This window comes from Lactuca sativa, chromosome 7 (genome assembly GCF_002870075.4).
Source record: "Lactuca sativa cultivar Salinas chromosome 7, Lsat_Salinas_v11, whole genome shotgun sequence".
Taxonomy (NCBI): Eukaryota; Viridiplantae; Streptophyta; class Magnoliopsida; order Asterales; family Asteraceae; genus Lactuca; species Lactuca sativa.
The window spans coordinates 18,053,757-18,125,845 of record NC_056629.2 but is presented as its reverse complement, the minus strand read 5'-3'; the positions used below and the strand labels follow the sequence as shown (position 1 = coordinate 18,125,845).

The 72,089-nt window shown below is 35.2% G+C and overlaps 5 protein-coding genes across 5 annotated transcripts; 1 reads left to right on the top strand and 4 right to left on the bottom strand.

The window, feature by feature from the left end:
• Window positions 1-42,438: 42,438 nt before the first annotated feature.
• LOC111891026 (mediator of RNA polymerase II transcription subunit 11) lies at window positions 42,439-44,250 on the bottom strand. Its single transcript, XM_023887113.3, has 4 exons — window positions 43,945-44,250; window positions 43,109-43,202; window positions 42,905-43,021; window positions 42,439-42,793 (listed from the first exon to the last, which is right to left on the bottom strand). The coding sequence occupies exons 2-4, from the start codon at window positions 43,160-43,162 to the stop codon at window positions 42,617-42,619; spliced, it is 348 nt and encodes a 115-aa protein (XP_023742881.1). The 5' UTR covers window positions 43,163-43,202; window positions 43,945-44,250; the 3' UTR covers window positions 42,439-42,616.
• Window positions 44,251-45,277: 1,027 nt separating this feature from the next.
• On the bottom strand, window positions 45,278-46,868 carry LOC111891025 (uncharacterized). Its single transcript, XM_023887112.3, has 3 exons — window positions 46,301-46,868; window positions 45,671-45,832; window positions 45,278-45,593 (listed from the first exon to the last, which is right to left on the bottom strand). Exons 1-3 carry the CDS (start codon window positions 46,658-46,660, stop codon window positions 45,423-45,425), a joined length of 693 nt encoding a protein of 230 aa, XP_023742880.1. The 5' UTR covers window positions 46,661-46,868; the 3' UTR covers window positions 45,278-45,422.
• Window positions 46,869-47,249: 381 nt separating this feature from the next.
• LOC111891024 (uncharacterized) lies at window positions 47,250-49,233 on the bottom strand. The gene is made up of 2 exons (XM_023887111.3): window positions 48,774-49,233; window positions 47,250-47,899 (listed from the first exon to the last, which is right to left on the bottom strand). Exons 1-2 carry the CDS (start codon window positions 49,084-49,086, stop codon window positions 47,397-47,399), a joined length of 816 nt encoding a protein of 271 aa, XP_023742879.1. The 5' UTR covers window positions 49,087-49,233; the 3' UTR covers window positions 47,250-47,396.
• A 141-nt stretch (window positions 49,234-49,374) lies between these two features.
• Window positions 49,375-51,916, top strand: LOC111891022 (pentatricopeptide repeat-containing protein At2g17525, mitochondrial). The gene has a single exon (XM_023887107.3). The coding sequence runs from the start codon at window positions 49,545-49,547 to the stop codon at window positions 51,417-51,419; it is 1,875 nt and encodes a 624-aa protein (XP_023742875.1). The 5' UTR covers window positions 49,375-49,544; the 3' UTR covers window positions 51,420-51,916.
• LOC111891023 (phosphatidate cytidylyltransferase 1) lies at window positions 51,605-56,603 on the bottom strand. The gene is made up of 12 exons (XM_023887110.2): window positions 56,455-56,603; window positions 55,204-55,311; window positions 54,511-54,767; window positions 54,260-54,411; window positions 53,795-53,936; window positions 53,544-53,700; window positions 53,404-53,451; window positions 52,730-52,816; window positions 52,376-52,504; window positions 52,198-52,254; window positions 52,007-52,090; window positions 51,605-51,917 (listed from the first exon to the last, which is right to left on the bottom strand). Exons 2-12 carry the CDS (start codon window positions 55,276-55,278, stop codon window positions 51,828-51,830), a joined length of 1,278 nt encoding a protein of 425 aa, XP_023742878.1. The 5' UTR covers window positions 55,279-55,311; window positions 56,455-56,603; the 3' UTR covers window positions 51,605-51,827.
• Between the last annotated feature and the right edge of the window lie 15,486 nt (window positions 56,604-72,089).

Genomic DNA, 72,089 nt, shown 5'->3' with positions numbered 1-72,089 from the left:
TGTCATTTGAGTGACATGTCTTAAAGAAGGTTTAAAACACTTGTCAAATGTAAGAGTAAAAGTTTTCTACTCTTGTACATTTGAAATTGGTAAGTTGTTATGTTTTGGATAAAACAAAGACCAACTTAGGCCAATTGGGTAAAGTGTTTTTCTTGATTAGAATCCGCACTATCTCTTGGATGTTTGACAAGGGAGTCTTATATGTCAAGAGGACAGTGGGAGTCTTAAAGGTCTTGAAAGTCTCAAGAACTAATCAAGAATAAAACCTAAAGTTCTTCTCTAGCACACAATTTGAGGTTTATAATCTATTGTGTTGACATATCTGTGCCCATTCCAGTTAAAGTTGGCTTTGCATATGAGTTCTTAGAGTTCTCAGTTTGTTGCATAACAACTTGGAAGCAATGGCAGGCCCTTGAGCTGCCAGGTGGCAAGAAGTTAAGATTGAGTTCAATCCATATGGTTTTGGATTTGTCATTATCTTTGTCTTGTGATTATGGTTTGACAAATTCATATGGGTAGGAACTCATACACCATATAAATCTAAGTGTCATAAGGTTTCTCTCCGATTCATGAAAATGATGGTGAGGAAACACTTTCACTAAGTAGATTTTATCTAGATAGCAATTGTGATATTTGCATTCTCAAAGTCGTTAGTGGAGCGCGTGTGGTTAACCGGCACACTAACCTGGACTTGTGAGAAGTGGCAAAAAGGTCTAACCATTATGATTACGGCATACCTCTTCATAATTGTTTAGACTCACAAGTGTGCTATCTAAGGGAAGGTGTATGATTTTGATACAACTTTATCAAAACAATCTAGCATCAGAAATCTGAACTTTGGTCAATGAAGTATTGATTTCTAGAAGTCCAGCTGATTTCTGAGTACATGTCAAAGCTAGTGGGAGCATAAGTGTTATGCTAATAATCATCATGTTAGTGGGAGCATGATAATTATGATAAGTATTGCAAGTTAGCAATGTTAATTATAGAAAACAAAAGTTTCAATTGGGAAAAAAGTTGTTTTGCTATAATTAAGGGAGAGGAAATTATGCTTCATCTCAAATCTATAAGCTTAGATCGTGAGGTTTTTATCATTTAGTCAAGGATATATATGAATTTCATGTTGGAATGGCTCAACATAAGGAAATTTGTATATGGGTTCATCTCAAATCTATAAGCTTAGATCGTGAGGTTTTTATCATTTAGTCAAGGATATATATGAATTTCATGTTGGAATGGCTCAACATAAGGAAATTTTGTATATGGGTCCATTATTTGCGTTCTAAAATTCGATTATGATTACGGCATCCCTTTTCATAATCTGAATTATGAGAACTTGGCAAATTGAAATGGAAATATTATAGCAAAAGACTGGTTTAGTCTTTATGTAAGACATCATGAATCGTGTCCCATATGCTTCGGATATAGGATCGATTACATGTGCTATATTCATCCGTTCTAAAATTTTCCAAATGCCTGGGGCATTAAGAAGGGAAAAGGTTTAGAACTGGATATGACTAAAAGGATTAAACAATTGTCGAGGACAATCTAAGGTTTACCAAAGATTGGTTGCTCAAGGACAATTGGAAGTATAGTGATAATTCTGGAAGGACCATATTGACATAGTCTGTAAGGAGGCAACTCTTGTTCAGAAGTGATAGTCAAAATGGAATCTGGAAATGTTTCAAAGTTAGAATTTTCAATCTGTTTAAGATTAGGAAACTTAATGCAAGAAGGATGTTTCCAAGGAGCTGATCTCCTTTGGAATACTCTGTAATGATTGTTGTCAAGTCTTTCTGACTTTGTGCATAATCATTACAAGAGGATCAATGCATATAAGTTTAGAATCTAACAGATTTCAGTAAATGGCATGAATTTGGAATTCTTGCATTTGCAGTAAGGATTTGGGGGTGTGAAAAAAGAATCATTGAAGTTATGTTCAATTGATCTAGTTCACAAAGTAAAGATCATAGAAAAACATAGTATGCATACTTGGTGTGTGGCATGACTAGTGTTTTGAAAAAAAAAACATAGTGTACATGCTTGGAGCATGGGACAACTATTGTTTTAAATTCAAGAATAAAGTTGATAGCTGAAACAGTGTACAATGAATAATGTGTAATCATATGGTGATAAATAAAAGGTGTTTTATTTATGTTCAAAGGGTTGATACCATATTGGATTCAATTATTATTGTGTTTCACTTTGCATGTTTTGACTTCCCGAATAAACTGGGTTATTCTTCCGGAATGACTAAGTTATTCAAACCATCCACAGTCAGTCATATTTTGGAAGTAGATATGAATTAAGACTGTCATGATGGGTTGTAGAGGTCTAAGGTGTTGGACAAGGCTACAACAATCATGAGTGCTCATAAGTTCTGAGTATTGGATTCAACCCGCGCTCATTGGAATCACTTCATGGATTTTATCACGAGTGATCATGAGACGATAATATCTTATATTCTTCAAACCTAGAGATATGAGTTGTTACTATGAGTTGATAGTACATTGATAGCACGAAAACGCATTTGGTAACTCGGTGCTATAAAACGTGCCTTTGTGTATGATTCAACAAGTAGTAGAACAAGCCATATGAGTCGAAGTTTATCCGTTCCTTTTACCTTCGGGATAAAAGCGATATCTGTGGGCCCCTCGATGATTTGATGATGACAAATGGAAGTGCTCGGCCGGGCCAGGACTGATTTGATTTGTTCAATTAGTCAGTTGTCATAAATCGGAAATCGGGAAACAACAAATGGACAGAGAGAATGATTATAATCCATGTCTCAGTCCATATGATATCTAGAATGGAGGAATATATGATCCCTTATCTAATGGACAAGTCATTGACAAAGGTCAGAGTTCATCGACAAGGTCAGAGTTCGACAGAAGCTTTTGAGAGCTACGATTGCCGGTTGGTTCCTGAAGTCATACGCAATAATAGTTTTAGACTTATCCAAGTGGGAGACTGTTGGATTAATGTCTAAGTCCATAACTATATTTGGTAAGACTTGACCCGACCCGGCATGGTCCATTTGGGTTGCATACCATCATGCACTTGAATGAGAGAAATAAGACACTTATGGTTATTAATATATTATAAGTTCTAGTATATTAATGATAAGAATAATAAGATTATTTAATTAGTATTGATCAAGAATTAATCTAGGATTAATTAAGTGATCAAAAGAAGACTAATTAAATATATGGGTTGATTGTGTAAATCATCCATACTTGTATAGTGGGCTAATGCTCCATGGATAATCAAGTTGGGCTAAAACCCATAGGATGGTCCATGGATGCTCCATGGTGTATTTGTACCCATGGATCCAAGGAAATGGAAAGCCATGACAATTAAGAGTTTACCCTAATTGTGTAACTATATAAGCATCTTATTATTGAGGAAAAATCGACCACTAGTAGTATTCAAGAAAGGGCTAGCCGATTTTGGTGAGTGTAGAATTCTCTCAAGTCATTCTAAGTGTTTTGATGATTGTGATTCCATTTGAGGTGTCACACTTGGGGCACTAAGCACTCAAGCTTCATGAAGACTTTCTACATCAAGAGGTATGTATTCTATCTTGTTACATTATTGTTTTGTATGCTAGATTAGGATAATACCTTGGAAGTTCTTATTTGCATGTATAATAGAGAAAACATAGATCCAAGGTATTTAGGGTTGCATGTACACTTAGGAAGTGTTAGAATGCTCAAAACCCAACAGTTTTCGCACATGAGATCTTTGGGATTACACTCTGATATGGTTTTATGATAATATGTTTTGATTACCGACACTTGGTTTGTCATGAGATATTATAATGAATGTTTTTATACTGATGGTTTTATGTAATAACTTATTTAAAAATGAAATTTTTGGCCTTGAATTTTGGGATGTTACAAGTTAGTATCAGAGCCTTCATTTTTTGGGATTCGAACATACCCTTAGGTGTGTCTGAACTCAAACTAAGGGATTGGTATGAAAGTTTTCAAGAGGAAAACCATTTTATAAATTAGTTTGAAAAGAATCTGAAAAGAGAAAAGGACTTTGAGAAGAACAAAGTGTGTGATGCGTGCAATCAGCCGAGCTCGAGTAAGTTTACCCCAGCCACAACATCGGGCGTTGCGCGGACCTCCTCCTATGTCAACTGGAAGGCTCTCCCGCGAGCCTTCGGTGCCTCAGCCTTCACTGGCCGACCCTCAGTAGCTCGTGCAGTAGCAGGGGAAGATCCCTGCGTTGATCCATGTAACAGCTGTGGGCACTTGGCCCTCCGGTGACCCGTCTGGTTGCAATGAAAGCAACCATAAATCCCTTGGGGTAGTCATTGGATTTATTCCCCTCCTTGCCACATTTGTAGCAAGCACCCGCTCGACACACTCCCACATGTCCCTTGCTGCACTTCCCACAAGTGTTGCCCTTCTGGCCTCTAGATCTCATATCTGCGGATTTAGCCCGCTTGGCTACCGGCTGAGACTATATCGGCCGCCTATCCTTCCCCTGAGACTCGGCCTCCTCCCTGGCCCGAGTCTCTAGCTCAATCTCCCTCTTCCGAGTATTTTCCTGGAGCTCAAAAAAATGTTCGGTAAGTCGAGTTTGGCACGAACTCCTGAATGTCCCTCCTCATAATGCTCAAATACAGGCTCATGCGTGCCTGCTCAGACGACACGTGCTCAGGGCAAAACAACGCCATCTCGTGAAACATCCGTGTAATCACAGTCACGGACTCCGTCCCCTGCTTGAGGGATAAGAACTCATGTGCCAATCGTTCCCTCTCCACCGGAGGAACATACTCGTCTCTGAACATGGTGGTGAACCTCTCCCAGGTCACCTCTGAGATCTCTGCAAGAGTGAAGTTTGTCGTCACAAACTTCCACCAGTCCTTCGCTCCTAAGCGAAGCTGGTTCAGTGAAACCGAACCCTCAAATGCTATGGACACGAACAGGTGTAGAAACATCCCTCGATATCATAAATCCATCTCATCGCAACAATCGGATCTTGCGTCCCATCAAACTCTGGTGGCTTCGTGTTGCTGAACTCCCAGAATAGCAATGAGTCACCTCCTGAGGTCTAGCAGCATCCAAAGCTGCAGCAGCCGCAACCTCAGTAACCGTTGCGTATCTCTCGTAAAACGTCTCAATCAGGGTGGTCTTGATAGACCCAAACATCTCTGCTATCTCTGCGCGGATAGCCGCAGCCACCTCATCATGGATCATCTAACGAAACTCCTTGTCACTCACGCCGCTGGTCTCTGGTTTGTGGCGTGTCCCAACCATGATGTCTCTGAAATAAAAAATATCAGAGACTCGCTCGAGTATACTCGCACTCGATAACTCAACCCTACTTGTTCCCTAGTACCCTAAGGATTCTTACTTGGACTACGCACTGATCCAATGTTTTCAGTAGTACGGGCCTATACTACCTTCCACACCGCATCAACATTCATTCCAAGTCCTCCTCCTAGGATCCCAGATCACAAGTACTCTACTTCTCTCTAAGCATAGACTACCCTTTGGTAGACTTCTCATAAGCTCCTCACTGCTACCTACTCACTCTCGAAGCATCTCATAGTAGCAGTAATCTCCTAGGTTAACGCATCATAATCAGGCCATTCTAGTCCTAATATGAATACCTATCCTACTCTAGCATGGATAATATATCATATCATATCTCATAACACATAATATAAGGGTATTTCGGGTAATCACCATTCGGGCGCTGGCTGATCGTACACACTGTTTCTTTTCGCTTTCCTCAAATTCCTTTACATTTTAGAAAAATTGTTTCTTTTATGAAAATCTCTCTCAAATCCTTAGTTTGAGTTCAAATACACCCGAAGGTGCATCCGAATCCCTTAAACCAAGGATCTGATACCAACTTGTAACAACATGAATTTCCAAAACAATTTTTTTTAAAAACATAATTTCATTCATAAGAAAATCCATTGTATCACATGTTATCTCAATAAACAACTTCAGAATCTCAAGTACATAAATCTTCATCAGTGTGTACAGATCATGTCGGCGCCTTTCCGAGATCCTCGCTAGTACCTGAAACACATGTCACATAACACGGTAAGAATAAATGCTTAGTGAGTTCCCCAAAATACCACATACAACACATACGCCACTCAAGGCCATAACTCTATGGGACCTTCCGATCCATGTGTCTCAGGGGACTTCCGTCCTAACCCTAGTAGACCTTCCGGTCCTCATCATCTTGACCTTCCGGTCCATACACTGTTGACCTTCCGGTCCATATCATAATGACCTTTCCAGTCCATACCATGATGACCTTCCGGTCCATTCCATGCTACTTATAACATAACATAACACATACATATCACATAACAACATATATCACATACTCTGCATAGCATATAAGACCTTCCGGTCACACATAATTACCACTCTAGGTAAAGCATAGTGAGAAGACCCACCTCATATGAAGTCAGATAAATTCTCGTGCTTGAATATCCCGACCTAGCCTCCTCCTATCAACAGGATAACATATATAATCAAAATCCTCTCATGTTATCATCTCTAATAATGGGTAGAAGACCATTCTACCCCTCTCTGACCTCTCTTGAATCAGCTTGACCAAAACCACAAGGTCAACTGAAGTCAACTCTAGTCAACGGTCAAACTTTGACCAGACTCGTCGAGTGCACATGGGTGACTCGACGAGTCCAAACGTGTCCTTTGGATCCTTCTAAGCCTCACTCGACGAGTTACCACTGGTCATGAATCGCGGGGCAACCCCGACTCGACTCGTCGAGTTCTCTTATGGACTCGACGAGTTTCTTCCATAGCCACACTCATCTGACCTTCTGAGGTCAGATCTGTTTCTCTAACCTATAGATCTGACTTCCCAATGCTCAATAATCATGTAAAGGTCCAATCTTTGCACTCATGCAACATCCATAATGCTTCTTTTGGTGAAATAGCTTCTAAAATGGCACCCTAGGTTCATACCTCTAATGGAACAACATAAAGCAGAATGGTTGGGACTCTCTGGACCTCTTAAGGTCTAGATCTAAGAGTTATTCCACCTTGGGACCTCATAATCTTCGAATCCAAGCTAAATAAGGGATAAGAAAACCCTAGATTCAAGTAAATCACCATAAACATGAGATTGAGCCTAGATTCATAGCTCTCGTAGCCTCTTCTGATAAAATGGTAGCAGATCTGAGCTCCTTAAGCCATTTAGCTTGCCCTCCTTTCTTCTTCCTTGCTAAATCACACTAGAGATGATGAAAATGGCTTTCTCTCTCTCTCTCTCTCTCTCTCTCTCTCTCTACGCTCTCTGGTTCTCTGGTGCTCTCAAGGGTGAAGGTGGCTGCAAATGAGGGCCATAAGATCCCTTAAATAGGGCACAAGCCCGAGGATTTAGGGTTTCTGCCCATAGCACGGACTAGTCGAGTCCTTTCAATAAAACCAGTCAGCAATTCGTGATCCTACTCGAAGAGTCTAGGCGTCAACTCGTCGAGTCCTTCTTTTGACAAAAATAAAGAATTAAAATATGATACCTGGAATTCCGGATGTTACACCGTCACTCTGAGATTATTTGACCTACGCAACATGTGACTTAACATATTCACTTAATAGTTAACTCGCATCGTCGAGAGTCCCACAAAGCACAAAGCAAGCAACATTCGTGCAGTAACACTCCAAGCCAAAGCCAGACAGGCGACATCTCAAGCTCACTTCCTCCCAAGAAAGATTCCAAATGTAGTGTAACATCCAATTCCTCTTAGGTTACAAGGCATCACATATCAGGCCAATCCATCCAGTCATCTGAAATCCATATTAGCATGCAGTTCTAAAAATCAAACAATCATGCATATAAAGGCATCTCTCCTAGTCATTAAATCCTAAGAAGATCCTTAGCCTTAATCTAGAATGTAATTCTCATAACATATAACATAAAAATCATGTATAGGTATTCTGGGAATCACTAACTTGAGCTCGGTTAATTGCATGCATCACGCCCCTTTTATTTTATTAGAAAATCCTTTCAAAATCTTATTTTCTTTACAAAATATTTTTAGAAACTTATTTTGTTTCAAATATTACCAATTCATCAGTTTGAGTTCAGACATATCCGAGAGTGTGCCCGAATCCCTCAAAATAAGGCTTTGATATCAACTTGTAACATCCCAAAAATTGTAAGGTAAAAATTTCATTTATAATTCAACCATAAACACTATTTGGCCTTCTCAATCATTCGAAAATATATGAGAGTAAAAATAGCTATTAGAGTACAATACCAAAATCATAAGTTGCGGAAACATGCGTAGATGCAGTGTAATCACGTCGGGCCCTTCCCTTTTGTATCGGAAGTACCTGAAACCATAAACATAAAACTGTAAGCACAAAGGTTAGTGAGTTCCCCAAAATACCACATACCATACATATTAAACATACAACGGGCCATGCCAACAACCATCGGGCCCCGCCCGACATCTAGCCTCGCTCAGAACAGATCTGTCAATAACATGATATGTGCCCCGCCTCATCACATTCATCAGGCCCCGCCTGACATCCCCACCCTCCCTCCTCTACCCCCTCCCCCTAATATTCATACAGACACATAAAACACATGCAAGAATCACTAAGACAAAGAGCATACAATATACTCATCAAGCCCCGCGTGGCATCGGACCCCCGCCTGGTACACATATCACATACTACACATGAAAGAGACACACAGACAGCTAGCATCCTAATCATACTAAATCATGTGCCGGCATTGGTGCCTTCGACCCACCAAACACAGTGAGGAGACTCATCTCAACCCAAGATAAAACGAGACACACGCGTTGTTGCCACCGGAAACCTTACACTAGACATAATCAAATATCTTAATCAATAATCATGGTTGCATAAATCGGGATTAATCGTGGATTAATCAGTTGGCGTTCTCCAACCGACTAGGATTAGTGTGTTTGACAAAAATATGGGATTAATCGGGTTTGGCAGGATTAATCGGTCAACAAAAGTCAAAAAGGTCAAAAAAATCAAAAAATTAAAAAAAAAAAATTTACTCCAAAATTTTCTAATTTTCATTTTTTCAGATATTATACCAAAATATTCATATTTTCGTATTTTGAAATTACAAATTCCCTTATTTTCTAATTTTAAAGTACTTATTTTTCTTAAAATATATTAATATTTGATTAATTTTAATATTTTATTATTAATCTATGGTCCCCGATTAATCACTGTCAAGACCGATTAATCCCTTAACATCAGCCGACTGTCGAGCTACCGTTGAACGATTTTTACAACCTTGTCAATAATTAAGGTCGTTTCCCAAAATCCAAGGTCCAATCCATATTCTATACTTCGAATGGGCAAAAGACCATTTTACGCTTCTCATATTTGATCCAATAACCCATGGCCCAAACTCCAAAAGACCTAAGGCCCAAAAGGCCCAAAAGAAGACCTCGCGAGTACACCCTGCGTACCCAACTCATACGCCCCGTGTACAACACACTGAAGCACAAGGTACAACTTGCTAAAGCTCAAGTACAGGGACTTCTTGCATTATGTTGAGCGTACGCATACGTACGCCCACCATACTCATCAGATGACCAAAACTTCATATTAAGCACTTAATGGTTAAGACCATAAAGTTGAGCATACGCATACGTACGCCCAACATACTCATCAGATGACCAAAACATCTAACCTCTAAATAAGGTCTTAATCCATAAAGTTGCCAACTTTATTCTTTTGCATGTCTTAATGGGACCCAAAACCCGCTTTTTATCCATCTAGACTTATAATATGAACATCAACTTAAGAATGATTTATCAAAACCCATCAAGATGATATTTTTATGGTTCCTAATAACTCCATAATAGATAAAATTTCCAACTTTATCCATTCGAATGGTCCAACCAACCAAGATCTAGTCTTTATGTCTCAAAGGGACCAAAAATGCATCTTTTCCAACTTAATCCATTAACTCCAAGTCTCAAGCTTTTAGATCCTAATCAATATGATGTTTAGATGGATAAAGTTTCCAACTTTATCCATAACAAAGTCACAAACTTTCAAGATCTAAAATTTATGCACTAAAGTGACCAAAAGCTCATAATACCCAAAAATAGCTAGATCTAACAATTTCATCATCAAGATTCAAACTTTATACCTCCAGAAGAAAGATCAAGGTGAACAAGGTATGGATCTACAAGCTCCAATGCAACCAAAGCTTCTTAAATGAGTTCCTTCTTCTCTAAGGTGCACCAAGAACACTCCAAAACACTTAAAAACACCTTCTTTTTTGCTCAAAATGCTCAAACTAGGGTTAGGGTTTCAAGGGATGGTGTTGGAGAGGCGGAGGCTAATAATGAAATGGGTTTGGGGAAGTTAAGGAGCTTAAATAGGGCTCAATCCACGAAAATAGGGTTTTAGAACTGATCGCGTACGCCCAACGTACTCAATTTCTGCCTAATGTACTAAGGATGCCCTAGTACACCCAACACATTCCCCGTACGCCCAACGTACACGGCTAACCCAAAAATTGTCCTAACTTCAAACGGTTGTAACTTTTTTTTTCAAACCCGAAGCTATACAACCCTATCAACTCTCCTTTACCTTAAAACTTTTCGAACGTAAATCTAACATTCATAAAAGGCCAAAACTATCACTTTATGTAGATCACCTAATCTACATTACCCACATCCAAAGGGGTCTAAGTCTCTCTTTCCCACAAGTCCCAAAGCCTTATGATAACGAGTCTTTGGCTCACGACCCAGAATTATGAAACAATTCGAAACAAGGTGTTACATTTGTTCTTCTACTTTATTTGACAACTCCAAGTTTTAAAACCACATAATTTTTAAGTTATGAAAACTTTATAAAATCATCGGGTGAACTCTTGATCCTCCAAAATGGTCTTCATCTTTATCTTGTTACATTTTTATAAAAATAAACTATTTCTAAAACTAATCTATTACTTACGAAAATAAACAAAATGAAAACTAATATAATTCTTATATATATATATATATATATATATATATATATATATATATATATATATATATATATATATATATATATATATATATATATATATATATATATTAAAGGATGCCACTTTTTAGGAATAGTGAACTTGCAGATTTTTTTGGCAAAAATGGTCCCTCAACTATATTTGGGTATTTTGTGTCAATATCACCTTACCGGGGTACTGTTCCTTGGGTTACCATACATAGGGTTAGGCGCTTCCCGATCCTTTCACCGCCTATCTCTCTCTGCTATCAATCTTTACTTATGATCCTTCCACCGCCTCCTAAATCGACTCTTTTATCTTCTTCTATCCTATGCTCCCTCCACCGTCAACCACTGCCTGATCCGTGCTTCCCACCGCTCCATGTTAATTTCTCCAATATTTGTCGTTAAGTATTACATACAACAACACAAGAGATTCATGGCTAGTTTATGCACATCATATATATATATATATATATATATATATATATATATATATATATATATATATATATATATATATATATATATATATATATATATATATCTTTTGGTGACATAAAAAGTATGTATGGGTTTTCTTACAAAAGAAATTTATCCATGTTTTCCAAATACAAAGATAATAAGAAATTATCAAATAATCTAACCAAGCTTGCAAAAATGGCCCTGATACCAATTGTTGGGTTTCATTCCAAAATAGTCTAATTATAATGTCAAAAATGACATGATTAGCAACGAAAACAATTTTAGATTTGAATAAACTAAAACCATTTTACCCATCAATGATCATATTGCAAAGCTTAGGAACATTAAAACAACCATATGAAGGAAAGACTTTACAACATTTGACGACTTTGGTTCCTTTTGGCAATTAGGAAGTTGATGAAGATTACATTAAAGTCCAAAGAAGAATCACTTTGTAATGTATCCACCAAGCAAGAATCAACCAGTAAAGATGCTAGTCTTCACTTGTATTAAGTTGTTCTTAAGCCATTAAGATTTATACCAAATAAGCCTTAAGGAGAAGCAACTTATGAAGCTTCAAATCTAGCACCAAATTGCAAGAAAGAAGAGAGTGAATGAGGGCTTAATAACCACGAAATGGCAGCCCTTTTTATAGGATTTTTGAGCAAAATAACAACCAAATAAACTAGCAAAATCTCTCTTTATATACATACTAATTTGTACTAAAGTCAAGGCTAGTAAATGAAAGGGTATGGTCTTCTTAGGAAATATATGGAGTGTAAGATGAAAGACAACAAACAACCTCTTACTAGCTTCTTTATACTTACGGTTTTGACATCAAAGTCAAAACTAAGTTTGTTTTCCATTCCATTATTCCAACTAGATAGTTACTCAAAGCGCCCATTTAATTTGTACATAACATATATATCCATACCTTACGAATATACCTAGTTTTTTTCTCTTTTATTGTTATTTCCTAGTAACAATAATTCCCAATATGCTGGTAAAATATTATTTTTCATAAAATAATGTATTTTGCAATTCAAATACAAGTGTTGAAATTTATTAATAGTAAAAATTACTCTAATAAATAATCAATTAGTCGTAACCTGCTATAAGGTGTGACCCTATAAGATCGTATATCATTAGTAATGTCATTCTATAATGACTTTTGGGCATAAAGATCTTTCAACATGGGGCCAAAACATCACATAATGGGCGAGACACTAAATACTCATAGATCATAAGATGAAAATCAATAAAGCAATGAATTTTAGGACTTACAAAGGTCTAAAAGTGTAAAGATGGTTGAATATTCACTTGCAACAAAACCAATGACCAAACTTTCCTGTCTTCTTCACTCTAGGGCACAAACATCACAAATGAGCACCAAAATTAGGTTCAGGGGAGAGGCGGAGCTTTCAAAACTCAAAAGGGGATATGGTTTCTCTCAAGGGAGGTTTTGGAGGCTGCATATGACAAACCATAGGTTTTAGAGCTCATTAAATAGGCCCATTTACCGAGAAAAGGCCATCAGCCCAAGGGCCGACACCACACCGCGACGTCGAGTGAAACACTAAAATCTCACATTTCAACAATTGTGATAAATGACACTCAGTTCATCCTGTCCTTCTACTTTCATTTGAAATAATAATTCCTGATAAACGATTGAAACATCCTCAGAAATGGGATGTTACAGTTAAGCACATTTGAGCCCATTTTTGCATCAAAGCTTCCCAAACATTTGTGTGATTTTAAGAGAAAAAAAATGCTTATACCAAGCTCATTCTTATTCAAAAAAGTAGAAATCAAGGGTAATAAACATCACCAACTTATATTAAATGCAAACACTCTTTAAATATGCATTCAAATGGTGTAATTAAATAAATTGTAGTTGTTTCATAAAACCTAATTTTGGGTAGTTGATTTGATATGCTGTATTGAGTTGTATAGTTATGTTTTCTTACCACAATTATATCGAATAAGGTTTAGATGATGAAGCAGTATAATGGAAAAATGAATAACTCTGAATTGAGCTTGAATATGTCATGTATTGGTATTTTGATACAAGTATACTTATATCAGTAAATAAATTGTTACTAGTTGTCATGCGACTGACTTATAACAATGAATTTGCTTTAAATGATCATCAAATATTACATAATTGACTTTAAGAAGTAAAAAATTAGTCAATTATGTTAAGATTATAGGATTATGCCTCTTGAAATGTTAAAAATTGGACTATTAACACGTATAGTATTATACATTAAATGAAATATGAGTAAGATACCTATCTACCATGTCAAATATAATAGGGAAATTGGAAAGTTATTTGAATTAAGATACTATCATTAGCATTATAGAACAAAATTATGAAAATTTTAACATTTGGGATTACTTAAAGATGTATTGACAACGAGATGTATACTTATTTATGTAACGACCATAAAATTTGAGCCAAATTAAAACATTTTATCTCATTCAAAAACCAATAAGTTCATACATCTTGTTTTCAAAATAGTTTAAACATTAGAGTATCTCCCAGAACCATATCACATAAATCATAAAACATGAGGAGCAGTACGATCACGCCTTCGTCTTGCCACGATCACCTGAAGTACCTGAAACAAAACACTGAACTGTAAGCCCGAAAGCTTAGTGAGTTACCCCCAAAATACCAACCACATATAACCATACTCATGTCATATCACAATACAGAACAACCATGCACATCGGGTCTTCTGTGTGACTGGTCCGCACGCACCGGGCCTTCAGTCCACCCGGTCCACCCTCCGAGTCTAGCCATGTACATCGAGTCTAAAGTGTGATTGGTCCGCCCGCACCGGGCCTTCAATCCGCCTGGCCCACTCTCTGAGTCTACAGTATGATTGGTCCGCCCACACCGGGCCTTCACTCGGCCTGTTCCACTCTCCGAGCCTCGACACGTTTGGTCCGCCCTCTTAGGACCTTCAGCCTATCCGGACCGCTCGCTCGGCCTTCGGAATATCCGGTCCGCCCTAGGTATGTTGGCCTACATCACAAAACAGAACACGCCTTAACCCAACCCCCGTCAAACAACCATGTGCACATAAAACAATTAATCGCATAACAAATCCTTAACCAGACAAACAGTCTAACAGATCACATATCATATCAACATCCTAACCAGGATTCCGACCTAACCGGTCACTAGCATAACATTACCCTATATACCAGGTACCGACCTTAACCAGGTCACTAACATAACATCACCCTAAATACCGGGTACCGACCTTAACCAGGTCACTAACATAACACCATCCTAAATACCAGGATGCAGATCTAGCAAAGCAATAACATAATAAACAATACCCGGATTTCCATCCGATAAAGGGCCGGCCTTGGTGCCGTAGACCCTGTCGATATAGTAAGGATAACTCACCTGTAATTGCCGACTGGAAGGATAAGACCAAGTTGCTCCGACCACCGACACGATCTTCACCATAGAACACTACCAAAGAACCAATTCCATAAATACCCAAAATTACCAAAATAACCTTGGAAGTCAAACTGGTCAACTATTGGTCAAAGTCAAGGTCCTCAGTCAAAGTCAACCTTCCTGGTTGATTCTACTCGCCGAGTCAACCCGTCAACTCGTCGAGTTCCCATTCCTAGAAAATTCTCATAACACAACTTAACTCGCCGAGTCGCCCCAAGACTCGTCGGGTCCAATGATCTCTGAGTCCTATCCTGTCCGACTCACTGAGTCACCGACCGACTCACTTAATCCAAGGATTAAACCAAAAGAGGTTTGGGTTCTGCGACCCGAATCACCGAGTCCAAGAATAGACTCGCCGAGTCCAAGGCAATCTTCAACAAACTCGCCGAGTTGTTCTTCCAACTCGTCGAGTCCATGCACACATTCATACACTCGTCGAGTGCACCCATGTGACTCGCCGAGTCTATCCAGTTCTCAATCCATTCAGAGGCTTTTCGAGCCATGATTGGACTCCAAACCATAGATCCACCCCTCTTCAATCTAACCCTCACATAAAGTTCCAAACTTTATGTGAAACCAAAGAAATATAGGCCCAAAACACACTATGGCTAGGGTTAAGGACTAAGGGGCTTCACCAAAAACTCTTAAACAGAAACTTTATGACATTATGGACCATCACAAGCCTAGATTCGAACTCCAAACCCGAAATAGAACTCAAACAAGTTAAAGAACTCCCAAAACAACCACCAAAGATGAACCAAAAAGGAAATAGCTCAAGATAAGGGCTCCTTACCTCAGAGATGTGCCCAAAACTAATGTAGATCCCAGATCTATAAAGCCCCTTGATGCTAGCTTCCAATTTCTCAAGCTCCTTCCACCAATTTCCTCTTCCAAGCCCCAATCTCCTCAATAATGAAGCCTCACACGAATTTAGGGTTTTCTGGAACTCTCTGGGGGATTAGGAGGCTGTGAGAGGGACATAAAGTCCTTTAAATAGGGTGCAAACCCTAAGATTAGGGTTTTCTCATTCCGGCACCAACTCGTCGAGTCCAGCTTCCGACTCGGCAAGTTGGTCACTTAATTCACGATCCAAACCCGCTCCGACTCGGCGAGTAAGCGTACCTACTCGTCGAGTCCCTTCCTTTATTTACACTTAGCACCATTCACTTCTTGTTTCGAACTTGGGATGTTACAATTTAAGTACATAAATTATATGAAATATGATATGTAACTGCAATAACCTTAATGAAATGGTAAACTAGACAAATGTAGGCTGGCCAATTGCGTAGAATTCGGGTTGGCGGGTCACGGGTTGACAAGTTGGAAACATCAACCCAACTCAACCTAACCCAACCCACATAACCCGTATAAGTACGAGTGTCACTATAAATTTATATTTGTTTGGATATTTCTTTTAGATGACACCCCTACTAAAACATTTTGCATCCGTCACTGCCCCTAGACATATGTTTTTGTTGTTAGAGAAACATGCTTAATAAACATGAGATGCTATTGTTATTCTTGTTGATTACTACTAGAGTTTTTATGAAGCTCATTTAGACTATAAGGACTAAGTTTAGTATAATTATCTTAAGAGAAATTAAATATCCTCCTACATTTTTTTCCTACTTATCTTCCTACCCATGTAAAATAGTGACAAGTGTTATATTTGGATAAGATTATCATTAATTTAATACACTTGTCATCATTTCAAATTGGTAGAAGGATATGTAGGAAGAAAAGTAGGAGGATATTTAATTTCTCTTATCTTAACTCGCTTGCACCCTACATATATGCATACTGATATTTTAGAAAAGGGAACAATCTAACGTATATACATATATTTTAAATGGTTGTTGGTGATATAAAAGGAAATTGTAATCTAAGAACTAGTTATATCACTTTCCAATAATTAAATATAGATCTTTAATTTTATAGCTATGATATCGACCTATGTATAAGATGATTCAACATAAATCGGACAATTTTTATAGGATAAATTGTACTGGTTTGTTTTCATAAAAATTGATATTGTATTATTTTTTGTTGCAATTTAGTCACTAAGTTTTTTTTTTTTTTTAATTTTGATCATTTTAATGGTTAACTCGGTTATCTATTGACGTGTCGTGTTGACATATCATTATTTGGTTATATGACACTTGCGTAACATGATATGATGTGTCAAAATTGAAAAAAAATATGCAAAAAAGACACTAAGTTTTTTCTTTTATTTTCTTTTGAAACCAAGTTTACACATTTTTTTTTTCAATTTTGTCACTTTTTTTTTTGTTCAAATCTAACCTCATTTTTTTCATATTCGTTCAATATTGATAATTTTCCATTTGAAAATGTATATTTTTTTACGTTTGAAATCATTATATTATATTTTATATATATATATATATATATATATATATATATATATATATATATATATATTATTGAAATAAAGTTGTACAAAAGATGATGCAGTTAATAAATATTTTTATATATAAATATTATTTTCAAGTATTTATTTTACTTTAAACCATATTTTTATATTAAAATTACAAATTTATATGCAAAAATACATGTTTTATATTAAAGTTATGTATTTAATAAAAAAATGGTTATCAATAAATAACATATATTTATACAGAACATTACTATTTATATATATCAAACTTGTATTTATACAAAAAAAAAATGTTTTTTAAATGTAAAAAAATATTATTTATATCGTTTCAAATTGAAAGTAATATTTAATTAAATTTAAAAAAAGAATGTTTGGTTTCCAACAAAAATAGAGTATCAAACTTTTTTTTTAAAAAAAAAGAACAATTAAAACTTAATGTGAAATTGAAGAAAACGAAAACTTCATTTCTTTTATGCTCATTTTTTAAATTTTGCAATGTTATCATTTAACTTCAGTGTCACATAATTAAATAATATCATGTGAGCATCTCAAATGATCAAATACAAACATGTAAACATGCCATATCAACGGAGAAATAGAGTGACCAGAAAAATGGTCAAAATTGCAAATTTTAAAACTTATTGATTAAATTTTAACAAAAAAATTACACTTCAGTTTTTTGCTATAATATTGTGACTTTTGTACAATTTACCTAATTTTATTTGACTTATTCATAAGAACTCTCTTCAAGATGCACACTTGAATCTCGTAACACGTTTGTTAGCATGTGTACAACGAGCGAAGTTGAAATTCTTTGGTTCGGCCTAAATAAGACAAAGATTCATAATTATTGGGGGACCTTAGTGGGAGCTCGGGGTGGCCTTAAGGATGATCATAGGCGGCTACGCGTCTCATTTGGCGAGAATCGGAACCGAGACTGGAACCAGTCTAGGTAGTTCTTAAATTATTGGAACCAATTCCGGTTCCAAAAACGAGTAAACCGGTTACTTTAATTTTATTAATTTTTGTCAATAAAACCACTATTTAGTTCGGTCAAATCGAATCAATTCAGATCAAAGACGGACTAAATCGGACCGATGTATTCTAAACTGGATTAAATAACATACACATATTCATACGAAATACTAATATATATATATATATATATATATATATATATATATATATATATATATATATATGAAAAATGAATATGTGGTTGTTATATATGTAATATTTAGGTATAGAAACATCTAAATTGACTTAATTTTGATTAAAAAAGGCATAATTTTCTTTCACTGTTAGCTTCTTCCTATTGCTTTTTAACTCATATTATTTTTTATTTTGGAATTCATCCCCAACATATATGTATTTTGAATTTGTTTTTTTATTAGACCTCTAATAAAAGTTTCATTACTTCATCCGACGCCTACCTTATGTATACTTGCATTGTTTTTTTTATATGGATTATGGGACGAGGTTTACTGGATTTTTAATGAACAATTTCAATCTTTCACTATAGTTTTGTATAATAAATTTCAATATACCGAACAAAATATAGTTGGTAAAATATTCTTATACGCGGTTTGTGGTGGAAAATTAAACTTATAAAACTATATAAAAAATATATACAAAGCCTAACATAAGCTCTAACAGAGGATACAAGAAATATGGTAGAGATATTTGATTGAATTTTTTTAAAATTATGTAATTTTAGATGGTTCTATATCTAATATTACGTACATAACAGCCATGGAAATATTGTGTGAACGTGTGGATAATGCTATTTTATGAAAATTATTAAGAGAATATGTTGTTTAGTAATGTGAATACGTTCAATCTCACAGAACTATTGTTATTTCAATGGATTCTCACAAATTCTAATTCATTTTTGTTCTCATGCATCGTTTTTTATTTATTTTAATACAGAATGAGAATAATTAAAAAAAAAGTGTATAATAACCTTATAGATGATTTAATTAGTGAAAATGCTTAACAATTACAATAATTATATAAGATTGAAAGTATTCATATTATCAAACAACATATTTTCTTTGTAATTCTCATAGAATAGCATTATCCACACGTACTGACAATAGATGTCAATCCACATTTGAACATATATATATATATATATATATATATATATATATATATATATATATATATATATATATATATATATATATATATATATATACACACCCAAGGGATAGCGGTTCCATAACTATAGGAACCAAAAACGGAATTGCTTATGGTGGTTCCAATTTAAGAACCGGCGGTTCCGATTACGAAAACGGATACCCAGTTTTGATGCTCATCCCTAGGTAGCATGTGTTACCCTTATTTTTTTTTTTGGCGTAATGAAATTTTTTTTGAAAGATTTTCCGGCATAATGCACTTTTTCCGTCGTGTTATCCCAGAATTCACATCTGCTACGTGTGACATTGGTTTCGGGGTTTGTGGCCAAACTCAATAGTTTTTTTTTGACCTCATTGTTATTTTCATGGATTCTAATTCCATATGAAACTAGTCATCATGATATAATTACGCTGAGGTTCAAACTTATTTTGTTATTTTTTTTGGTAAATTCGTTTGTTAATAGCTATGGAGGTTCAATTATCGTATTTACAAATATAGAGATCCATCAACTCCTATCTTTTTTGTGGTGCAGTTGATCATAAATGAAATCATTTGTCGATTTGTGTCATCAAGAGTGAAAGGAAAACAAGATGGACATCTAGGCCCCAAGGGCGTCTATCCAGTGCTACGCAGGTACTCTTTTAGCAGATTTCATGCAACAAAACAGAGCAAATTTATTGGACAAATTCATGCATTACTTTGATTGGAGTCTAGTGGGGCCCTACAGTACACTTTGATGTGATGCCACAATTGTTTTTTTTTCCTAGATAAATTTATATTATCCACTATACAATATGTTTGCATTTTGCAATAGTTGCAGCTATATAAATTTATTAATTAAAACAATTTGTTATATTTCGAAGGTAGGCTACTGGATTGTATTTAAAACAGAACTTGGTATGAAGTTAGTAAAAAAAAAATATATCATTGGTCAAATTTCGAAGGCTACTGGATTGCATTTAAAAAAGAAGACAAAAATGCAAAAATGGTCCCTGTGGTTTGTCATTTTTTATGGATATGGTCCAAACCTTTTGAAAATTGGATTTTTGGTCCTTATTGAGATGTTTGTATGTGGAAAATGTCCCTGGAGTTAACCACCGTTTGTTTTTTGTTGTTAAACCCCTCATGTGCATTGCACACAAGGACATAAATGTCTTTTTACTCGAAAGGAAACGATAGGCATAAATAATCCTGCACATCACAATTGAACAGATTATGTGCACAGTTTCTTCAACCCAATACAACACTCAACCACAAACTAACAATGATAAAATCAATAATCCAAACAACCAACAACAATTGAACCCTTACAGTAAAAATTGATTGATTTTTTGTGTCTGTTTGCATCTTCATTCCCAACCAAGAACAAATTGGTTCTCGTTCTTGTGTATACCTGCACCAAAACAAGAAGGAGCTTCATGGAATCCCCCTTTCCCTCCCGACCACACAGCAACCCCAACACCACCTGTCGTCTCGCACAACTCCAGCACCATCTTCCTTCCATTATTGTGACCAGAAAAGAAAGAGAAGAAACAACTGGATTAAACCCGCCACAACCCTCTCAACCCACCCTCGACCTCCCTCGCTGTCACAGAACACCACCAAGACCGACGAGACCCCCGCTACTTCCATTCTTCTTTCTCTCTTCGGTCCAGCCAAGCATCACCGGTAGTGGCGGTGTTGTGGTGAACCATCGACGATCTACCCCTCCTCCTCATAGTGAAAAATATCGCCCCAAAACACCCCTGATATTGTCGTTCTCCCTCCCTCTTTCCTCTTAATTTGCAGTCGAAGAACCTCCACCTGAGTCGAGGTTTGTCGGTGATCAAGAGGGCGATGACCCTCTTAAGTTTCCTTGTGCTCCTAGTCGGCTCCATAGCATGAAACACCCCCAAAATCGTCGTCGATCTGCCATGTTCCTTCCCTTCTCGTGATGTGCTCACCTATCGACCCATTCATTTTCTCATTCCCGATCAGACGACGATTAAGCCCACAAGGGTCGCCGGAGATCGACGCCCTTTCCTCCCCTCGTGATATCAACCACCACTAGAGCTTCCATCGATGAATTTGATTCATTCGTTTCCTCTCGAGTAAATAGACATTTATGCCCTCATGTGTAATGCACGTGAGGGGTTTAACAGCCAAAAAGAAATGGTAGTTAACTCCAGGGACCTATTCCACACACAAACCTCTCAATAAGGACCAAAAATTCAATTTTCAAAAGGTTTGGACCATATCCACAAAAAATGACAAACAACAGGGACCATTTTTGCATTTTTGTCAAAAAAGAACTTGGTATTAACTATGAAGTTGACGCATAGAAGCAGAAATAAGAGAAATTTTAAAATAGTTTTTAGACCAAATTATTAAAATCATCTCTATGTTTTGTGAAAAATTATACGTTTGGCCCTTAACTTTTTTTTTCCAGTCAGACTGTCTTTATAGTTTTATTTTATTGTGTTGTTCGTCCCTCCCTGACCAACATAAACATACATTTTTGCGCTTTCTAATTTATATTTTAATTATATAATCTATTAGTTTTATGTGTATTAATAATAATATAAAATAAAATGGGTCTACTATACCACCACCTCCCTCTACCTCCCCTTCTTTTATTGTCCGAAAACCATTTTCCTCCGCCTATCTTCCTCCCATCATTGGAAACCACCTCTTTTGATCTGTCACTATCACCTCTGGTAGTCACTAAGAGCAACCACCACCACATAATCCCCCCTCCCCTTTTTCCGAAAATACATCCAAAACCTAATGAAATCTAAGACTCGACCATGACAAAAAAAACACAAACAAACTGTTAACAAAAAGCAATTGCTCAAAACAAATATTTTTAGTCAAATTCATTTCTGAAACTGGATTTCATTTACCAAACAATTTCCAAAACAAAAAACCTTACAAACTCCAAAAATTGATTTAAATAATGGCCCAGATGCAATCTCAATGAACGAAAACCCTAGATCCATCTCAACTTCTTTGATTTCTTGCTAGCATGCGATTTGTAGAAACCACTCGAAGCATTTAGCATAAGCTTCGTAGAAAGGGGGAGAAATAGAGGGAGTGTATTCAATGGGGAATGAGAGGTAAAGAGGGGGACGACAGATGGTGGTAGAAAAATATTTCTTGATATGACACAATTTGCAGAAATTTATTCAACTAAAGTTGCTTCTTGAATCGTCTAAGGGAAATCACAGTTCTGATGAGAGTGTTTCAATTTTTGTGAGAGAATTGCAGCCTTGGTGAGAGAGTTGTAGACCTGATCAATGATTGTCGCTTGTTTAGTGCCTAGTACTTATCCCTCGGCGCTAAGGCCTCAAGGTCGACTCTAGGACAAGAAATCTCGGTCAACAACAAGATAAAATAGTATCGGTCGCCTCCTAGAACGACAGGTGTAGTGCTCTGGGCGTTTCCCTATGAAGATTATGCACCAATAGCAGATAACCACTAGTAAAGCATGATCTGCCAATGGGACATACCCATGTCCCGTCGGCTCAGAAAGGACGAAAAAGTATTTTCAGTACCCTATCCCCACGACGATAGATATAAATAGAACCCTTCTCCTCTAAGAGAAGGGATCGTCTCTTTCTCTATTTTCAGTTAAACCCTAATTGTCTCATCTGTTCACCGACTAGACCGTCAGAGCCTCATTCCGGGAACCCCTCCCTGACGACAACTGACATCTTTTCTTTATGTGATGTGATTCTCAGGCTTAAACCTGTCAAGACATCTAAAAGAGGTGTTAAGTCCCGACGAGATATCACAACCTCTAGCGCCATCCGGGCATGTACTGAGAGCTACACAACATGTAAAACGACTCTAGACATTGAGAATGACAGAAAAAGGACCCGTGCCATCTAAAAGTGGAGAACTCAACCAATCATACCAATGTTGTCCCTCAGCAACACTGGTTCATCTGCATCAGAGAGACAAACACCTACTCAGACATCAGCGACACAGGCAATCGGCTCAGCGGCGGAAGCCATAGCCAGCCTATGGCGTCTACCACTTATTGCAGAAGAAGACCTGGTCCCAACAACCAACACGATGCCACAAGCGATACCTACCTGTCAACCCTAAGTAGCCGATAATATAACTTAGTCACCACCATGACGAATTGAAGAAAGTAACTGGTCTCCAAGCGCAATCATACCCATGTCTCAGCAACAAATGGCGGGCCACCGGTTCTCTCTCATGGTGAACATGCCACACATCCCACTCTTCGTGCAACAGCCGATGTTTAAACTGTACCTCTATCATCTCCAAAGAGCATTCCATCAAGCACCACAATCACAAGGCCATAATGCCCAAACAATAACGACACATGCAACAAACTCGCACATGCTGGAACAATCGGAGTCAAGCTCACTATCCCAACAATACACGCATACAAGCGCAATGCAACCATCATATGCTCCACATACATCATGGTACAATCAAAGGTAAACTATGGATATGAACAGGGATATAAAAGTCTGTACCACCCCCAACAACCCATCCAATACGAAGGTTTCCCGTTTATGGAAGGCCCCATGCAAAGTGCAAGCTCCGCATTCTGTCCGGAGCTCTTGCAGTACAAGATACCCCATTCAAAAATGATCCCAAATATACTCAAATACAATGACACAATGGACCTGGACGAGCACATAGATACCTATGAACGGACGATGGCATCGCTCTGAACAGACAAGAGATTCATCTACACGTATTTCCCTGTCACATTAGAAGGGAACATGGGCAAATGGTTTAAAGCGCTCCACCCAAGAAGCAACTCAAGCTTTGAGTGGCTACGGTACCTCTTTCTCAACAACTTTATGCAACTTCGAAAATGAAAAGGAGACGCGAAATCGATCATGGCATGTACTACGACAAGTTGACGCTCGTGACACTCAGTGTGCCAGGACATGAAGAATTCCTCGTTAAAATCGCTTTCACCCAAGGACTCCCCCCTCCCCCCGGCCCCTTATCGAAAAAAATGCAGGGAACAGTTCTGAAAACGAGAGATGAACTCAAATATAAAGTGGAGAAAGTACCTGAGGCAGGTAGAGGGCGAAGACCAGAAGCAAGCAAACCTTAAATCTATGGAAAACATGTATATGAAACAAGAGGAAGCAGGTGCCCATCCCAGCTCCAACCATCAGGACTGCCACGAAGGAAACCATGATAAGAACAACCGAAAATTGAGACACTCGTCTCGAAGGTTCTGCCTGTTTAGCATGGACGAGCCTTGTAACAATAGATTCAAAGTACATGTTGTTGAAAAGACACCAATAAAAAAACAGAAAAAGAAAAAGGAAGATATTGTGAGTACCACAAGGGTAAGACCCACGACACCGGTGAATGCACAATGTTAAAAAAGAGGTAGAAAAGAAACAATAGATTGGTAACCTCGTGGACATCACAAAAGATCTGAGATCCAAGTTTGATGCCGACTCCAAGGAGACTCGAGATTGGAAGGAAATTGGAAAGCACCCGATAAAAAAGGAAGAAATTTTCGCCATTACAAGGCTTGTGAAAGGAGCGAGTCCCAAGGGATAGACAACGACATCGAGGTATTATACAGAAACACCGTCAACATCAACTTCTCTTTGAAAGATCCCTGAATGCCCAGTTGGAACCCCAAGGACCCGCTTGTGATAACTGCCTACATACGCCAAATGCAAATTCATCGAGTACTAATCGATAATGGTAGTAGCACTGACATTCTTTACGAGCACTGCTTCTGCGAGCTACCGACTCTCTGTAAAGAAGGATTGAAACAATCGACTAGAGGCCCACTCGTCGGGTTCACATGCCATCAGTTACGACCGATGGGCCCCATAAACCTCCCTCTTACCTTACTCAGTCACGACGAGAAGGAAATAGTCACAAGGGTAATAGAATTCTCGGTGGTAAGCCTCCCAGCCGACACAGACATGCTCCTCGGGTGACCAACGCTCTTCCAATTCCAGGCCATACCATCTACGATCCATGGCACAACGAAATTTAGCACAAACACATGATCAACTACGATCGTCGCCTTAAACCCCAAAAACGCTGCGAAGCTATCACCACATTAGAAGCGACACATGTTCCAAAATGAAGGACGGATCACCGTGGGAAGAAGCATTCAACTCCAATGACCACCAAGCAAGATCAAGAAGGTGGGGGAGAGAACGTCCTGACCAGAGAAAATCTGGGGGGGAGGGCGCGATAGTAACAACAAATCCAAACCATGAGCCACAAAGGTAGCCAACATGAACACCCACCAAGGTTTGACCTCCTCAAACTTACTTGTATACTACCCCGTGGAAAGAAACCACGGCGGACAACGGTATAAGTGGAACAGTCAGCCCACCACGGATGAGAAAATGGTGCCCCGAAATAACACAGAAGCTCTTCTTTCCTACAAAACTAAAGAACATAAAATACGAAAGCTCCAAAATACAGAACAAAGGTGTACATGCATGCAGATGGACCCTGAGGTTGCGGGAACTCCCAGAAAGGAAGCGATGGATACCAACACAATGTTGCTTAACAACCAAATCAAAAAAGAAATCAACTCAAAACAAACCACCAAGACCACGGTAACCTCCAATCGATTCAAGCTACGCCCAAATTACCTTCGGCAATGAACTCTTACCAGGCAAACCCGCAAGCAACAATACGTAGGGAAACCTGAAAATCACGATAAAGAAAAAAAGAAGAACCAGGTAGAAGGCACCAGGGCATGAGATGTGACATCCTAATTTCACTGCCAGAAAAGACCGAGTTGTTCATGCTTTATTTGAAAATCAGAGTAACTTTTTAAAGAAAGTATTGTGGAATTTGTTCCCAAAAATATGATAAAGATTTTATCAAAGCATTTCCGAAGAAATGTATTTCATTATATTAAAACCTCGGGGGTGTCATTGTCAATACAGATCAAAAACATAAACCAAAACAACATAGGCCTCACAACATTTATTTATATCTACTAGTCATCATCAGGAACATCCACAACAATGTAGGACTCCCCCAATAGAAAATCCACATTCCTCCTCTTACGGAGGCGCCGACTAGAAGAACCAGCACCACCATTCTCCGTAAGTGGGGAGTCCAACCAGGCCAATCGCCACTTAAAATCCGAACAACGCCCCTTTGTCACTAACTCAGTCAAAGGCTCATCCTCGTGGTCAGAAGGCAAGGGGTCGTCAAGAGAAGCTCCCCCAACAGGTGCGTCAATTAACACCTGGTGGGCATGGGAGTCAGATCCTTGTGCGGGAGCGACATGAGGGGAAAAAAGATCTGAGTCACGATCTGTACTGATTGGTGGAGGAAGCACCTCCACCAAAGGCACCTCCCGGTGTTTACACATACCTTGGTATGACGTCCCAAAATTTAGGTTATAGGCTGTGAACGACTAAATTACAATAAATCCTTTTGTTATTTAACTCATTAAGTATTAGTGCATCTAACGTGAAATAAATGAGTTCATTTCAAATATTATAAGATATCAAATAATACCTTACTTCCAAATGTGTAAAATGCCAAACGAATCAAACAGCTCAAACTGCAACTCTGGTTAATGCGTTTGAAAAACTGAAAATTCGTATTAAGCAGTTATAAGCATAACAAACAATAAAACCTTAGTACATGTTCCACTGTTTCCGAAAATATAAAGAACGTCCAAAATAGAGTTCATATGCAAAAGATACGACAATTTTGAGAAAACAAACAGTAAAACACTAGTTTTCTTTAATCGCATAAAACCGAATAGATCCGTTGAGGCACTTGCACACCTTCGATGGAAACTATGAGAGCATTTATGGACTCAGGATATGTCCTAATATTTAATTTCATACTCAAAATATTTTTAGCAAAAGTATTTGCGAAATTAAAAAATTCGAGCGTTACAGGCTATTTGGATGCGAAACTTTAAACGCAATTTCCCGGAGTTCTGTAACTCAAAAAATTAATCCGTTCGGGTTTTTAGAATCCTTGAAATTAACTCTATCAAAAAAAAACTTTCGAAAAAAACTATTAGATGTCCCGAACCTAATATGCAAATCGAGGAGCATTTTAGGGCATTTAATGCTAGATTGCTCACTTGGGTGGGCCCTTATGTGACCAGCCAAAGAGATGTCCCACAGAACCCCTACCCCACTGTTCAACCCTTCTCCTTTCTCCTCCCATACCTTCTTGGTTTCACACAACCTCCAAATGAATAAGCATGGGCATTAGTGGAGTGTTCGACTTCCTTGAAAGGCATAGTCTTGCATGGTTGTGTAATACTCTTTCTAGTATAAATAGAGGACCTTGGAGACCCTCAATACTCACTCAAAACCTCAGACCTTCTCTCCCTCAATCCCTCCCTCTCCCTCTCTTCTTTCTCAGATAAACCACCACTCACCACCATTATTCCTCCCTCTCTTGATCAAAAAACTCCGCCTCGGTCCCTCTTCACTCTCCATTTTCCTCCCCCTCATCGAAATTTGCCAGAAAAAGGAAATAAACAAGTGGAAGCCACCTTGCTGCCACCCCACCACCGTTCACTGCCACCAAAGAGAAACCCATCTCCGACGAAGCCATAGCCCCTTTGCTACCTTAACATCACCCTCCACCATCTCCTCCCTTTCCCGATCATTAACTGTCATAGAAGAAAGAGACGGAGGCAACAAGAGGTTGTCGGAAGCCTATCGTCACCCCACTGCCACCCTCTTCCACCGGGAACCACCACCTCCTATCTTCATCTCCACCACCATAAGTCCCTCCACTACTCCTTCCTTACTTCATTTTCGATTGGTGTCTATCGCAAAAAAGAAAAATAAAAGGAATAATTTTTTTTAGTTGTGCATGGATCGTCGATCAAGAGGAGGTATTAACCTCCTGTTACAAACCCTGAATTTAAATGTTCATAAGCCCCCTCCTCCCATCCCTTCAAAATTTCTGCAAAAAGGCCTAAACTTCAATTCCATATTTATTATTTAAACCCTCTGATAAAAACTTGTTACGATTTTAGTCATGTTTAGGAGTTTAAGAATCATGCAAAAAAATTTATTCCCATGCCTCCCATTCAATTTCTTTGATTGAGAGCAACATTTTAAAACAATCATCAAAACTCCCATTTCAAATATATAGTTTTGACCCTCATGATAAAGCCTATTACAAATTTAGTCCAATCTTTTAAAACCTTGATTTCCATTAAATTATTGTAACCCTCATTTTGATAGTTTTTGTCAAAATAGGTACTAACCTCAAAACTTGAATTAAAAGTTATTTATTTCAACCCCCTTGTTAAATTACTTTACAAGTTAGTCCAAATTATTGATTATTTTACCAAACCAACCCCATACTTGGTAATTAATACCAAATATACCCTTTGGTTAAATAGTTAACTAAGTTAATCTCGTCGGTTCATTTAGAAGCGACACATTTCGGTTTCTCACATCAAATACTCGAAACAAATCAACCACATGTTAAGGTGAGTGTTACGCCCCTCTTTTATATATTTTCGGGGGAGAATACATGTACTACTTGCGCTAGATAATACAAAAATACACGTAAAATATTATTATTTTATATAAAAACTATAACTAGTTTATAAAATATTGGTTAACTTGTATAATTTACGAACACATGAACTTGTTTTAAACCCCGATGTCTATATATGTTATGCTGTTAAAACGATACAACTTATAAAAATAGCATATGCTATTTTTACTACATAACCCTATGATTTTTGTGTGACATTGCGTGTCATAAAACTTTGTAGTATTCATAAGGATTTGAACTATACATACATATGTACAAAGTTTAGACAAGAAACATGCTTAATTTATAAAAGCTAGTGCCTTATACTATGCATGAATACCAATTATTCTCAACTTTCTATAAACTATATACAATTCATTATGCCTAGAACTTATCCACTTTTAAGTTAGGGTTGAGAGAAATTTATACTTTAGTTAAGGGCTTTATAGTCAGACAATATTCATTAGCTAAAGTCTAAACACTTAACACACCCACACTACCATAATCGTTAATCTTCGGAGCGATATACATATGTATAGATCTATATAGGGTTGACATCCCCAATGTGGTTGCTAGCTACAACCTCGATTGATCAATCAAAGCGGGTGATAAATGTCTACAATCATTACTAAGACATCCAATGAAGCATTGTAGCAGGGTACATTTAGTCACATAGCTCGGTTATAGAACTCACTATAAACATTAACTCGAATCTCTCTCTCTCTCTCTCTCACACACACTACAACTCATACACTTGATTATTTCAAAACCATTTTAAAACATGGATTTACTTATACCAAGATACCTTTTGGTTTTTCAAAGTTTATTTAAATATGGTTTATGTATAAAGAAAATACATTTTGAATGCTTATCATGACTACTCTCGGTAGAAAACCTGTAACTCTCACCAACCTTGTGTTGACCCTCAAAACTACACGTATTCTCAAGGAATCAGTAATCAAGCAAATTCGGACGACGGGTAGTAATGGATCTCAGGAAAATTTGGTTTACTGCTTTTTGTTATGTCCGCCTACATGTTTAAGGCAATTCATATATTATACTATTATCTGTAAGAACCATGTATTCAAACAGCAAGATGAAATACAAATGTTGTTTTGTTTATTTTGTACTTATGCTATATATTCAGTTTACCTGTGATCCATGAACTTAGTCGCACAACCCCATATGTCTTGTCGCCTCGGTCGGGGGTGTGCACCTAGAAATGGCCCCTCAATAACATTTTGAAAGGGATAATCCTCTCATGACCTACAAATGGAAAACAAACCGACATACTTAGGGAGATCGGAAAAATTACCAACCCCACCATGTAAAGAGATAAAAAAAAGACTGAAAACAGAAAAATCGAGGGGAGGAGGTACTTATCGTCCTTTCAACAAAGAACAGAGGCATCACCCCACGTACCCTCCAGGCAGCGCTCATACCAATGGTGGCCAACATGCAGTCTTCCCAGTCTTCCCCATTAAAAGAGATGGACTTTAGTGCATTGGCCATAGTCTCGTCGCTCCCTAGAGAGCAGGTATCTGATCAGTGAAGTTGGTCCGACGAGGATAACCATAACCAACCAAAACACGGTTCACCCACAACCACTTATCCGACCAATTCTTTTTGGGGGCCTTCTAATTGATGATGAATGAGTGGATGCCTTGTCGTTGAGAGAATGTGTGCACCCTGGATTGAGTCGACGAGTTGAAAAAAATACTTGAAAGCCTAAAATTTGGGGAGCACGCCCAAGGCTCGGCACGCCATCTCGAAGCCAACGATCTTGTTGACAGCGTTGGGAGATTGGTCATTGATAGAGAAACCATATTGACACATGATGTCGTCAAAGAAGTCGCAAGTTGGTAGCCAGAGCCCCGCCTTTAAGATCGGTATGGGGACTCCAACATTCCCCTCCGGAGGATGAGAAATGACAGCCCCCCTCCAAGGATATTCAATCCCATGTTCGGGAAGGAAACCAAATCGCTCTTGTAGGCCGGTGAATTCTCTCGGAGAAGGCACGATTCAGGTGTTTGGGGTGCCAATTGTTCAACAACGAAAGAAAGCAAGAACGGAGATGAAGGAGAAAAGAAAAAGCAAAGAGAAGGAAGAGATAGTTAAAGAACAAAAAAGTAAAGAAAAGAAAACCGACCCAGATGTGGGAAGTTTTAAATACAAGCGGGAACTCCAAGCGGTTGCATTTATGAAACCGTTTGCACAGACATTTCTGTCACATCAACGATAATCAGAAACCATCCACACCAAACACGTGTCTATATCTAAGCTAGAACAACGAAGCTACTCTGAGCAGACGCTGACGTTTACTAACCTAGGTTACTTGTTAACGTATCCCACTAGGAATACACAAAAATAACCGAGCCATCATCTAAGGACGACCAAGTCAATGATCTTTGTTTGTTTAATGCCGAGTCCGGGCCCTCCCCCTCGCAGCCCAATACTTATCCTTCAGCGCTTAGCTGTCGAGGTCAACTCCATGACAACAAACCCAGTCAACAACAAGACAAAATAGTACCAGTCGCCTTCTAGAGCAACATGTGTAGTACTCAGGGCGATGCCCTTTGAAGATTATGCACCAATAGCAGATAACCAGTAACGGAGCACGATCCACCAATGGGACGTCCCCAAGCCCTCTCGGCTCAGAAGGGACAAAAAGGTATTGTCAGGACCTTGTCCCCACGACGACAAGTATAAATAGAACCCTTCTCCTCCAAGAGAAGGGATTGCCTCTTTCTCTATTTTCAGATAAACCCTAAATCTCTCATATGTTTACTGACTAGACCGTCTGAGCCTTGTTCCGATAACCCCTTCCGAACAACGACTGACGTCTTTTCTTTCTATGTTGTGATTCTCGAGCTTAACCATGTCAAGACGTCCCGAAGCAATGATTAGCCCCGACGAGATATCACAACAGACTTGTTTTCTTGCTCTGATAAACATATTTCGCAATACCGAAGACGATGAAGGAATAGGTTGTTTAGACTGAAGTTGGGCTCTGACAGTGGTGTTTTGTGGAGCAGTCTGACGACGATTGTAGAGATTGTTTATGGTTCTTATTTTGTTAGACAATAGCGGAGAACATAGATGTATCAAGGGCAACAAAATGGTACGTAAAGTGGGGGATAGGACCCATTTTTCTTTTAATTCTATTTATTAAACATTAAACAAATGAAGATAAGTTAATATATATATATATATATATATATATATACACACACACACACACACACACTTAGATTTAAATGAGAACAATTATATAATTGAGAACGCGTGAAAAATATGGGACACATATTTTTTCCACAAAACCCTCTCGCGTAACGGCGTGACAAAGGAACTTAATATTCATACGTGAATATAAATGTAACGCCCGTAGATCCAGGCTAGTCAATTTAGAGACAACGAGCATCAAAAATGAGTTTTTGATGGAAGATTATTTAGAAGGAATAATCTTAATAAAAATTTTAAGATATGTTACAAGGATTCCGTACATATAAAGAACGCCAAAATCTGAGTTTTAACGAAGAAGTTATGGTTCGTCGAAGTTTCACGGCAAAACTGACACGGCACCGGGAAATGTAAAATAGTGAATTTACGATAGAGGAATTTTTGGCCTTAGTAATCTACATCAAAGTCATAGAATATGTTAAACCGATAGCGTGCATAAGAAGAACGTCTAAATCTGACTTCGTATGAGGAAGTTATGATTTTTCGAAGTTTCAACTTAGCAATATGCAGCCCAAAGTTCGAATACGAGATCGAGTGATTTCTAGCCGAAACAATCTAAACGAGAATCAAAGATCTCGTCGATAGTAATGCAACGGTAAAAAGACAGACGAAAACGGACGTTAGATGAAGAAGTTATGAATTTCTAACGAGTTTTCCTGTCCCGGCCTACTAAAAATAATATAATAAAAGTTAAAGTCAAAATCAACCGACAGAGTCTAAACGAGAGCTGTAGAGCATAATCTCACCTACGCGTGCATATAAAGAACGTCAAAAACGGAGCTCATATGCGAAAGATATAAATTTCTGAAGTTTAGGGCACGAACTTCCACCTGTGTCAGAGCTCACGACGTGAACATAGTGTTCACGACGTGAGCAGGTGATGGACGTCTTCTAGGGCAAGTGGCCTAGTGACGAACGCCAAGACATCGAGCTCACGACGTGAGAACTTGTGGCTCACGACGTGAGCACTTGTGGCTCAAGACGTGAGCATAAGATTTCAGCCTCCTATAAATAGAAAGCGAGGCCAACCGAGTTTTGTTCCTCAATTTCTTTCCTCTCACCAATATTACCTCGTTTTACATGCAAGTTATACCCCCGAAGCCCCGACATCATCCCGACACCCGAAGCGAGTCCCGAAGCCTCGAAGATCCCAAGGAGAAAAAAATATTCAAGCCGAAGATCTGCCCGAGAGAAGACCGGTTCGTGAAGATATCCCGGTTTCATCGAAGAATACTACTTTAAGAGTCGTAGTGTTGTCCGATAATCGTCTTATCAAGTGAGTGCATAGTCCCTTTCATGAACATGATTTTAATACAAGTATTGTTTGAATCTATTAAATATATGTGTTGTGTGAGTTATTTGATGATGTCTAAATTATGTGTTAAAGTACATACCTAATTGTTTATGACAACTTAGGTTAAAGAGTAAACCTACAGTTTGTTATAATGGTTATGGGGTAGTATCTCTTTATGAGTACGAGCGAGATATATACGGATAATAGAACTTTAAAATATGTCATTGATCCGGAAGCATGGATTTGACATAGTTAATCGTCCCTAGTCCGAGAGTATGGATTGGACTTAGTTAATTGTCATTAATCCGGGAGTATGGATTAAGAATTAGTCAGTTGTCATTAATCCGGGAGTATGGATTAAGACATAGTCAGTTGTCCTTAGTCTGAGAGTATGGACAGGACATAGAATCTGTCGTTAGTCTGGGAGTATGGATTTCGACATGGACCAATTGTCCCTTATCCGGGAGTATGGAATGGGCACAATCATGGACTCAAGAATATGGATTAGATCCAGGAGTAAGAGTTAGAATTTGAGGTCCAGGGGTATGGATACTATCGTTGAGAGAATTGACGGGGTGGGGGTAAGAGTTGGTTATATATATATATATATATATATATATATATATATATATATATATATATATATATATATATATATATATATATATATATATATATATATATATATATAGAGAGAGAGAGAGAGAGAGAGAGAGAAAATTATATTGTGTGAATTCTAAATTATATATATGTTATAACATTGTGGGATTGAAATCCCTATATGCTCACCAGACTCCCAAGCCTAACCCACTCAGTTTCCTTTGAATTACAGGTAGTGGCACAAGAACATAAGTTGGTTGACAAGACGAGAGATTTTGGATTATAGACTAGTAGTTATAAATAACTGTTGTAAGGTCTATTTTCACCTGTTTATGCTTTTGGTCTGTATCAGAACATGACATCCCAAGATTTTTGTTATATAATGCAAAATACATTTCTTTAAAGAAATGCTTTGATAAATTCTTACCACATTTTGTTTTGGGAACAAATTCCAAAACTCTGTTAATCAAAGGATTACTCTGATTTTATAAAACAAAGCATAAAAAAATTGGTATTTCCTTGCTGTGAAAATGGGGATGTCACAATAAATCACCACCACCACAACTAACGCAACCACCACTGGGCCAAATATTTCTTTTTGTCATAACCCCCCCCCCCCCCTCCGGTACCGACATGAGTATATTCGTAATCTCAAGTGATTATTCATATATGAATATAAATATATTGATATACTTATTCATATATGAATATTATTTGTTTCGTCATCCCGGTACGCTAGAGTCTTTAAGCGGCAGATTTGTAATATGCGAGAATATGCTTACCTTTATGTTCACATATGAATACTAAGTTCCTCCATCGCGGCGGTACGCGGGAGGGTTTTGCGGAAAAATATATATGCAACCCAAATTTGTTCTTGCGTTCTCGATTTCATAATTGTTCTCATTTGAACATCTCTCTCTCTCTCTCTCTCTCTCTCTCTCTCTCTCTGTTACACTCCAAAACTTAAAGAAATTTAAAATTTTCAAAATCAATCATTAATCAACATTGTTTACAAAAAGAGTCATTGTTTCAAAAGCATTATTTCGAATCAGAGTTTTCCTAAGACCCAGTGACATAAACCAGGAAGTTGTTTCCGATCATGTCTTTGCTTTCCCACGTTCCTCAAAAGTACCTGAAACGATAAACTAAAAACTATAAGCCAAATCTTAGTGGGTTCCACCAAAGTACCAACACACACACACACACACACACACACACACACACACACACACACATATATATATATATATAGCAACATAATTATGGCTTGCCCTTGGGCCCACACATTATGTTTGGATTGTTCTCGGGTTTGTTGGCTACCGCACAAAGCAGTACAACCTCAACCCAACCATACTATGTCGACTATGCATAACAGATAAATATATACCAGAAAACAGATAAACATGCAGATCTTAACAGATCACTACGGCATAGCAACATCCTATAATAGGATACATAATCTGTTGGGCCGACATTAATGCCTTAGACCCGCAAGTACAGTGAGGAAAATTCACCTCTCAGTTGGAATGCAAGTTGAATAAATTTATGTTCCGAAAAATCGTTCAACGATCACCTAACCAAAACCAATGACCTTGTCTCAATTAACAGCTCAAAATACCCAAAATACCCTTGGTTAAAATCGGTCAAAATCAGCAAAATCCACCGAGTCAACTCAGGCCTCATACGCAGGGCGTACTCGTGGTCTGAGGCATCGGGGCTCAACCTGCGTACACGAAATGTACCAATCGGTACGCCCAACGTACGCACAAGTTTCCTTCATAACCACTTAAGAGCTTAATACTTCGACTTTTTACGTACAAATGCATATCCAAGGCCAAAATACCAGTGAGAGTTATAAAGTTTCCAACTTTATGACTTTTAATGCCCATTAAGTGCTTAATACAAACAATCCCAACTTCTTAACACCTAAAACCTTCTAAAGCATGTATGGAGAAGAACTAAGCATCAAGATCTCATTTTTATAACTCAAGACGCCTCATTGGGTCTAAAAGGACGACTTATTTGATCAAGAGCATGCCATGCTCAAACATCATAAATGTTGGGACCAAAAACGCCCTAAATGAAGGAATATCTAGATCTATAAGAGAATATGATCAAGCTAGGAGCTTTTTACCTCGTGAAGGTTGCTAGCAAGGTGAGAATCCTAGATCCAAACTCCTTCCAAGCTCCAACGTCTTTCTACCACCAAAACACACAAATGAGCTTAAGCTACACTCTTCACACATTAGGTTAGCTAGAGGGACGATTTTTAGGTGGAGGCGTATGAGGATTAAGGTCTTGGGGCCAAAAAGATGTTTAAATATCGTCAAAACCCTAAATTTTAGGGTTTAAAATCCTCGCACCTACTCTCTGCGTACGCGATGTACACCCAGCATACAAAGCTCTTGCATGTACGTCTTGTGTATGAACGTACGCCTAACATACTAAGCCTCAACCAAAATTACCAAAATGCCACTATAGGCCATTTTGCAATCCTTCTCATGCACATTGCATATGAGCCAAAATGCAATATTTATTCATACATAGGGTTAAAATTGAAATTACCTTGTAATCCGGATTTTACACACACACACACACACACTCTCTCTCTCTCTCTCTCTATATATATATATATATATATATATATATATATATATATATATATATATATATATATATGTGCAGTATAGTCTTTTTTATGTATGACAGTGATGAAGGACGTAACAAAACCATAACCTACGACGTTATAAATGAAAAAAAAAGAGAAAAAAGAAACTAGAGGACCAAGATAATAATTTTTCAAACACCACATGAACCATTTCAATAATTTATTCTATTTTTTATTGCTAAATTTAAAGATGTCTCCAAAGAATTATAAAAAACCCTATACGTTGGAAGCATTAAAGAATTATAAAAGACCATATACAGAGAAAATGACGTATTCATTAAAAGGCTTTGTGGAAATTTTCGAAACATGCTCAAATTGGGCCGTTTCCATTTTCATTAACTACAAAACGCCAACAAAAAATACAAGCGAAGTGGACAAAAAGAGGAATTAGGTTGTAAATTTGAATGATCCAATTTTATTTGGAAGACAAAGAAGTATGAAAAAAAGGAGTCGTGGGAGAAAAGATGAAATATTCTATCAACTTCACTATTTTAGTTATTTTCATTGTAGGGGTTTACAATATATCTGAAATCAAAAATCTAGACCTAAAATCGATAAACCGTAGTGATTTTCAAGTTAATCAAACCAGATTTTTTTGACTTTTTTCTTTGGTTGGTTAATTGAACCGCTAAAATATTCGGTTTTTGGTTCGGTTACGATTCACATTATTTGTCATCGACGGTTAACTAAACTGAATTTTTTTGATTTTTTCGGTTTGGTTAACCGAACTACTAAAATATCCATTTTTGATTTGGTTATGATTCACATTAATTGTCACGGACGTTTAACCAAAAAACCAAAAAAATTATCATTTTAGTTTATTGTAGGATGTTTAGTTTGTTGGTAAGTTTTTTTTTTTTTTTTTTTTTTTTTTTTTTTGTATTAGATTATTGCTTAGAACTTGCAATTAATTTCCTTTATCGGATGATTATTTTTTTGATAGACAAATCTAATATACTTTTAAACTACTCCATAAATGCACATGTGTACACGATAAAACTTGAACCTTCAACCTCAAAGATGAAGAACACCGACTAATCTCTTCGTTGGTGATGAGATATGGACATTTTTTTTATTACCCATGGATTCAATTTTAAGATGGGGTATATGATCGCGGTATACCTATTATCCCATTGTCATCTCTAGTTGACACTAATAAAAAAAATGATCTTTAACGATTTTTTTTAGTTACATTGATGCTCTTATAAGTATTTTGATCAAATATTAAAATACGTCAATGAATTTGTATTATAATATCATGGGCATGTTAGACAAATTTAATTTAACTAGTAGGTTGTAGTTAAAAAATAAAATATATTGTTTTTATTTACATATTAGTGTTCAATAAAAATAGATGAAAGCAAATAACATGAATACAATTATAATAATGATTATTAATGACTATCTAGTAAATTTGTTTCAATAAATATATAGGATGTGTTTGACACCAAACTTTTTAACTTGTGCTTTTTATCTTTTAACAAAAAAATGGATTTAAACGAAAAGTTTTGTTTGTAGTACAAACTATTAGATTTTAGTTTAAACAAAAAAAATCCAAAATCTAAAAACAAACTTATGTAGCATTTAAGATATATATATATATATATATATATATATATATATATATATATATATATATATATATATATATATATATATATATATATATATATATATATATATATATATATATATATATATATATATATATTACTGTGATCCTTATTTTAGACACAAGTCTTTTATGTAATTTTATACATTTTAAAAGTTTTCAATTATTTTTATCAAACATTTATATAAAATAAATAAAAGTTGTAGCTTCCAACTTACAACAAACTAGTTTTGTTAAATACCATATAATAGTTTTTACTTAAACATTATTTAAAGTAGCTTAAGGTTATAATATTTTTTGTTTAAAATAAAATCTTTTAAGTTTGTAGAACCGAACAATTTTTTTTTTAAAATTTTGAGTTCTTTTTAAAAGCTAAAACCTTAAACTAAAAGTTTCAAAAAGTTTTAAAGATCAATGCCTGAACACACTATGCATGTTTACTCTTATGAATTAGTTATGATATTAGTTATATTATTTTTTATTTGTATTACTACGTATATTTTTTATTTTAGCTATGGGCACTATAATAGAATGGGTTATCTGGGTTTATAATTTCTATCAACTCTTTTTTGTATTGAAAATCATTTGGATATTCGACTATAAAAAAAAATGGAATGATTTGTATACGATAATTTTTAGTCATACATAAAAATATATTAAAAATATATTAAATGATTATAAAACATGTATTGTTATATATGATTAAAAATGTTGTATATGAATCATCAACCATTCCAAAAAAACTTAATTTATGCATCACAATTTTGTGAAAGTCTCGTTAATAGTTTTTGTGAGTTGATTCGTACACAACAAATTCTTTTATACAGAACAATATGTGCTTAAAAATGTTGTATTATATAACTCTATAAATCATAAAACTATTGTATTACGTATGAATAAACACTGTCGTATTCGAATCACTTCCGTAACCTTTTAATTTTCGCTATTGATTTTTTATCATTATTTTACTTTTAAAACGAATTGTTTTAGGATATCAATGATACAGATTCTGATTCTTAAACCCGTTAAATATTAAGAATACTTTTAAGTATTTGTAGCTCATAGTCACACGTCTTACTTATGCATAAAAAATATAAAATGTATAATCCGACATTGAAATGAATTTGATACCAAAAAGTAGCTGCTCAAGGACATAGTTGTTCCCCTTTCCAAAGAAAACAAAGGGAAAAGTCTCACGTCTTTGCATTATTTTACTTTCAGGTTAATGTGATAAAAATAATTGACTATATTTTATTTTCATTCGGTTGCTTTAGGTAGCATATTTTAATTTGTTTGATTTATGTTACAGAATCTTACTTGTATCGGATGACTTGTAATTTACGCAATAAATGTTGTACAGTAGTATTGAGAAAAGCATAGCTGATTACTACCGGATATGGATGCTATATCCGTAAGCGATAAGAAGGTAGGCCATTTTAAATTATAAGTGGTTCGTTGCTTTTACTAAGGCTGATTTGGTTAGATTTAGTCAGTTTGATGGTCTTTCATATGTGTTTTACTGAAAAACGATGGGAATATGATAAAATATAAGTTGAGACAAGTTAGGCATATTGTTTGATTGGGAATATTTGTAATTATTTTTATGCTCACGATAATAAAAATAACACCGAGGAATCAAATTGGTCTAAGAGGCATAAAATTTCGGCTTAGATGAATCTTTTTGTATGTAAGGGGTTAAGAATCCACCAAAAGTGATTGAGATATTTTTTAGCAATATTTTTCAATTAGCAGACTGTATTTGGTTATATAAACAAGTTTTTTAAAATGTTATTTCAAATAAGCTTATTGAAAAGTTATGATTTATTATTATTATTATTATTTTACAATATACTCAAACATTTTTTTTACAATTTTTGTTGTACATATTCTATATAACTTAGTTTCTTTATAATTTTTTTTATAACCATTGTTGCAACTTTTTATAATTTTCTTTTTACAATTTTTTTTATAAATCTTTTAGCATTTGTTACAACTTTTCCCAATGCCCTCTTAATATTCATTTTTAATTTACAATGATGTATGTTACGGTATACCGCGAAATGTTGTTTTCAAAAGTATTAATAATTGTATTACCCTCTTGAGACGTTAAAAGTTAGGAAAAATGACTTAGAAAGATTATGACTGGCTGTAGCAAATTACATCCTAGATGTGAACACTTTCAACAAGTTCATTATCTAGATATATACAAAATAAAAAAAAATAGTTACCCAAATAAAACGAAGTAAATTACATGAATGGACCTTGTGGTTTGGGGAAATTTGTGTTTTTGGTCCCTAACTTATTTTTTAACTCGGATGACCCCTACTATTTATTTTTGTTACATGTTTGGTCCTTATCTCATCAAAAAAGACTATTATACCCTTATTAATTAATTTTCTTATTTATTTATATATTTAAAAAAATTAATAAATCTTACATATTTGTATCTCGTCACACACTAAAGATAAAGAGACAATGTATATTATAGGGATGATCCGATCTGCAAGGACCATGATTGAGAATTGTTTGATCGTCTTTCTCTGAGGAAGAGGCAAAATATAATCAATTTGAATTCGAGATCACTATTTGAAATCTTAGTGAAACACTAGATTTGTTATTTCATGTTTGCTTTTTGTGAAAAAACACCAATTGAAGTGGAAAGCTTTTTCAAACAACAAGGGACTGAGTCAACTATTAAATCAAATGATATTGAGCACTAAAGATGAGAAGATACAAATATGTGAGGCTTATTAATTTTTTTTAAATATATAAAAAATAAATACATAAATAAGAAAATTAATTAAAAAATAAATTAATAAGGGCACAATAGTCTTTTTACGTAAGATAATGACCAAACACACAACAAAAATAAACAGTAATGGTCATATAAGTTAAAAAAAATAAGTTAGACCAAAAATACAAATTCCCCCAAACCACAAGGATCATTCGTGTAATTTGCTACAGCCAGTAATGGTCATATATGAACACTTCTAACAAGTTTATTAGGGCTGACAATTCTCGACACGACCCGCGACACGACACGAAATAAATGGGTTTGGGTTGAGTTTTTCAACCCGCCAACCCATTTATTAAACGGGTCATATATGGGTTTCTCAAAAAATAAATGGGTTGACCCGCCAACCCATTTATATTCTTAATAAAAAAGTTATTTTATTTTTAAATGTATTTATGTATCAACTATTAATATTTAATAAGTATTATATAATATATACCACTGATTCATAGATCACTTGACTGTTTTGACATTTTGACTCGTAATGGATGGGTCTAAGGTCGTAATTCGTAACCTATAAGGCTAAGTCTGTAGCATGTTTCTATAAAGGCTTTTAATTTTTATTTGAATGTTTAATACTTAAATGTCTAAAATTTGGACCCACAAACCCGCCAACCTGTGAACCCGTATAAATAAATGAGTTGGCGTGTCATATATGTGTTTATGTTCCAAACCCACCAACCCGTGACCCGCCAACCCGTGACCTGTATATTTAAATGGGTCGTGTTTGGGTTGGCATATTTTGACCCGCCAACCCGCGAACCCGCGACACGCCAACCCGAACACGACACGATTGCCAGGCCTAAAGTTTATTACTTAGAGGCGTAGAAAAAATAATAGTTACCCAAATATGAACTTACTAAAAGTTAATTACCTTCCAAAACCATTTTCCTTAAAAGTTATAATATTTTAAATACGTATTAAAAATATATTTTTCTTATAAAAATTAACATTTACAAGACTTTTTAATATATGCTTGTTAACTTTATTGGATAAATATGTGAATCTCATCTAAGACTTTTTAATATATGCTTGTTAACTTTATTGGATAAATATGTGAATCTCATCTAATTTCATCCAAAGTTTTGTGACATTTTGAGTCTAGAAATATATGTACGTCACATACTAAATAATAAAAAAAAAAATTATAACACTAAAACATGGCAAGGATGAATATGAAGCAACAATGTGCATTGTTTTGGATGCACGAGAGAAATGATGACAATCAATGGTTTGACTCTTTGTAAAATTACCATTTTACCCTCATTTTATATTATTATTTTACTTGTTGCATTTGGTGCGAAATATAGAAAAAGACACAAGCGATTTGACAAAACAAAACTGACAAACATTACAGTGTTGTAATCAGATTTCATGTTTAAATTCTACTCCATGCCACCAATTCAAAAAAAAAAAAAAAAAAAAAATCAGGCTGCATGATGATATTCATCGACTGTTTCTGTCATTCCATCCAATTTTTGAAGGACATATTGGACTTTTTGGCAGCATATTTCATTTGATATTCTTGCTATGTAATCACACTTCTCAAATGGACGATATTCGCATGCACTCTTGATTTCTTCCCTTAATGTCACTTGTATATCCTAATAATGTTTTTGTGTAGTAAGGTTAAAAAAGACTTTATGAGGCATCAATCATTTCACTGACTTTCGGTATTAAGTCAAAAAGAAATAAGAAGAAATGTGAAAGAAAACCTTGATTAATTGCATGAATTCACTGCAGTGATTGTTGACCAATTCCTTCCTCGGTCCACTAGGATTTGAGAATTCTTCCATCACTCCACCAGCAAGTTCCAATACTCTAACAATCCTCTGAAAACAAATCAATTCTTTTTGTTAAACTACTTGTCATTTTTAAAATTACAATCAATCAATGCATTATTATTTATTATATATTACCTTTTCGACAGTTTGGAGGCGTTGTAGTGATGCATTTTGGGTTTGTGAATCCATGATGATTTCTAATTCTATTCAAAACTCAGGCTTTTGCATGCTGTTACAGTTTACAACAAGGTCTGGTTATTAACTGGATAAATTAATTGAATATAGTGTTTGAATTAATAGAAAGAAACTGCTATATAATATGATCATAATCATTATCATATATAATATGCTATAAGCCTATAATAATACTCCTGATTTGGGAAAGCAATGACACACACAGGTTTTGTTTGCCAACATCCAGAATAGTATTAGTTACAATGTCTAAAAAATTGTTTATCCATCTTCTCCAGCTTTAATTCCAATCTTACATTTTCATCTCTCTCATCACCAACCTTCTGGACAATTTTAAACTGTAGCTGTCTATTCCTAAATCTAAAGTGGGTAACAAACAGTGGACAATTTAGACTTTGAATTAGTGCATTTAAATGACTCTGACATGAACAAACATAAAGTTAAAAACTTTAATAAACAAATTTTAAACAATATTAGAATACACACCTTATCATGCGTTTTTAGACAACATTAGATAAGATAAACTTGCCCAAAATAAAATAGAAATCTGTAATAACTAATCAGATAAACCTAACTCCTAATTTCAAGTTTTTTCATCAAAATGACAAACAATTGAAATAACCCTAAACTTGCTTAATGTTTACCTGTTTCATTATTGAAACCTGAGAGGGAAGTAATAACTAAGTACTAAGCAACAAAAAGTAATAACTAAGTACTAACCCTAATTGCTAATTTCAAGTTTTAAAAAATGACAAATAATTGAAATAATCAATGCTTACTTGTTTCATTCTTTCAGGTTGAGAGGGAAGTCGCCGGAGGTGTGGAGCTACCAGACGCCGGCAGTGGCGCTGCAATCGGCCGGAAAAAGCGCTGGGAGACGGGAGTGGGCGGAGTCTCTGACAGGGGCGTGAATCGCGATTGGGTGAAGTACAGAAGCGCCTTGTTTCTTTCTTCCCAGAAGCTCCCACCTCAATCTCAGTTACCTCACTGGCCTATTAAACCACTTGGGCCATTTTGATTGGACATTGGGCTTGTTTTCGGTTGGGCTATAAGTAAACCTTTTAAAAGGCTTTTTTAGTTTATACTAAAAAGCTGCCCAATTTACTTTCGAGTTGTACTTCAAAAAAAAAAAAATCGAAATATTTTACTGTTCTTGAAAAGATTTAAGTGGTAATAGTAGCTAGTAACATCCACATAGGTCTATCCCTGCCCCTTAGATATACAACGATTTATTTGGTTATCTACTTGGAAATGTTGTTAAGATTTCAATTCATCCTACAAACATACCTATAAAAAATGATCTATATTGTAATAGGATTGAGTTTAGCATAAGATCACATTTGGGATCGTGAAATCAGAATTCAATTCGATCCTACAATTCCATCAAAATATGAATTCAGTCAATAGGTTAAAACCCATTTACCTTCAATTTTATTTCATATTTATTTTAAGTCATAAAAGACTAAAAGGTAAAGTAAAAACAATAGAAATTTTTTTCTCGCTTCGGCCACCAAGAAACCTGTCACACCCTAAAAATCCTAAAAACCAAATGAAGAACAAAAAAGAAGAAACTCAAGAAAAAAAATTAGGAAGCAACTAAAAAAAAGGTTTCTTCAATACATTTCCATATTCTGATTCCTATGTACACTTTCACATTCCAATTCCTGTCTATTCTCAAGTATCCACATGTCAGTTATACACAAACTACAATAATGAGCATATTGGATTAGATACAAACTGATGTTTGAATTTTTGTTATAACTTATAAACGATCAACTAAGATGTAACTGTAGTTTTAATAATTATAAACTTATTTAGTATGTCATTTTTTTGGTAGCATCTTAGGATCATTTCTATGTTCCTTTTACATTTTAAATACATCACATCTATCATTTCTTTCAGTCAACTTTTGATGTGGGATCAAATCCTCACATACATAAAATCTTCAATTTTCCTTGTATTTTGATCACAAGTTAATTTCATTTCTCTTATAAACAAAAGAAAAAAAAGAGGATCAAATCCTCCAATAAAATCTTCAAGTCGAGTCCAGAAACACTTGGATTCGGTCAAAAGTTCACACATCCTACAATTTACCAATTTAGTACCAAAAAAGGTCAAAGTTCATCACTTTTGATAAAATTTCATTTCCAGAATTTTTCACAATCATTTCTTTTCTTTGAGTTAGTAAAATCATTTTTTAAAAAACAAATCATCCATCCTGTGTACCTATTTTACTCACTCTACTCTATCCAATCAATCAATCATCATTAGTTTCATCTTTTGCTTCTTCAGATTCTTCACCTCCATCTCCATCTCCATCTCCATCACCTTCACCTTCACCTTCACCTTCACCTTCATTTAAATTCAAGCTTAAACCCACATTGCTTTTGTTCAGGTCTTCCCTTTCTACATCAATATTCTCAGAAACCTGAAACAGTATCAAAGGAGTGAGAATACATTTTCAATTCCCTGAATTTCAACAATATGTTGAGTTCAGAACATTACCTGATTCTCTTCCATTGGCATATCATTGATGTCAGGTTTTTCCTTCTTCAAAGATGATTCATCATCTGGAGCAGCAAGTGAGTCACTCTCAACAGGTTTAGGTTTATCTTCATCAGCCTGCACCTCTGGTTCCTCACTATTTTGTTCCTCCAGTACAGCTATCTGATCATTGATCAACCATCACCCATAATAAAACAACCCCCAATAACAACATACTTTGGCAACCATTGATAATTCAAATTGAAGTGAAAGTAAACAAAAAAAGTTAAAACGGTTCTATAATCATAGCAACCTTAGATTGTGTTATTAGATTAAACTTTAAAAAAAGGATTGGAAATTGATTCTGATGTGCACTTTGGATTCAATTTGGATTACAAGTTGCTGTTACTTAAGCTAGGGCTACAGATTCTCATGTACAAATTGGATTCAATTTCTTATACGAATTTATACTCTATTCTATATCAACTAGATATATGTGCATTGAGCTGTTCTTCAAATTTAGATCCACGTATTCTTCAAATATAATATATTATATATACACACATAAGGACAAACATAAGCTAAAGTTTAGATCGAACAAAGTCAAATTAAATAAAACAAAAATTCAGAAGAGAGGTGATAGAAAAGTACTGGAATGTATTTCATCTTACGGCGGGGCGGCTCTTCGTCCACTTCGGCGGCACCACCGTCTTCGTTGGCGTCGCCATTGCTATTGTTGTTGTTGGCGGAGGTGTTATGAGTTTGACGAATTGGCGTCCATTTGTAAAGCAAAAGATGAGAGGCTGAGGCATTGTTATTATTGCCATTAGAAGAAGAGCTTCCGTTAGATTGATGTTGATGATGATGATGCTTATTGTTTGAGGCTGCGGATGTGTTGGTAGGCGTTACGTGGATCCACTTCTTCTTCCACTTCCTTACCGGACCTGTAAACACGGTAGCCGGTCCGTAGCGAGTCGAGGATCGGCCGAGTCGAGCTCCAACACCTTCCATATATGACTTATTAGCACAGATCGTCGGTGGTTGTATCGGTGGTCGGAGATTGGTCGGCGATTTTCTGTTTCTCCGTATACAAATTAGGCGTGGTCCCTCTCTCTCTCTAATATTACTTTTGTATCAGTGTTTTATATATTGGTAAATATCAGGTACGGGCAGATGTAGACTATTCCGTGGTGCCGTGAATAAGAGCCGTCGATAGTGATCCCTCCTACCACATTCAACGTATCCTCAAAATATCATGCCAAATACTCTACGTCTCCACCCACGATTTTCATCGGCTAATAAAAAAATTCACATTTTTACGATTAAAATAAAAATCATTTTTCAAAAAGTTTCACCCTTCTTACGGGATTTATCGATTTTCATCAGCTAATAAAAAAAATTAAGTTTTTTCTTTTATTAAAAAAATTAGTAAAAAAATGTTATTATGTTGTATTTCTCAAACACGGTACATAACTACATATATGTATTTTTAAGGTTAAGAAATGGCTATTTATTGTGAATCTATTCTTAGATACAACATTAAACCTTTTTATGATGAAATATTACTTATTCTTAACATGTGGTTTCCCAACATAATTAATAAAAAAAATCAAATTAATCACTTTATATTAAATACTAAAAACTGATTGTTATGATCTTAAATCACAATAATCATTTTAGATCCATACTTTACCCTTCTTTACACTACACACTCACTTCTTTACCCCCTAAAAATTACATTAACATGCTATGTTGGTCCATTCATAACCATGGTCAAATTACCAACTTTCAAACAAAATTCCCTTCCACCAAACTCTTCTCTTCGACTCCAATAGCAATTTTGTTCCGAAAATGACAAAAAACTTACAACTTTTTTGCTATCTATATTCGAGTCTGTAATACTTTTAGTTGAATAGGTGTTAGTAAATCTCTTATAAGACCCGAACCATTTAGCATGCACGTACTCATGTCTTCTCCATGGTGGTACATGCATTTGTTGTTGGTTCATAGACAGTCTAATCGCATCGCACATCATTCTTACGATTTTTTTGAACTCGATGACTTTGCAGACTGTAATTTGAGGGAAAACATCGAGCAATGAAACGTAATATTTAGTTGGCCTTGCTATCTCGAATTCTCCTGCTATCAATATGTCAATCATGTAGCGGGTCCCATTTATATTAACATCAATGTATTCGTAACGCCCCGATGGAACCTTGCCATTCCTTTTCCATTTTGATCTGCAGAGTCCTATATATTCATATGCAATTTGTTTAAACACAGACAAATTACATAAAAGTTATATAAATTTTTGTCAAAGTTTGAGATTTAACAACTGTATTTTAGTTTCGTCAAACAAAAGCACTTAAGTGTAAAATGTTTTTCTTTGTGGACCACTTTGACATACCATGACTTGATATATAAGATTAAAATTGTTACAATATAAAATTTTGTGAAATTTAGCATTTTAGTGAAAATATTAAAATCAAACTTTGGTACTAAGTATTCCATTAAAACCACTATATTTTGATAAAACGTTTTATTATAACCACTTTAATGTTATATGTCAAACCGGTCAATATAGAAAAATTATCAAATTTAGGTGGCTGTATAATGGTTAAAACACAGAATAGTCAAAATATAGTTGTTTTTATGTATTTTGCCTAAAAAACACTCTATTTATTTTATGATAATCAAAATGTATTTTACTTATTTGGCGATGGTAAAATAGACGGGTCAAATGAGTTTCATAACTTTATTTTAATAAAATATTTTACAAATGACTAATATTTTAACAACATCCCACAAATTAAACTCAAACTAATTATCTTAAAAATATCAAAAACATTATATACATTCTGGTATTCTTTTGACATATTTTTCAACTGAAATTTTTCAGTTTACCATTGATTAGACTACAGTTCGATAATACATTATAAATTTAATATCCAAAAAAAGAAAATCTGAATCGAAAATCATGTTCTCGAGAGCTTGAAATCGTAAATCTAACGGAGTATTGGTGTAATGATGTGTGGGATAGGGATAATATTGTAAATTTAGAGCTTCAACTTTGGAGAAAAATGAAAATGGTAGCCAAAGTGTATCACAAGGAAAGAAGGTGTACCGGCGTCGAAACCTTGGTGACGTAGCTGAGTCATCAGCTGCCATTTTAGATCTGGCGACGATGGCGATGAGTTAGTTTCGATCACGCGCCGCCATGCCTTTTGAACTTCTAATGTAGTCTTTCTTCTTGCTTCATCACCGTTCTCAAATGCAAATAATCTCTTCAGCGAATCCTTCATCGTATTCTCCACCACATCAGAATCTTCATCGTCATAGGGATTATGATCGTCGTCGATTCTTCCGATTTCTTCATCAACAACAACGCCGCAGCCTTTCTCGATGAACGAATTGACCAAATCAAACAAATCCATCATTCAAAAAAAAAAATTATCGAACTTTACAAAAATTGAAGCTTAATTGTTCGAAATTAAACTATGTGGAGAAGAATTTCAGATGAGCGTTTGATTTATAATGAATTTTGAATGTTGTTAAAATGTGGAGAAAATGTTGACATGAGATTAATTTGGAAAAAGGTGATAATTGGAGAGGAAAATGATGACACTTTGATGAATGTAGACATGGTTTTAGTATGTATACAGTATACGTATTACTATTATATAGACTATAAAGAGTCGTCGTCTTGACTTAGTTATTCCATGTGATCAGGTGTTGTAAAGTCACATATGGATTAATCTCAATAAATGATCATTTTCCAACAATTTATTTGTATAAAAATAAGACTAGAACATATGACGAGTTGAATTTTAGTTTTTAAGGATTCTTCCCTCTTCGGTTGTCATTTGCTCTTGTTCAGTTTGAATTTGATATATTCATGATCTCTTTCTTAAATTCGTCAAAGAATCTATCCATCTTCTTCAGGTCAAAAAGAAATCATAAACTTTACAACACCCAATCAAGATCCATTCCGATAACCTCCCCTGTTCCCACCCATGACCAGATTTCCCACCTCATATTAGATCAAAAGTCAGCATCCGAAGCTCTCAACACCTTCAGATGGGCGTCCAAACTCCCCCATTTCACCCACACCCAATCCACCTACAGAGCTCTTGTCCACAAGCTCTGTACTTTTCGTCATTTCGACACCATCCACCAACTGCTCGATGAAATGCCCAGCTCAATCGGCTCACCCCCAGACGATACTGTTTTCATAACCATCATCCGTGGGTTAGGCAACGCTCGAATGGTCAGACAAGTAATCAATGTTCTTGACTTAGTTTCAAGATTCAAAGAAAAACCTACCCTGAAAATCTACAACTCAATACTCGATGTTCTTGTCAAGGAAGATATTGACATAGCCAGAGGCTTTTACAGACACAAGATGATGGCTTGTGGTGTTAAAGGCGATATGTACACTTTCGGGATCTTAACAAAGGGACTTTGCATGACAAATCGCATATCAGATGCTTTTAAGCTTTTACAATTCATGAAGAAAAACAGTATCCCCCCAAACACTGTCATATACAACACCTTGCTCCATGCTCTTTGCAAGAATGGGAAACTTGGGGTAGGAAGGGCCAGGAGTTTGATGAAAGAGATAGTAGATCCAAACAGTGTCACTTTCAATATCTTAATAACCGCATACTGTAAACAAGATAACATAATTCAAGCACTTGTGATCTTAGAAAAGTGTTTCAATCTTGGATTTGTCCCTGATGTCATCACAATAACCAAAATAATGGAACTTTTATGTAACAAGAATCGTGCCATGGAGGCAGTGGAGGTTTTAGAAAGGGTAGAGAAGAAAGGTGGCAAGATTGATGTGGTGGCTTACAACACTCTTGTGAAGGGTTTCTGTAAAGTCAAGAAACCAAAGGCTGCACATAGGTTTTTAAAGGAGATGGAGTTGAAGGGTATCCTTCCAAATGCAGACACTTATAATTCTTTGATATATGGATTTTGTGAGTTGGGTTTGTTCGATTCGGCTCTTGATATGTTTCATGAGATGAAAAGGGTCGGGGTCATTTGGAATTTTGATACATTTGATATTTTAATTCGTGGGTTTTGTTCAAAAGGAAGGGTAGAAGATGGGTATAAGATTTTGGAAGTAATGGAGGATAGTAAAAGTGGTTCTTTAAATCATATAAGTCCTTATAACAGCATCATATATGGTTTCTATAAAGCAAACCGAGTTGACTCGGCTCATGACTTTTTAACCAAGATGGGGACAAAATTTCCGAGAAGTGTTGATAGAAGCAAAGAGATATTAACATTTTGCAAGGAGGGTAGAATGGGAAATGCGAAAAAGATATACGATGAGATGATTCTAGAAGGTGGAGTCCCAAGTGTTCTTGTTTATATAAGTTTGATCCGAGGGTTTTGTGAAGAAAACATGGTGAGAGATGCTTTTGAGATTGTGGATGTGATGGTGTCATGTGGTTATGTTCCTGATGTTTTGATTATTGGGGATTTGATTAATGGGCTTTGTGGTGAGGGTAAAGTTGGAAGTGCTATGCTATTTTTGGAGGATATGATTGGAAGAGGTTGGGAGGTGGATTCGGGTAGTTATAGTCCTTTGATTGATGGGTATTGTAAGAGAGGGGATTTGCATAAGGGGTTGATGTTGTTTATGGAGATGGTGGAAAAGGGAATTGTTCCTGATTATTTTGCATGGAATTGTGTAGTTGAGTATGTTGTTAGGGTAGTAGAAGAAGGGAATAAATTGTTGGAATGCCTCATTGAAACCTAATTACGAATATGAATTGCTGGTTTTTTACATGTAGAATGATTTCAAATATGGATGATTTATGTAATTGACTTGACTCGGTGAGTGAAATAGATAATAGTTAAAATGAAAAGGGTGATGAATTGAGAAGGATCATAATTTTTTACATTGATTGATAATATATGATAGTATAAATTAAAAAGAGAAAGTAAGAAAAGTTGAAAATGATACAAAAATAATGGGATGGATACATGTGTGTTTGTTTGATTCCATTTCCATCTACATTTTTTTAAAGAAGGGATAGAGCAACCAACCACTATACACATGTGCATATATATGTATATGTATTGTATGATATGATGCAATACCACAAAAAACGATCATAACAAAAGTCAAACATAGTACAAATCAAAAATGTAATTGTTATCTTCTTCAAGATTCACCAAACTGCCTGTCTTGTAGTATTTGTCCTAGGTTATTGTACAACACCTTTTGCTCCTCGTATGACAGATTCATCACAATCTGAATACAAATATTTACATTAGTACAATAATTATTTTAATACAAATTAATTTTATTTTTTTTAAAATATATTTATAAATAGCATATACCTGGTCAAAAATCATCCCAACTGATACGCTTTGAGCTACAATAAATGACTGATGGTAGATGTATGCAAAGACAGCCATCACCATCTGCATGAGTAAATCAAAGTTAGTTGTTATTTCTTTTCTTGCATTTAACATTAAAAATAAATAAATATGGAAATAAAGAAATGTTTTGAATTTTTAATGGGACGTACTTGACAATCCATTCTGTCTGTCATTCCACCATGTCCAGGAATGCTGTCCCCAAAATCCTATAGCAAATGAAGAGAATAAATTAAATTAGGTAATTACAAATAATAATAATAATAATAATATAATATGGTTTGGATTTTATAAAATAAAAATAAATGTAGAGATTAATAGATTATGGACCTTGATCTTGAAGGCTCTTTTGAAACCACTAGCGAAGAAGCCACCGAAAGGTGCAATAATTGAAGCAAAAAGTCCAAGTCCCAATGCGTGCCATTGCACTGGTAGAACTTGCATCTCTGTCCATGGAAACTGAAAAGGGGGGAGAGAGAAAAAAAAATCAAATTCCATTCCGGTGTTTTGATTTCTGTTGGAATTCAGAAATTCCCTTAATGAAGGAATTTGATCTTTGTTCAATGTTCTGATCCTCTCTCATTTGTGTAAATGATGGAAAAAACAAACTTTTCATGAACTGTATAATTTTCTAACTAGGAAATGAAGGAATGGAATTGGTAATTCTATTCATGTTTATGTTACCCATTCAGGAAGCCATCCAGGTAAAATGAAGGTCTCTGGTGTAAAAAGTGGGCCAGGGTCACACTGGAGCCAACCAGTTGATAGGTCCTGCACAACAATTTATAAAATCAATGTGTTGAATAATAATAATAATAATAATTAGGGTGTGTTTGGCTGGAGTTGGACGGAATGGAATGTATGCTGCAATGGAATTAGTCATTACATTTTGTTACAATGTGTGGTTAGCCCGTAGGAATGGAATGGATTTTATTATGAATTTTTATGTTATATGTAGTATGTACATACAATATATAATTTGAATGCTATTCTATATATTAGTTTAATTATATTTAACAATTTTATTTTTACAACAATAAGAAACTGAACATAAAAGTTCTTTAAAACCCAATTAAGTTATAACTTATAATAAAATGATATTTTTTTTGTTCTGTGTCATTAAAAATTACACAGATAAAAATGTATTATGTTGCAATTTTGCATTCCATTCCATGATGGAATGAAAAAGAACACCCCTGAATCAAAAATTCAAAATTAACAAAATGAAAGGAATCACATTCCATCCCATCAGGCAAAACAAACAAGTTTTTTTTTATGTTTCATTCCATCCCTGATTCCATCATACCAAAGTATATACTTTTTAAAACAAAAAGTGATTTACAAATAAATTAAGCTACCTTTCTGGGACATGTTAACCAATGGAAACGACCCATAAAATTAGCAAGCTGCACATAACAAAGGGTACACAAAATGTCATCATTTCAAATTACATAATAACAGTAAATGTATTCCACAATTTAAAGGAGAATTTGCTCACCACAAAGGCAGATATAATTGTTGTAACAGAAGCTCCAATAAATCCCTCCCATGTCTTCTTTGGTGATAATTTAATCAGAGGTGTTTTTCCAAAGAAAAATCCAAAAAAATAAGCAGCAATGTCATTGATCACAATCAATGATGCAGGAAGGAGGAACCTGTGTGACAATTAATTTATTCATTCTGATTATCTATGTAAGAAAGTTGGATCTTAACTCATATGAAAACATTAATATACTAAAATAAAATTACCAGAATATCCCTTCGAAAATATTGGCTACTGTGAAAGAGGACTGAGTGAAAACCACAATAAGGATCATATGTGTCCATGCATATTGCCCAAACTGATACTTGTACATCTTTTTCTTTAGTGACAGAATGAACCACACAAAACCTAAACCAACAACATATACATCAACTTTTAGTAAACAAAAAAATAAAATAATTTTGGCCAAATTTACACCAAAAAAAAAACATTACATTTTGGGTAATTTTGCGGTTTAACCACTAATACTTAACTTTTCCAAATAAAACCATAAAAGATTCAGACTTTTTTCCAAATTAAACTCTTTGACTTTGTTATATCAGGTTTTATAATTTCCAAATTAACCATTTTGACATGTTATAAAAAAAAGTATAAGTCGTTGAGAACCAAAAAATTGCCCAAAATATAATGGTTTTTCCAGTAAATTTCCTGATAATGGTTATAACACCAACCTGCTATATAAAGGAAATAACAGGTAACCATATGATATTTGATAAGATTTCCCACTATTTTATATAAAAACTTGTCTGTTGTGACAGTATTGACCAGGCGTTGACTAAGTATGCGACCATATACAAATAGCATCGCTGTGAAGAAAAAATGCCTGAAAATAAATAACAAGTAAGAATTGATAATCTTGAATCTTTAAATAGAATAAAAATATGGGTTTTTGTTAAAAATTAAAATGAAGTATTTTTCTTACCAATTTAAATGCCTAAATCCTGGTAGCTGTTTGTCTTCGTTTACTTTTCTTAGTAGCCCAAAGAGCTCTTTTGCCATAAAGATTTGTATAATAACAACCATGGCCCATATATAAAGATGCCCCATGTAGACAACAAATATAAAGCCACCAATCATCCAGATACTTGAATAAGCACGAATCAACATTGATCTGTACTTATTTTGATCATTTACAAGCAAGTGGTTGTTTCCATTTGATTGGCCTACATCACCTGGAACCTGATATTTTTACAGATAAACCTCAAAATCTATAACTTTTATATAAGTCTTAGAACCTGTTTCTTTTTTACTTAATGGCTTAATGAGTTGAGCACTTAATCTTGACAGCTATCTATGGTTGTTTTCTTACTCAATCCGGATAGAATGACTTAATGGGTTAAGCCAAAAAAACCTGCCTTTTAATGTATTAAGACACTAAGCCTTTACCTGTTCGTAATGTAAGGATAAAAGGGTCATTTAGTCTAGTTCAAATGGCTTGAAAAGAAACAAACTTTATATGGACAAGCACTCTATCCAGACATACATCATTTACCCATTCAGCCACTTTATCCATACAGGACTTAATGAAGAAAAAGAAGCCAGGCACTTACTTGTTATAAATTGTAAATGTAATTATATAATTTATATCATTAGTCAATTATAGTTGCATGGTTACCTCATTTGAACCTTTACGACGCCGAATCCTTCCACCATGTGTAACTTGGACATTACTCCCATTCTCCTTTATCATGGTCCCACAACAACAATGGGTACTTAAATAAACCTAAAAATAAACACACGCACACACATGAGATCAAAATACATGCTGATATTCTTTCTGCATCTAGTATTGACAAAAGACTTGTAAAGATAATAGTGTTGATAGATGATACTATTACACAAGAAGTAAAAGATAAAATACAAACACATTGCATTTGAAGTTGAGAATAAGAATTGCTGAATTGCATTGATTATATGTGATACCCTCAATCACTTATCTCACATCAAGTCCCCTTTTATGATAACAGGGACCTGATATATAAACATATATACATGTATATGAACAAGTATTGTGCACTAGCTTGTATATTACTCACTACTCATATGGGGTTCATGGTCTAATTGGGGCTAAAGTTAAGTAGTTGCATTGACAGGTAAAATACAAATTTCAGATTTAATCTTTCAAAGACTAGAATTAAGCATCAGCCACAAAAGAAAAAGCACATCATAACAAATACAGATGATTTCAGATACCCAAAAAAACCATCAGAATATACTTTTATTAACAGAGCCAGGGAGGAAGAAAGCAGATGCCATACACCCCCACCCCACACCCCTCCTTTTCTAGATTTTCTGCCAAAAGTTTCAATAATTTTAGGCTATAAAGAAAAAATTCGAATCAATTTGTAGATTTCATGCCCCTTTTATAGATTTTCTTGCTCCTCAACGCTTTTACAGTTTATTCCTATCACACAGATGAAGACACAGTTCCCAAAACATAGGTGCCATTTTTTAACATACTTACAAGCCCTAGAGTCCGCTTTCAATCCAAGCATAATTTGCCGCGACCTCAACCTCTAAAAACATTACTACCATGCTTTTTTCCCAGATTTTCGTTAAGCAGTTTTTACTTAGATCACAGAAACGAATCAAACTTCAAAGTGAAAAGCTCACGAAATCCAAAACCCTAAGTATTCAAATTGAGCTTCTTCAAACTAACTCTCACGTTCTAAGAGTTTCAACGTTCCTATATCATTAGGACATTACATAACCATAAACAGAGCTAATTGAAGTACTGTTTATATAGCCAAAAACATGAACCAATGAAAGGGAAGAAATTCAACGATATCATGATCACACGGTGATTAAAATCCGAAAACGAAACCATAAATTAACGAATTGAATTAAATTAGCGAAAGAAGCAAACCTCGCAGTCAAATCTGAATCAGTGGAAGGGAAATCAATCTTCAAATACTTTAGAATAGACTTAACACATGTAGATGTGTGTGTATATATAAACATATAAAATATATTGTGTATAACTGCATATATGCCCCCACTCCCAAAAATAAATAATATGTGTTCGTGAAGATTTTGAAACTTATAAGAGAAATTACATCACTAGTCCAAAAGTTTTAACTGATATTATTTTGTACCCTCAAGTTTTGATAATTGTTTATCATGGATTTTAGTTTGAATAAGTAATATTTTATTAATCGATTTGGTTTTATTTACCAAATGTACCATATTTTACTATAATCAATTTATTTTTCAGCAGAATATTAACAAAATATACTAATGATTGATGAAATGCAAAAATAATTAGTGTTAGGCCATATTTTTGATAATTAAAACTTATATGTTACTTTTTATTTAGACATTTTCCATAAGGACAAAACTAAGAAGTCGATCACTAAATTCGTATGGCTTGTTTTTTTTAAGATTACATTGTAAGAGAGAACCATGATAAAATTATGCATATATATTAGTGGTCCCATCAAAATGGACCAATATCATTGATGGTAGTTATATGCTTCATAGCAGTACATCTTTGTTTTTACAATCCATATTATGGGTAATTTTAGTTTCTATCATTTAATTTAATATAATTGGGACTAATTCGAGATAAATTATATCTACTATACGAGTTTTAGAGATACAGAGTATATGTTTGGTTTGGATAAATCAAAGTGATAATACAGGGACAACGGTCCCACTAAATAAATGAACCGATGCAAATGTTGGGAACAATTATTTTTTTTGCTTCAAAATTAACTTAATCTAACTTTCTTCTTCTTTTCTACATATAGAGATGTTTAGTTCTGCAAAGAGTTATATGAAAATTACATTTTTACTCTACCGAATTATTGTCTCAAAAAACACGAAATAAATCAAATGTATTATGTGCTTGCTATCTTCATATTGATTTCTTGGATTATCCCAAGTGTGAATTCATACAATCACGGGCTATAGGGTCGAATTTCATATTTCAAAAAGTTTTTCTAATACAATCCCGAAAATTAACCAAGACATATTGATATTCAAAACATGTTTTCTATTATTAATCGTGTCTAAAATCAAACTAGCTTATACGACTGTACACTACACATCTACTAATTTGTATTTTTGCATAACATAAGATTTTTTTGATACTCGTATAAACCTCAATTATCTAAAATGTTTGATGACACTGATCGGTAATTATTACAAGTAAATTATTTTTATAAAAGTAATAGAAAATCAATGAACATACATAAACATACATTTATTGGAAGAAGGTATTTGGGTTTATTTTTACTCGATAAAGGTCACACCGATTGGTTTTCCATCCTGCAAATAAGACATATCTAGTCTAGCCATATTTTGTTTTTAAATACCATTATTTTCATTTTTGAACATATGAATCTTATTTATCGCTAGCAAGATACTAGAAAATAAGCAAAATATAAATGGAAATAATAGCAAATATAGGGTTTTGTAACAATGACCTCCAATTGACTTTCACTTTAGAATTTCAATGCACCAACAAATTAAAAGAGAAAATGTCACAATTCTATCAAATAGTATATTTCCTTTGCTTTTGCTCACCAAATACTACGGAGTTCCAAAAGTCCATATCACCCAAAAAGTTCTTAACATTTCTACTTTCAAGCAAGATCGTTGATTCAATGTCTCTTTAACCGCATCCAACCAAGAGAACCAATGTTGAACTAAATAAGTATGAGGAACTGGAGTGTCACACCGGCAACCAGTTAATTATCAATCAAATAGAAATGGAACATATCACGATCAATGAAAACATGAGTTGTTTTTTCCACCTAATTATGACAAACCACGTATAATATCAACTCAAAATCTACCACCCTATTCACTAATTTATCTCTAGTTGGAAGACGGTTAGTCAAAATTATCCAAGCTAAATTATTGATTGTTTTAGGCATTAAGCTATTCATTTTTATGGAACCAATTCCTATATGTAGCTTGATGTTTTACATATGTTATATAGCAAAGCTAATTGTGAAATCCCCCGTCTTGCTAAGTACCTACGACCACCTATTTAGGGTCGTATTACAAACAAAAGAGCTCAACAAGCTCATCAAACTCAAATTTTGTATCTCCTCCGTTCCCCCTCTTACGTTTTTTATGCCAATTTCAACTCCTAGTTACATCATTAAATCGATCACATAGAAAACCATTTTTTCAACGTCTAACAAAAATAACCCTAAAAATTTAGATCTTAACTGGTGTTTCCAATTCAAATTTCCTTCTCAAATTTTGTCCCATCATTGTTACCAATTTCATTTTCTCCTTGGACATTATCACTTATCTAACTTTATCTGACTCATTTTTCTTTCATAAAAAATCTACATCTCGTTTTTTCCAATAACTTGGTCACTTTATCGGTAGCTTTTAAAAATGGACATAAAGTTAATCTCAAAACTCCCCAACACTGTTTTCAAAAGTGTATTGTTATCGCTTATTAATAACATTTTTACTTTTCAACTACTTTTCTACCTATTGATAACGTTTTTAACTTGTGATTATAGTCTAATAGTTTATGTATGAAATTCCACAAAAGGGGCATAAGGTTTAAAATTTAGCACACCCACAATATTGTTAGTGTTCCATGATTTACCTCTCATGTAATGGGCCTTGAAGCGTTCTCAACATGGACATTCAGATGTCACACATGGTTTATCATTTTTAATTTGATTTCACGTTTCAGTAAAATATTGATAGGTTTTATAAGTTACAAAAAATATGTGGCGGAAAAACTTAACCCTAAGTTCACATGCAACCTATTGGATCTAAGTTTCCTTTATTGATTGGAACAAACAATTGAACATCAAGAACCCTAGGAATACCCTACTATAATCGAAATTCATAAAGGGTTTTAGAGTTTACATACATTTTGATTATTGTAGTAAATAATCAACAATGGCTTCTTGAACAAACTTCAGAAAGCAAGCAGTAGAAATCTTGTGTCTCTAATGGTTTGTACCCAAACCCTAGCAATAGAAGACTTGAGAGGAGGGAGGATGGAATTTTCGGCTTTTCATCTTGAGAAAAGAGTCGCCAAAAATATGAGGTCTAAGGCTCCTTATATACTTGAATAAGGAAACCCTGAAAACCCTAATCTGAATATAATAATATTATCTCAAATTAAGTAATTATCCACATTCCTAACTATCCTTAAGGGTTAATCTAGAAACCTAAAGAGGCTTCAAATTTTCGGTTATCCCTAGAATATTCCAAAAAAAAATTCGTTCAACTATTAAACAATTACAACTTAGGTCCTTACACTTTTAATTAGTCCAATTAATCCCAAAATTAATTTCAATTAACTTTGATTAATTATTAATGAAATAATATTATCCCAAAATTAATTCCAATTAATTTTTATTAATTATTAATTAAATGATACTATTTCTAAATAATATATTAACCTCGGAACATATTAAAAAATTATTTATTGCTATTTATTAATCTTATAATAAACCAGTAAATCAACCTCTTTCTCCCAAAGTGAATCTGTCAATTACTAGTTTTTAAGGCAACCCAAAATGACATTGTTTTTAATTCAAGTATATATCAGTTTAGTTATTGACTTAGACACCTAATACAACAGTCTCCACTTGGATAAGTCTATAACTACAATTGCAAGTATAACTTCTAAATCAACCATTAAAATGCGCTTTCCAAAGCAACTCCATACTCTGATCTGATTGGATATCGGTCCTAAGATAAATGATCAAATATTCCTTCGTTCTGCAAGATATCGTATGGACATTAGACATGGATTAAAATCAATCTCTTGTCCAAAATTTTATTTCCTGATTTTCTGATTTGTGATGACCTCATAAGACTACTAATTGAACACATCAATTTAGTCATAGTTGGGCCTAACACTACAATGTCAACATCAAATCACCGAGGAGCTCAATGATATCGCTTTTTTCCATTAGGACAAAATGAACGAATAAATTTCAACTCATATGTTTGTATCTTTTACTCACCAAATCATACATGACACTACGTTTTATATCCATTTCAAGAATATAAGATGTTATCGTCTCATAATTATTTGTGATGTAACCCATGAAGTAATTCTCTAAATGTGGGTTTATCAAATGCTCAAATTTTCATATATATTTTGCATTTTCTAATATCTAATTTATTTTTCATTGTGAATTTAAATGATAATTTTAATTTTTGTTCGTAAACCTGCCTACCTAGTCCTAAATATCATCCTCAATCTCTTAGAAAACTTGCACTCATAACTTGTTATTTGAAAAATCACTCTTAACCGCTAAACTAAAGGTTCTTTGATATAATTCTTTTAGATGATAACTTAATAGATAAGTATTTTATTAACTTATATAATAAGTCAAGCGATACATTCCTGACATTTTTTTTATTAAAACGTGGTCACCAAGTGATTTTTTATATGAAAAGTTGTTTGTTTAATCATCACTGGAATCAAAAAGTTCGTTATGATGCGATAAGATCAAAAATGTGTACGTATATAATTAATAGAGTCTACGAAAATAAAACAAAAAACATGTGGGTAGGCATTAAAGGACAAATAAAATGTAGTTTAGACTTTGACAAGATTGTAAAAATGGTACTTGTGGTTGTCAACAGATTATAATTTTTGTCCGAAAATATTTGATATTTCTATTATTGTTCTAGTTTTAGATTTTTTAATTATTTGGTCTCTATACCTTTAAATTGATTATATATTTTTTTAATTAATTAACTTTTGTTTTTATTTATAAATTAAGAATAAAACATGGCCAATATATTTTAGTTTTTTCATCACAAACGAAAAGTTTTGGGGCAGGTGCGAGTTCCACCACAAAGTCATCAAAATACGCAAAAGTGACGCCTCTCGTTGTAAAAAATCATCAGGACCATCGTCAATCAACTTTACCGAAGGTCCGACGCCAACCCCACCAACCTGTTCCACCTATGTTGTCGGTAACCACCTACGGTAACCTCTTCACGACCCGTCATAATCCTCCATATCCACCACTAAGCCAACTGTTTTCTAGTACATCCACCACCATTCGAACCACAAAGAGGTCTGATCCAAACCCTCATGGCCAGTTCCTCCATTCATTGCCTTCTACCACCTCCAGTCGACCATTGCTAACGAAAACTACATCGGTCGACTACCCACAAAATACACAACAAACCCCTGAAAAGAAACAACCTCTAGCCGACCATTCGTTATCGACACCGCTTTTCGATATCGATGATGTTAGATCTAGGTTTTCAACCCATCATAGCCGACATCAGGATCTTTTTCGATGGTGCAGTTTTGAATCTTCGATGGTATAAGGTTGTGTACGGGCTGGAATGGAGGCAGACACAAATGGTGGTGTTGTAGGTGGTGGTTTCTGAGCTCCAACTGAACAAAGAATAAAAAATGATACAAGGGAATGTTGACTGGTGGTGGTTAAAGCTGGCAAAAATCGATCCAATCCGGCAACCCAACCCGAACCCAACCCAAAATTAGTGGGTTGGGTTGAGATTTTCAACTCATTTAATTTAAATGGGTCAACTCGTCTAACCTATTTAATTAAACAGGTTGAGTTGGGTAAAAACTATCAACTCGTTTTCAACCCGTCAACCCATTTAACTTTATATATATATATATATATATATATATATATATATATATATATATATATATATATATATATATATATATATATATATATTATTTGAATATTATTATGTATTAATCAAAGTATTAATTTGTAAATTATAATGTTGCGTTATTATTATTTATGTTTAATAAAATTCAATCCTAATTTTCATCTTTTTTTAGTGTCGATAATACTGGTTACTCTCCAAAATCATTATGAAACTAAAAATTTTTAATGGTATTTGAACAATTTATTTGTATTTATGAATTAGGATTATGCTTTTGTCATAATTATGAAGTTTTATTTACGTTTTATAATTTAAGTGGTATAATATTTAATTATATAATTTATTCAATTGATTTTAAATGGGTTAACCCAAGTTTAACTTATTTATTTAATAGGTTTGATCAGAAACTACATAAACATGTCAACCCGATGACAACCCATTTATCTAAAAGATTGAGTTGCGTTGGGAATATCAACCCATTTAAATAACAGGTTAGGTTGGATTGAAATTTTCAACTCAATTATTAAATAGGTCGAACCTCGCCTCTAGTGGTGTTCTTACCTGTGAACATTAGTTTTGGACAAAAACCATATTTTTTCGACAACCTAAGGTATAATTTTTACAAATTTTGTCTTAGGTGTTGTTTGTTTTTCGGAAAAAACTTCTTCAGGCCTCTTATTGCTATGCGGCGCAGAACACCCGCAACATTTTTCATCTCGTAGCTGTTTGTTTTTCAGAAGTCTTCAGATTAAAAACATTTGTGTGTGTTCTTCTTGACGCAGAACTTGTTTTGTCTCTTCCAACCTCTTCTTCTTCTTTTTTTTTCTTACTAAAATATTGATTATATATTGTTGAAATCTTATTTCACATTTTTTTTTCGTTTTTTTTTTTGTTTATTCTTCTTGAAAAAAAATTCTTTTTTAATATTGAATAATAATAATTTGTTGATGAAATATCATCATTTTATGCTAAAATATCTATATTTTTTTGTTAAAATATCATTATTTTTTTCTGAAATATCATAAATTCTTGCCGAAATGTCATATATTATTAAATTTTCGGTATTAAAAAACTATTTTTCAGATTCAAAAATCAATTTATTTTAATTTTTTTAATATCTGCAGCAGCATGCAGATGTTAAAAAACAAAAATGCTTCTAATTAAAGTCTGCAGCCGTTTGGTCCACCTCTTCTACTGCAGAGGGTTGCAGAGATGGTCCGCAGACTATATGAATTTTTGTCTCAAAAAAACAGCACCTTAGACTTTAGATAGTTTCGTTTGACACTTACGTCCTCTCTGCTCTCTTTTATTAAAAATTGGTCCTCTTTTTTTCCTAATTTACATTAGGTCCACCTTCTTTATCCAATGCACATTTAATTTGTTATAATTTGAAAAGAAAAAAAATAATAAAAATAAAAATAACCTGTGCTATATGATTGATTGATTTTGATGTCATCTTTTTCCATTAGCTTTTTGGTAACGGTGGATTCCAGAAACTATACTTGAAAAAATTAAACAAAAAATTGCCACGTTTATTGGTGTGTATTTGGTAATTTATATGCGTTGTCCACATCCAATTAAATATGTATTTTAATAAATGTTAATATCATTATGGTTAATTGTATCACGTGTTTAATCTTTTACATGAGTAACAAATAGTCAAGCAATTAATATAACGATTTTAAATTTTAGTTTTTAAGATTATGCAAAAAAAAAAAAAAGAAAAGGCGTATTCTTACAAAGTTCATAAACCAAACATACCCATATATTTTTGGGTCGTTGAGTTTGAGAATAATAAAGATAAAGCTGATTTAAATTTAGAGTTATTATTTTTTTAAAATAATTTTTCAGAAAGTTTTAAAATTATTTTATGTTATAAAATAATCCATTTATTTTTTGGTATATATTTTTAAATTTTATATTTTTTATTCAGATTTTAAATTTCATTACAATTTGGTTCGAATTTAAAATTTTGTTAAAAGTTCGTTCAATTTTTAGTTATTTATTTATTTATTTTTCTTTTTTATGTTTCTAGTTTCTACAACTTTATATATATATATATATATATATATATATATATATATATATATATATATATATATATATATATATAAAAGAATTTTTTCTTTAACTTTCTTTAAAAAATTATTTTACAATATCTTCTTATTTTTTTTAGTTCTTTGAATTATTTTATACAAGGTTGTAGAACTTGTTACTCGGTACCTGCTCGGCCGACTGGGGAGTAGCGACTACTCGGGGAGTACTCGGATTCAGTAATTCATTTAGAAATATTTTTAGGAAAGTTATATGTGTCAAAATCATAATTGATTGAAATATATAACAAAATTAGATACATGTGAATACATAAAAACTGAAATACACACAATTGTCTCACTTAGTGAATAATTACTAAAAATTTAAGATATATATGATGGGTTTTAGCCATAAGAACTTTCCTATGTGCGCATGCAAAACCCTAATGCTTGGATCTAGGTTTTCTAATAAACATGCTTTGAATCCAAGACTTCTAATTACTAATTAGGTTAAACAAGAACATTAAAACAGATCTAGAATCATACCTTTGAGTTCCTTGTTGATCTTGAGGTCTTGGAGCTTCTAGAGTCACAAATGTCACTCCTCTAATGGCTTACAAACACCAAAGCAAGGAGGATGATTTGGGAGAGAGGAGAGGGGAGGAATTCGACCAGAGTTCTCTTGCTTTTTCAGAAGTATCGAATTCCCTATGTCATGGGGTCTATTTATACTTGTAGATTCCTTAATGATTACAGATAAGTCCCTATCAGATAATCTTCTCTTAAGGCTATCCAAATCCATTCCTAGATAACTCTAATGGACGATTTTAGCTATCCTAATCCTCTTAGAATTCGTCCATAGTATATCCAAATGGATTTACAGTTTAAAGCTTAACTATCAAACAATTGACAGTTTATACCCCTTTATTTAATTAATCTCTTTAAGTCACCAAATTAATTCTAATTAATTCTATGACTTATATTAATCAAATAACAAATATATTATTCATTATATTATTCCCATAATATATTAATAATATTTATTCTCTCTTAATAAATCATCCTATCAAGTTGCTATGGTGAAGGCAACCCAAAAGGACCATGCACAACCGGATATAGTTACAGCCTTAGACACTATTCCAACAGTCTCCCACTTGGATAAGTCTAGTAACTATACAAGTACAATTCGGTTTGCAATCGTAGCTCTCAAAGACGCTGTCAACTCTGATCTAATCAATCTTGTCCTTTAGATAAGGGAACGTACAGTCCTCTGTTAGATATCATGCTGACAATCCTATGGAATGGTTAGTCAAGCATTTAGGTTTCTCGATCTCTGATTTATTTGACATAGAACTTAATCGAACACATCAATTCAGTTCTGACCGGGCCCGGCACATAAGTCAAATCAAATCATCGAGCGGCCGAGATATCGCTTTTACCTTATTAGATAAAAGTTACAGATAAACTTCGACTTATATGCATTTACTTATTCATTTACCAACTATACACAACAATACGTTTTATAACACCAAGTTACTGATGCGTTTTCGTATTATCAATGTACAATCAATTAACAAATAATAAACCATATATCTAGGTTTTAAGACTATATGATATTATCGTCTTGCGATCACCTTTTATATCTTATTCCATAAGGTGATTCCAGCAAGCGCGGGTTTATTCCAATGCTCAAAACTAGTTCATAAGCACTCATGAACGTTGCAGCAATCCTTTGCTATGTCTAACACCATTTAGACACTCTACACACCAATTCATGACAATCTTCTTTCATATCTACTTCCAACATATGAACGATTGTGGACCATTTGAATAATTTGATTATTCCTAATAACCTCAATTATTCTGGAAGTCAAAACATGCAAAGTGAAACAATAGCTAAACAATTAACATAAGATAGTAACATTACTCATAAATAAAACTCCTTTATTTAATCATCAAATGTCAATTACATTTATCTATTACACGTTTCTAATACTATCTAATCTATGCTAATATCATCCTTCAGCCCAATACTCCTAGCATGCTGCAAGTGCTTAACCCTACTCAGTCCCTTCGTAAGCGGATCTGCTGGGTTATCTTCTGATGATATCCTCTTAACTACGAGTTGTCCTTCTTCTACACGATGTCTAATGAAGTGATACTTTCTGTCGATATGTCTTGATCTACCATGATCCCTCGGTTCCTTGGTTAAGGCAACCGCACCTTCGTTATCACAGAAAATCTCCATTGGCTCCTTTATGGCAGGTACGACTCCAAGATCACCAATGAAGTTCTTTAGCCATATTGCCTCCTTCGACGCTTCGCTCGCTGCAATGTACTCTGATTCGCACGTTGAATCAGCTACGGTTTCCTGCTTGGAACTTTTCCATGTCACTGCTCCTCCATTTAGGGTAAAGACCCAGCCCGACTGCGAACGGTAGTTGTCCCTGTCGGTCTGAAAACTGGCGTCACTATACCCTCGCACCTTCAAGTCATCACTCCCTCCGAGGACTAAGAACCATTCCTTTGTCCTCCGAAGGTACTTAAGGATATTCTTCACCGCTATCCAATGGGCTTTGCCAGGATTCCCTTGATATCTGCTAACCATGCTCAAAGCGAAGGCTACATCAGGGCGAGTACAAGTCATAGCGTACATGATTGAGCCAACTGCGGAAGCATATGGTATTTGGCTCATTTCTGCTATCTCAGCTTCGGTACTCGGACTTTGAGTCTTACTCAATTTGGCATTACTTTGTATTGGTAGTTCTCCCTTCTTTGAGTTTTCCATACTAAAACGTTTTAGTACCTTCTCTAAGTAAGTATTCTGACTAAGTCCAATTAGTCTCTTACTTCTTTCTCTTATTATCCTTATTCCCAAAATGTAAGAGGCTTCTCCGAGGTCCTTCATAGCGAAGCACTTCCCGAGCCAGGACTTAACTTCCTGCAGAGTCGGGATGTCGTTTCCTATGAGTAATATGTCATCGACATATAGAACGAGGAAGCTTACTATACTCCCACTGGCTTTGACATATACACAAGATTCGTCTTCGCTTCGTACAAATCCAAACTCTTTGACTTTCTCATCGAAACAAAGATTCCATCTGCGAGATGCTTGCTTAAGTCCATAAATGGACTTCTCAAGCTTACACACTCTATCCGGATGCTTCGGATCCACAAACCCCTCTGGCTGAGCCATGTAAACATCCTCAGCCAACTTTCCGTTAAGGAAAGCGGTCTTGACATCCATTTGCCAAATCTCATAATCATGAAATGCGGCAATTGCTAACATCACTCTAATAGATTTAATCTTCGCAACTGGTAAGAAGGTCTCATCATAGTCAACTCCGGGAGTTTGAGTAAAGCCCTTCGCGACCAATCGCGCTTTATATGTGTGTACGTTCCCATCCACGTCGGTCTTCTTCTTGAAGATCCATTTGCACCCAACGGTCTTACGTCCGGGCACGTAATCAACCAAATTCCAAACTTGGTTATCATACATGGATTGGATCTCGCTATCCATTGCCTCTTTCCACTTTACAGACTCCGGGCCTGCCATGGCTTCCTTGTAGCTATTAGGTTCATCAAGATTTACTAGTGTACCATCACTAATATACGTGTCCCCTTCGGTAGTAATATGAAAGCCATAGAACTGGGGATGAACTCTAACTCTATCGGAACGTCTAAGAGGTAAGGATTCGTCAATTGGTTCAACCGGAGTTTCCTCCTCGGGTTGAGCGCCAGCGGTAGAGGTTCCTTCATCCATCGACTCTTGAATCTCTTCAAGTTCGATTTGCCTCCCACTGTCTCCTTGGCTTATGAGTTCTCGCTCTCGGAAAACTCCTCTCCTCGCAACGAAGACAACATTGTCCTTCGGTCTATAGAAGAGATATCCAAAGGATGTCTGCGGGTAGCCGATGAAAATACATCGCTCACTTCGAGGTTCAAGCTTGTCGTGAGTATCTCGTCTTACGAAAGCCTCGCAACCCCAAACCTTGATATGTGCCAACGAGGGAGCTTTCCCTGTCCACATCTCGTGAGGTGTTTTGGCAACCTTCTTAGTAGGGACTCGGTTAAGGATATGGGCGGCAGTCTCTAAGGCATACCCCCAAAAAGAGATTGGTAGTGAAGCACGACTCATCATAGAGCGAACCATATCCAATAAGGTTCGATTACGCCTTTCTGCCACACCATTCAACTGCGGTGTCCTAGGAGGCGTCAATTGCGAAACTATTCCACACTCCTTGAGATAATCGTGGAATTCAAGACTTAGGTACTCTCCTCCTCGATCGGATCGAAGCATCTTGATTTTCCTGCCCAGTTGATTCTCCACTTCATTCTTGAACTCTTTGAACTTTTCAAAGGTGTCTGACTTTTGCTTGATTAAGTAGATATACCCATATCTACTATAGTCATCGGTAAAAGTCACATAGAAGCGGTTTCCATCCTTCGTGGTTGATCTAAATGGTCCACATACATCGGTATGTATTAGGTCCAATAGACCCTCGCCCCTCTCACAAGTACTTGTGAAGGGCGACTTAGTCATCTTTCCAAGCAAACAAGACTCGCATGTGTCATCTTCCCTAAGGTCGAATGACTCCAACACTCCATCCTTTTGGAGTTGGGCTATGCGTTTCTTGTTGACATGTCCAAGACGACAATGCCACAAGGAAGCTTTATCCATACTAGTGGAAGAATCAATATTCAAAACATCATTTCCAAAGTCATCAACAATCATAACAGTTTCATATATTCCATTACATGGTATAGCTTCAAAGTAAAAGACACCATTTAGATAAGCCAAATAGAACCATTCTCATTATTAAAAGAAAATCTAAATCCTTGTCTAAAGAAACCATGAAATGAAATGATGTTTCTTGCCATTTCTGGCGAATAGCAACAATTGTTCAAATCTAAAACTAAACTATTCCTAAGCACTAAGGAGTACACTCCAATCTTGGTCACAGGTGACGATCTTCTGTTCCCCATGATTAGATTGATCCTTCCTTGCTCCACATCCCTACTTCTTCTTAGTCCCTGCACATTAGAACAAATGTGATAACCACAACCAGTATCAAGAACCCAAGAAATAGCATGATTAGAATCGTTAGATTTGATTGTATATATACCTGCGAAAGATGGCTTGATCTTTCCTTCTTTGATTGCTTGCAGGTAATCCGGGCAGCTTCTCTTCCAATGTCCTATCTTGTGGCAGTGGTGACACTCTGCCTCTTTCGGGTTAGAGCAGGGCTTGGCGGGATCAACTTTGGTCCCACTAGAAGAGGCACCATCTCGGGCTTTCACCTTGCGATAGTTCTTTGATGAAGCTTTCCTCTTCTTTCCCTTCCCTTGTCCAATAGCCAAGACAGGAGCAGCGGGCGGATTGGGAGTAGGTGCAACAGACTTGTCTTTGAAATTGCTCTCAGCAACCCTCAAGAGACCTTGGAGCTTGCTTAGGGTGACCTCTTCTTTGTTCATGTGGTAGGTCATCCTAAATTGATTGTACATCGGAGGCAAAGAGTGAAGCACCATGTCGATCGCCAAGTCTTCACCGAAGTCAACATTTAACTTGCGGAGGCGGTCAACATACCTTTGCATCTTTTGCAAGTGCACGGTAAGAGATTCTCCATGACCCATCTTCGCGGAAATCATGTTAGTGAAAATCTCGTACCTCTCTTGTCTCGCGTTTTGGTGATACCTCTCCAATAAGTCTTGATGCATCTCGTACGGGTACATGTCCTCGTAGGACTTTTGGAATTCGGAGTTCATGGTGGCGATCATGATGCAATGTACCTTCGTTGCATCTCGCTCATGAGTTTCAAAGGCGGTGATTTCGGCGGGAGTAGCAATTTCGGGGTTGATTTTCTCGAGCTTCTCATCAAGGACATACTCTTTGTCCTCATAGCGAGCAATGGTGCGAATGTATCTTATCCATTCGCTAAAGTTCGTTCCATCGAAGGTGACCTTTTGGCAAAGGCTCATCAATGTGAAAGAACTAGCAGCAGCGTTGTTTGCGTTTGACATCTATAATTAGAAAAGGACAAAGATAGATTAGAATAAGAATCCCTAATTATCACCCAATAAGAAAATTAGGGCTAGGATCCAACAATAACATTTACATACTAGAAAAGGGATGCCGTAATCTAACATGCAAATAAATTGAAGGTAAGTGAATGACGATTCACTAATTCTCCATCACGAAACTTAAACTATTAGTCCTAAGTGTTTTTTTTGAGAATTCCTAGGTTCGGATGAGATTCATTGAAACTATTCAATGGCATGTTTAAATCTCGATATGCCCCTCTTGTTTGTGACTGGGATGCCGAGGATCACAAAGCGGGTGTGAATTACCATGCAAATTCACATGGCGCCTTCATTGTAACAATCACCTATTCAATGTGCCGGTAAACCACACACGCTCCATCGAACTATGATAAACAACGAATCACCCTTTGCCACCTTCGCTTAGAACCAATTAGTGTGCCGGTAAACCACACACGCTCCACTAACATCTTAGCAAGGTGCAAAGTGTAATTTCATGGGATTGCATCAATTCACTTTTCCTAAAGTAACTAGGATTGGGAAATTTTTTGAAATATGTGTAGTTACTTGTATTTCTTATTATACTTTTAATGAGAGGATGAGGTTGCCCTATCCTACCCGTTCGGCTAACGACCCTCCACCAATCAAGCAAGCGGTGGGTGTGAGTGTACACCCATTAAGCGCCATTTTATAGGCCGCAACCTTATACCCACCTTATAGATCGGCTTCGTGAATGAGGCCTACTAACGGTAAGACTAGCATTTAGTTATACATATATATATTATTCTAGTAATATCATATTAGTATAGGGTTGTATTTTAAAACTTTTAAAATCTAGGGTTTGAAATTGTCTAAATTAAAACTTTTAATCACAAAAGTAAATTTCAAAACATGAGGGTAGGTTTTAAACATTTAAAACATGGAGGATCAAATAACAAATAATTCCAATTAACAATTAATATCCTAATTATCTATATTTGATTTATTCAAGATTTCTTTTAAGATAATTACCAAAATAATTAAAATAATTAATTAATTATCATATAAGGAAATTAAATATTTAATTAGTTGATAATTACCTTTAACTAGATCAAGATAATAGTTATATTTATCAGAAAAACGAATTAATGTTGATCTAATTAGTTTATGGTAAGTTAAGATAAGATAAACACAAAGAAATCCCGAATCTGGCCATTCCTGACGCCTGGACTCGCCGAGTGCACAAATGGACTCGCCGAGTCAGGCCTACTCGCCGAGTCCACTTTGAGACTCGCCGAGTCCATGACTCAGAAACCAAAAATTCGAATTTTGCAGGTTTGTTTCAGTTAATCAAGCAACAATTTACAGAAAACCAAGCTAGGCTCTGATACCACTGATGGGTTTTAGCCATAAGAACTTTCCTATGTGCGCATGCAAAACCCTAATGCTTGGATCTAGGCTTTCTAATAAACATGCTTTGAATCCAAGACTTCTAATTACTAATTAGGTTAAACAAGAACATTAAAACAGATCTAGAATCATACCTTTGAGTTCCTTGTTGATCTTGAGGTCTTGGAGCTTCTAGAGTCACAAATGTCACTCCTCTAATGGCTTACAAACACCAAAGCAAGGAGGATGATTTGGGAGAGAGGAGAGGGGAGGAATTCGACCAGAGTTCTCTTGCTTTTTCAGAAGTATCGAATTCCCTATGTCATGGGGTCTATTTATACTTGTAGATTCCTTAATGATTACAGATAAGTCCCTATCAGATAATCTTCTCTTAAGGCTATCCAAATCCATTCCTAGATAACTCTAATGGACGATTTTAGCTATCCTAATCCTCTTAGAA

What these genes read in the sequence shown, in the direction of transcription:
- LOC111891026 (XM_023887113.3), bottom strand. Translation starts at nt 43,162, where the DNA reads ATGGATTCACAAACCCAAAATGCATCACTACAACGCCTCCAAACTGTC. An exon ending in GCCTCCAAACTGTCGAAAAG is followed by an intron (nt 43,022 to 43,108) that starts GTAATATATAAT and finishes ATTTGTTTTCAG; the next exon opens with AGGATTGTTAGAGTATTGGA. An exon ending in AATTCATGCAATTAATCAAG is followed by an intron (nt 42,794 to 42,904) that starts GTTTTCTTTCAC and finishes AAACATTATTAG; the next exon opens with GATATACAAGTGACATTAAG.
- LOC111891023 (XM_023887110.2), bottom strand. Translation starts at nt 55,278, where the DNA reads ATGATAAAGGAGAATGGGAGTAATGTCCAAGTTACACATGGTGGAAGG. An exon ending in GGATTTAGGCATTTAAATTG is followed by an intron (nt 54,412 to 54,510) that starts GTAAGAAAAATA and finishes ATTTATTTTCAG; the next exon opens with GCATTTTTTCTTCACAGCGA. An exon ending in CTGGATGGCTTCCTGAATGG is followed by an intron (nt 52,505 to 52,729) that starts GTAACATAAACA and finishes CCCCCTTTTCAG; the next exon opens with TTTCCATGGACAGAGATGCA.
- LOC111891024 (XM_023887111.3), bottom strand. Translation starts at nt 49,086, where the DNA reads ATGATGGATTTGTTTGATTTGGTCAATTCGTTCATCGAGAAAGGCTGC. An exon ending in TCACCAAGGTTTCGACGCCG is followed by an intron (nt 47,900 to 48,773) that starts GTACACCTTCTT and finishes ATGAATATATAG; the next exon opens with GACTCTGCAGATCAAAATGG.
- LOC111891022 (XM_023887107.3), top strand. Translation starts at nt 49,545, where the DNA reads ATGATCTCTTTCTTAAATTCGTCAAAGAATCTATCCATCTTCTTCAGG.
- LOC111891025 (XM_023887112.3), bottom strand. Translation starts at nt 46,660, where the DNA reads ATGGAAGGTGTTGGAGCTCGACTCGGCCGATCCTCGACTCGCTACGGA. An exon ending in GTAAGATGAAATACATTCCA is followed by an intron (nt 45,833 to 46,300) that starts GTACTTTTCTAT and finishes ATCAATGATCAG; the next exon opens with ATAGCTGTACTGGAGGAACA. An exon ending in TGCCAATGGAAGAGAATCAG is followed by an intron (nt 45,594 to 45,670) that starts GTAATGTTCTGA and finishes ATACTGTTTCAG; the next exon opens with GTTTCTGAGAATATTGATGT.